The 71,538-nt window shown below is 38.1% G+C and overlaps 3 protein-coding genes and 1 pseudogene across 5 annotated transcripts; 3 read left to right on the top strand and 1 right to left on the bottom strand.

Moving 5' to 3' along the window:
* The first annotated feature begins 12,097 nt into the window (after positions 1-12,097).
* On the top strand, positions 12,098-26,165 carry slc16a1a (solute carrier family 16 member 1a). The gene is made up of 5 exons (XM_088337272.1): positions 12,098-12,204; positions 15,922-16,185; positions 21,100-21,243; positions 22,406-23,179; positions 25,338-26,165. Exons 2-5 carry the CDS (start codon positions 15,969-15,971, stop codon positions 25,559-25,561), a joined length of 1,359 nt encoding a protein of 452 aa, XP_088193398.1. The 5' UTR covers positions 12,098-12,204; positions 15,922-15,968; the 3' UTR covers positions 25,562-26,165.
* A 5,629-nt stretch (positions 26,166-31,794) lies between these two features.
* sycp1 (synaptonemal complex protein 1) lies at positions 31,795-40,784 on the top strand. Of its 2 annotated transcripts, XM_088339001.1 has the most exons (32): positions 31,796-31,891; positions 31,962-32,002; positions 33,077-33,241; positions 33,300-33,367; positions 33,432-33,505; positions 33,584-33,642; positions 33,728-33,794; positions 33,864-33,937; positions 34,000-34,108; positions 35,552-35,646; positions 35,770-35,954; positions 36,034-36,101; positions 36,163-36,224; positions 36,309-36,425; positions 36,507-36,602; positions 36,677-36,780; positions 36,861-36,978; positions 37,052-37,122; positions 37,875-37,956; positions 38,040-38,102; positions 38,179-38,238; positions 38,310-38,372; positions 38,435-38,551; positions 38,624-38,734; positions 38,814-38,906; positions 38,992-39,057; positions 39,127-39,192; positions 39,277-39,360; positions 39,504-39,557; positions 39,643-39,714; positions 39,792-39,899; positions 40,079-40,784. In XM_088339001.1, exons 2-32 carry the CDS (start codon positions 31,973-31,975, stop codon positions 40,214-40,216), a joined length of 2,739 nt encoding a protein of 912 aa, XP_088195127.1. In that variant the 5' UTR covers positions 31,796-31,891; positions 31,962-31,972; the 3' UTR covers positions 40,217-40,784. The 2 variants fall into 2 exon arrangements, with proteins under 2 accessions (XP_088195128.1, XP_088195127.1); XM_088339002.1 differs by lacking the exon at positions 39,643-39,714 and having other exon boundaries at positions 31,795-31,891.
* On the top strand, positions 32,370-32,524 carry LOC148364801 (U2 spliceosomal RNA; annotated as a pseudogene).
* Positions 40,785-41,035: 251 nt separating the features above from the next.
* slc5a8l (solute carrier family 5 member 8, like) lies at positions 41,036-67,619 on the bottom strand. Of its 2 annotated transcripts, none has more exons than XM_088339004.1 (15): positions 67,554-67,619; positions 58,901-58,966; positions 58,689-58,740; positions 54,854-54,921; positions 54,565-54,719; positions 52,738-52,878; positions 52,530-52,659; positions 52,362-52,450; positions 49,977-50,089; positions 45,568-45,635; positions 45,412-45,498; positions 45,143-45,336; positions 42,109-42,218; positions 41,929-42,014; positions 41,036-41,835 (listed from the first exon to the last, which is right to left on the bottom strand). In XM_088339004.1, the coding sequence occupies exons 1-15, from the start codon at positions 67,611-67,613 to the stop codon at positions 41,719-41,721; spliced, it is 1,536 nt and encodes a 511-aa protein (XP_088195130.1). In that variant the 5' UTR covers positions 67,614-67,619; the 3' UTR covers positions 41,036-41,718. The 2 variants fall into 2 exon arrangements, with proteins under 2 accessions (XP_088195130.1, XP_088195129.1); XM_088339003.1 differs by lacking the exon at positions 67,554-67,619 and adding an exon at positions 65,538-65,891.
* Positions 67,620-71,538: the final 3,919 nt, after the last annotated feature.

The raw sequence follows: 71,538 nt of genomic DNA, 5'->3' as shown, positions 1-71,538 counted from the left end.
AGCGCTATATGAATGCAGATCATTTCTTAGGGGGCGGCAGTAGCTCAGGAGATAGAGTGCTCGTCTACATACTTATCGATGTAAGAGCAACACCGCCACCTTTTTTAGGGGAAGAAGACTTATTTAACGATACAAACTCATTTTGTTTTCAATTAAATACTTTGCTGAAAGCGAAAACAATTTAAGCACGATAACAGTTTGGTGATTTGACGTTATGACAGGGTCAATTGTATATCCGGATATCTGTCAGTACAAAGGAGATGAGTAAAATGCTAGCAATTTGATGTAGAACGTAATGTACCGTAAATAGCGGACTATAGAGTGCACCTGATTATAAGCCGCGCCCACCACATTTTAAGAGGAAAACCGATTTTGTACATACACAAGCCGCACCTGTATATAAGCCGCATGCACCCACACTTAAACATGTAACACAGAACAAAAAACTAACCCAAACCCGACTTCAAGTCCCGCGATTGAATCTAAATGTCCTTCATTAAAGTCCACAGTCCAAAAATCAGAGCCGGCAAAATGTATGGAAAATGATACTGGTACTTAAGGTTTGATGCAGACCTGCAGAGTCCAGGTCCCGTTGAAAGTAATCCAAGGAAAAAAGTGTATATTTCCAAAGGTAAGGGTGGGAAAAATATATCAGATGAACACATTTACTCACGCAACTCCTTTTTCTTTAACCCACTTTTTACCCCCTCTTCTTTCCTTGTCTGTCTCTCACCTTTAGCGGTCCCCACTTAAACTCGGCACCCCGCGTTTGTTCCGCCCCTCATTTTTCGTTCATCCGTGCAACACATATCAGAATAATTGTCTAAAATAATTACAAATAAATACATTACAAAAAAATACAGTTGCAAATACATATTATACATGGGTTACACATATTTCCAAAGAAAGACTGTACACCGAGAGATTTTTCAAAGCTTTAATAATAATAATATAGCTTTGACAGGGCAGTTAATGGTAGCAACACTCGAGCGCCGCTAGCAGCCGTTAGAAAAATGACATAAATTGGCCGCATCACTGAATAAGCCGCAGGGTTGAAAGTTAGGGAAAAAAGTAGCGGCTTATAGTCCGGAATTTACGGTAAGTAGAAATATGCATATGTATGTGTGTGGTTGTGTATTTGTGCCTAATAAATACAACAAAGCATCAAAACAGAAATTCTCACTGGACTGACATACTTATCTCAATGTTTCCAATGCTGTCACCAGTCGCCTTTGTACCGCTAACCAGTGTGTGTCGCAATGCTCCTTTTGCGCTCCGATCCCATTGAAATGCGGCTGGCTGGTTTTACAAAGAAGGAACCAAATAGCTTTGCAACTCTCATGAACAAATTGATGTATATCATGCTGGCAAAGACTATCAATACATTGTTGTTGTTTGTTCATCCCTGATAGATGTGGAATAGCATGTGAATATGGGATGCTATGTAGAACACAAAAAGAGTCAAATTCACAAGGTTGATGCTTTTACAACAGCACCGTGAATTCCGGATTATAGAGCGCACCTGATTATAAGCCGCACCCACTACATTTTGGGAGGAAAACCGATTTTATACACACACAAGCCGCACCTGTATATTAGCCGCATGCGCCCACATTGGAATAACGCAATACAAACACGAAATTAACCCATACCCGATGCAGTCTAACAAACATAGCCGACAAGGTGAACGGAAAACGATACCGGTACTTAAGGTTTGATGCAGACCTGCAGAGTCCGGGTGCCCGTTGAAAGTAATCCAAGTAAAAAAGTGTATATTTCCAAAGGTAAGGGTGGGAAGAATATATATCCACTATTGTCCGCCGCGTCCACAAACACGTCTCACCTTTACTCCACTTCCCGTCAGCCCGCGTTTGGCCCGCCCCTTCTTTCTCATTTGCTCGTACAAAACATATCAGAATAAGTTTCTAAAATAAATACATTACAAAAATATACAGTTGCAAATACATATTATACATGGTTACACATATTTACATAGAAAGATGGTACACCGAGAGAGTTTTCAAAGCTTTAATAATAATATTATAACTTTCATCCCAAACCGTGCCTGTGAAGGGTAGCAAAACGCTACTAGCAACACGCTCGCAACACAGTAAACAGCCCTGTTAAAAAAACACACCGTTCTTGCAGCAAGCACGGTAAACCACCCTCATCTTCTTCCTTATGACTGACGTCATCAGCGTCGTCTTTCTTCAGTATGGGAAAGAGACTTTGTCATATTGACGTCGTCCCACGCTCCATTATTCAAAAGCACGCTAGCAACACGCTTGCAAAGTGAAGTCTGCGTGCGGTAGCTCTGTTTCCTTCTATATCGGACTGCTCGATTGGGTTTAGTTTGAAAGTTCATGTGCCTTTCTTTTTGCAATTTGCATGATGAGGATATGTCTACGCTAATTTAATTTGTGCACAAGCTAAGAAGTTGCAGTCTAAATCTTACCTTTTGTACTCGAGCGCCGCATAAATTGGCCACATCACTGAATAAGCCGCAGGGTTGAAAGTTTGGGAAAAAGTAGCGGCTTATAGTCCAGAATTTACGGTAAATACATCTGGAAACACATTCACACATTCACACACCGACCCACACAAACACAAAGAAGTGCAGCCAAACTTGCTAGACTCATTTGCAATCTTCAAAATATCTGCAGAACATGGCTTCATTTTAAATTGAAAGCTTTATTTTATTTGTTTATGTTCGGAGAGAAAAATTTGTGAACTATAAAATGTGTCTTTTTAATTGGATTCCCCTGACACAACTTGCACTTGAAAGAGAATTGTTTTCCAAAGTAATTAATCCTCTTTGTTTGGAAGTGAGTGAAATGAGAATGCAGCAATATTCAAAGTTAAATAAAGGGATACTTGAGTTTTTTTAGAAGTACCCGGAGGGAATTCCTTTGTTTTTCGCTTATCTGTTTGACACTTCCTTGTGAAAAAATCCAAACATTGTGTTGGGTAAAGATACAATTTATGTTTAACAACCAGATGTGTCTAAATGGGGTGCTAACAAGGAACAAAAAAATGACAATACATACTGAGTTGTAAGGATTTGTTAGAATAGTTAAATTATTATAAAGGCACGACCTAGCCTCTACAGTAATCCCTCGGTTATTGCGGTTAGTGGGGACCAAGACCACCCGCGAAAACTGAAAATCCGCGAAGTAGGGGCGCCCCTTCAAAAATGCTTAAAAAGACGTATACAGGTATACAGTACACCCCCACTGTATACAGTACACCATATAGAATGCGGCTAGAGGGAGAGAGAGTGAAATTCATGTTATAACAAAAAAAAAAACTGTAAAATATGTTGTATGTACACGGAATAGGACTGCGGCAAAACCACTACGAACCATTTAGTAGGATTGCATTACCCGCTCTCAACCACGTGCAGCAATTGCAGTTTATTTCGTTTGTTAACACTATTGGTTACATATTGAAAATAAAAACAGTGAAAATGTGATATTTGATGAGTGTTTGTGAAGCGTTTTGGGAAACAACAGTTAAAAAAATGGTCTGTGTTCATTTTAATGAAAGTGAAAGAGCTACCTTCTGACAATAACAACATACTTTAGCTAGCGGCATCGAACGGCTTTTACAATAAATACACGAAACCACACACAATTAGCCGTGTTTAGGTAATACAAAAAAACGCTCGCTTTTGGTATAATAAAGTCAAACTTGAGATGAAATGTGACAGAAGAGAATATACTTACGTCGCGTTGCCGAATTCCCCCATGATAAACTGAGCGCCACATAAGAAGGGGGTGAGGTGGGAGGAGTTGAAGGAGGGGGATGTGAGCGAAGCGGTAACTCACCATGACTAAGCATTGTGTCAGGGCCTCCCCTCCCCTTCACAATAAGAGTGTCCACACCGTGTCCTCAGTTGACATGAGCTCGCGCTCAATGGCATCAAGTCAATAAATGCTTTTATTGAGAAGGTAAGGTGTATTTTTTAGACCCGCGAAGCTCTGAACTCGCAAAAGTGGAACCGCGAACTAGCTAGGTTCCACTGTATTTACTTGGCATTGGCAGGATCCTAAAATAGTAAATATTGCAGACCACTAATCCTAAACTCTGGAATAGTCTTCCTGATGACGTCAGACAGGCGTCTACTCTGACAATGTTTAAGTCCAGGCTGAAAACAGCTCTGTTCAACTGTGCATACAACTGAAAGGCTTCTATCTGCACTCTTCACTTTTACCTCATTTTAATTCATTGATTTTATTATGTTTTATTTGTGGTTTTAATGCATTTTAAAAACCACATTTAAATTTTCAATGTCTTTAATTGTGTGTTTTTAACCTATCTGCCATTTCTGTAAAGCACTTTGGATTGCCTTGTGTATGAATTGTGCTATACAAATAAACTTGCCTTGCCTTGCTTTGCCTTCTTTTGCTTGAAATTAACAAATTTTAGTCAGTGAGGGTTAACAGGTATGTAGCCCATTTACCGAAGAAGCATGGTATGAATGGTGCAGACTTCTAAATATCACTTATGTCATAGCTAATATGAAATTTCAGACCCTGCCTTTTTTCATGTTCTCCTTTTATACTTCCTTTTTTTCTTAACTTCTTTATACAACATAATCATTCGTAATATAATGCATCAAAGCAAGTGAGCCGTTTGAGAGCCGGCTCTCTTTAATGAGTTGAGCCGAAAAAGCCGGTTCTCTAAAAAGAAACGGACTTTCACTACACAACTCGAACTGGAGATCGGCGTGCAGACGAAAACTCGAACCGCGAGACCAAAACAACAATGGTGGATCTGCTTCACGAAAAGTTTGGAGTGCGGTAAATCTTTGTTAAAAAAATGATAATGACAATTTCGTGTCAAAAAAGTTGCGTCCCGGGGACGCACGTTGATTTGACACGATGCGTCCCCAGCAAAAATAATGGACGTGGGGAAACGAGAACACTGCCATTGTAAGTTTAAAAAAGGCTAGAAGGCGTATTGTATTTTTTTTACTGTAGTGATTATAACCTCAAACTTTACATTCCATTCACATAGTTTCAAAACTTTGTAATAGTTTTTACTCAACGTATTCAAAGTTATTGCACCCTATGTATCATAAGAGTATGCTTTGTGTGGGTAATATCTTCCTAAATGCTTTCCAGCTTGAGTGATTCGGTGAAGCCAGGTACTTGGCAGAAAGTGTTGCTGCAAAAAGCCTTTCCTAAACAGAGAAAAACACTTTATGACTTTTGTGTGTATGTGTTACTGTTTTATTGGTTCAGTTTGTCCGTAAGGTAAAAACTCTCCAGTCACTGAAGCCTCTTTAACAGAATGGATGCTTCCTTACTTTGAGCTAATTAAGTTTGGAAACATTCGGCGCCTGACCCTTATAAAGACCTCGCTGCCTCTCAGTCCATCAAGACGCGATACACTGCACATTTATTTGTGCCGCACGCACCTTAGCACGGGAAAAAAAAGGTAATTGGCACTGACTTTTTTGTGTCTCTCTAACGACTGCCGCACAATCACACTCTGTCACGACGAAGTTACGAAGGCGGTGCGACGTTTATTGCTTTCCCACTCACGCGGCGGGGTGTTGTGTTGGTAACCAACTCCAGTAAAGATTGTGCATTATGGGTATAAAATGAAAAGCTGCATGCGAAACACTTTAGGGGCTCAGGCACAGTAATGAACACGTTGAAAGAGTACGTGTGCCGTGACGCCTTACAGCTGATTATATTGTATAAGAGCCGTCTTTAGCTGAGATAATCAATTTTAATCCCACTGAAAATGCTATATGGCCTTTTTTTCCCCTCAAACACTGAGATGAAAATACACCAAACCTCACGAAGCAAATCAGTGTTAATGAACGCTCACCTAGAGCTCTGAAAACAAAGTGAAAATGTGGAAAGAATATTTTTAGACATTGGCAATCATTTAATAGTGTTTTGGGCGGGAGGTGGGGGTTTATGCAAGCATGATCTAGTTGCAGTAAGACTCAGCTTTGCTGGGGGCCGGATCCATACTTTCTGTTCTCAGTTGGGCTGGCTCAGTAATAGATTACCGTTCTTTTTCAGTATTAGGCTACTAAAGTAGGCTAGATGATAACGCATACCTAACATACAGTATTATAATCATTGATAACGAGGGTTTTTTCCAGGCATAATACATTTAATCACAAACAATAGGGAAAAAAGATTTCCATGTATGGCATTTACCGTAAATTCCGGACTATAGAGCGCACCTGATTATTAGCCGCACCCACCGCATTTCAAGAGGATAACCGCTTTGGTACCTACACAAGCCGCACCTGTATATAAGCCGCATGCGCCCACTTTAAAATATATAACACAATCACGAAATCAACCCAAGCACTACTTAGAGTCCCGCAATTTTAACTGAACATGAAGTACACAGGTCAAAAACCACAGCCGGCAATGTAAACGGAAAATGATACCGGTACTTGAGATTTGATGCAGACCTGCAGAGTCCGGGTCCCGTTAAAAGTAATCCAAGGAAAAAAAGTGTATATTTTCAAAGGTAAGGGTGGGAAAAATATATATCCATTTTTGTCTGCCGTGTCCACAAACACTGACCTTTACCGGTCCCCACTTCCCGTCATCTCCCGCGTCTGTTACGCCCCTTCTTTTTTATTGGTCAGTGCAAGACTTATCAGAATAAGTGTCCAAAATAAATACAAATAAATACATTACAAAAATATACAGTTGCAAATACATATTATACATGGTTACACATATTTACAAAGAAAGACGGTACACCGAGAGAGTTTTCAAAGCTTTAATATTAATATTATAACTTTCATCCCAAACCGTGCCTGTGAAGGGTAGCAAAACGCTACTAACAACACGCTCGCAATGCAGTTAACGGATCTGCTGAACGTTTGGGGAAAAAGTAGCGGCTTATAGTCCGGAATTTACGGTACTTGTTTATTTTAACATTTGAATGCTTTTTTACACCTAAACCAACACACCACCTTAAACAAAGTTAATTGGGGGAAATGGAAAAAATATAACGTTTGCCATAATTGTTGCACTGGATTGAAATGTATAAAAAGAAATACCAACTCGTTTTAGCAGTGCATGGGCAATAAGATTAGACTACATCAGATAAAACTATCAAAGTTGGCCATAAGATGAGAGCATATACTTTTACGATCTCTACTGCATTAAGGAGTATAGGTCCCTGCGAGGAGGGACGATGCATGTAACTAATGCATCAATCACTCTTCTTTATCGAGCTTTTCTTTTTCTAGCTCCCAGATAAATTGCGGCCTATTAATTTAAGCAAAATTGTGTATGATAACCCAATCTTAAAAATGTAATGAGACAGTAACACAGAAAACCTCCTATAATGCAAGAGCTTTTATGTCTAAAATTAAGTTGCAAGTAAGCACCTGAGACGTGCAGGGAAAGAGAAAAAAGTGTTTGCTCCTCCCTTTCAGGGTCTTAGCAGAGCGAGAAGCAATTGCACCGAGTGACATCGGCAGGTCTGGGATTTGTAACAGGTACTCGACCAGTTGGCCTCATGTCTTTCTAGCCTCTGAGAGGCAGAGATGCAGGCTGATCTATTTAAATAATCCCTATCCTTTCTTGTTTAATGATCAAACTGCCCTGTTCCATGAATATGTATAGATTCAGTCTATGGGATATATGCAAAAAAGATAAGATAAGGAGAATTGTAAGTGGCACTGGGAATGACAGTGCGTAAAGGACTTTGAAAATGAACCGAGTTAACTAATTATCTGCCAGCCAAATTAAATGGGTTTTTGAAGTGTGAAGCCATCAATCACATTGAGTCTATTGGCTGTACAAGCACGTCAAATTAGATTTAAGAAGAGCAAACTGTGGGCATTGCTGACTTTGGTCATTGTGCGGCCCTTAGAAGACTACATAGATAAATACAAACAGTCCATAACCCATGCAGAAATGCTTGTTGGTATGTCCAGAACACAATTTTAAATTTTAGTAAAGCAACATATTTTAATCTTTCTCCCAGCTTTAAAATACAATATTGTCAGGGACCCGCCTGGGATGGTGTGGAAGCACAATGCAGGAATACAGATAATACAATGTTTATTTCAAGCAGGGTTGGGCTCACTGGGAATCACGGGCCAGGACAGGAAACAGGAATGAGAACCCAATCGCGTAACGTTACTCACCATTTATTGGGAGGAATGCGCGCACATTCGATCCAGGGATGGATGGACGCAGAAGTAGATCGAAATCAGAACTAAGGAGTGGTCAAAATCAAACAGATCGGGCCGAAAATAAAACAGGATCAAAACACAGGCAAATTCACAGGACTTGGCATATCACACAGAGTCTAGCAGGAGTTTCGCAGACGTTCTGACTCCAGGCAACTTGCAAGACCGCGTTTAAGTAGTCCGGCAGAAATATGTCAACGCGTTTCAGCTGGTGTCAGTGGGCGGGGCCAATTGGGCGCCATGGCAACCATGACAGAATCAGGCGTCAAGGCAGCAATATCTTAAATACCAGAAGCAGTAGTCGTGGTCTAGAAAGGAGACAAGGGTTCGGTATAATGGAATTAAACAAAGCTTTTACAAGAATTCTTTAAGCTGGGTAAAAAAGGCATTGAACTAACACCAAAGTTTAACAGAATTTGTGCTTAAATAGTGAGCAGGAGAAGTGATTACGGAGCAGGTAAATCCTAGTGTGAGTGGAAATTAGAGCCAAGGAAGAACAGTACAGTAGTGACTTTAAATGAAAATATATCAAAGCAGCGATTGAAATATATTGAAAGAGTTCAGGTCATCAGAATTACTTACTACAAGAAGTGTTATCGGATATGTGAATCTGCCTCTTCTCAGCATTTGTGTTTTCTCCCAAAGTCGATGCATATTTCCTGTTAGCAACATGCAAAGTATATCCATTTACTAGTGATTGTTCTAGACTAGCAATGTTTTTAAAAACAAAGCATTCTTTCTGTCAAACTATGCAGAGGATGTAATTCTTCTTTTGGGGGGTTGGGTTTTACTGTTTACTCCAACTGGGATGCTATTAAAAAGTTGAAAGGAGGCCTAAGGACAGCAAAATTGCATTGATTTGAAAGTTAGTTCGGGGCAGTAGGACATTTGTAAAGCCGCAGGAGCATTCTGCACATCATTTTTCTTTGAAAATTTTTAGTTTATTTATTTATTATCTTAACAAATCGAGAAAGTTAAATTCTAAAGTATAAGAAAATGCAAACTAGTTAAAATAAGTACTGTAATTTAACTTAAATAACTGTTCATTTTTATACATCTATCCATCCATTTTTTTAGTCATTATCCTCACCAGGGTTGCCGGGTTGTTGTAGCCCATTCCACCTGACCTCAGGCTGTGGGCAGGGGGCTCCCACAACTGGTTGCCAGAGACAGACAACCATTCACACTCTTATCCCTACCCTGGGACAATTTGGTCACCAATTAACCTGTCATGCATGCACAGGAAGAACATGCAAACTCCGCACAGGGAAGCCAGTAGCTGGACGTGAACCCTGAATCTCTGCACTATGAGGCTAATGCTCTTACCACTAAGCTGCCGTGCCGCCTTAAACTCCACTGTACAGTATACGTAATGAAAAATATATTTTTTTTAAAAGTAATTGTTTTTTATGTGGTGCTTGATGCATTTACCTAGTTAGCTTTTACCTGACTGTGAGTATGAAGTTGGTGCACTGTAAGGGTATACAGATCGATCCAAATATTGATATCATCAATAATGAGCTAGTACTTGGATCGGATGGATACTATAGTCTATGAATTGATAAGGTGTTCCAATTCCCGTATTTTCCGCACTATAAGGCGCACCTAAAAGGCTTTATTTTTTTCAAAAGCTGACCATGCGCCTTATAATACAGTGCGCCTTATATATGGATCAATATTAAGTTGCAAAGTCTTGCAACTAATGCAAGCAGCCGCCAACTAGATTTTCCCCCGAACGTGAAGTACCGGTAGTCCGCGGTGTATGCTGGGATTTATATACCGGTGTTTCATAGGCTAACCAATGTGTCAATCATCATTTGAATCGATCATTATTGGCTAAAGTTATTCGGAGGTAAAGGGGGCGGATCCTTTTTATCATTTACAGGCTCGCATAGGCTAATGGGGCAAAACAAAGCCTGCAATTGGCCGAAAAAGATGTGTCAATCATCAGTTGAATCGATCACTATTGGCTAAAGTTATTCGGAGGTAAAGAGGGCGGATCCTTTTTATCATTTACAGGCTTGCATAGGCTAAAGGGGCAAAACAAAGCCTGCAATTGGCCGAAAAAGATTAATGTGAATAGCATGTTGGGTTGACGGCATAGAGAAAACAGTATTTTACTATTCTGTACTGTATTTGTAAATATTTTACTCTCCTGGATTTACTACACTCACAGATATAAGAGGACCATGGTTGCACATTATTATTGAACACGACTTCAGTGAGCTACTCCGGCTATATATTTTCCCAGTATCTTGTTTCAGACTGATGTCGATGTTTCTGTGATATCTATTTTTAAATTCAACTCAATTCCAAGTGTTTATTGTCATATGCACAGTAAAGTTGCGAGCGAAAAAGAAAATAGAAACTAAGGAATGGTTGGCATTTCTTGAATCCCAAGACTTTAACCTTCCGAATGATATTTGGAACGATGCATTTGAGTGACATCGTACAGACACTGTTTCCGTACATTTCTGAGACACGTGTTTGCTTCTTTGCAAGCTTTCGGAATGTTAAGGGGGTAATAAGTTTGACTGAACTACCTGACTGTTTTGTCGACGTTCCCATTGTAGCGCTTTATAATCCGGTGCGCCTTATGTATGGAAAATATAGGACCAAAAACTATTTTTTGGGGGTGCGCCCTATAACCCGGTGCGCCTTATAGTGCGGAAAATACGGTACAACTATCACTATGATACTGATGTTAGTGGGCTGTAAGGTTATGCAAATTGTTTTAACATTTTATTTGTACTACAGATTTTTTTATATATATTGTGCAATGGATGGTATTATAATTGTCTTGTTAACATTGTTATACCGTTTTGTTACATTACAGATTTTTAAGGTTGACTCTCTTAAATTATTCTAGAACAGTTGTTGTACTAGACATATTTTATTGTTGTACTGTTAAAGGTTTTTATTTAGTAGTGTTTGATGTATTTGTACTTTAGCATTCATTTTAAGACAATTATGTAATGGCAGGTATTATAGTTGTCAAGCCAATATTGTTGTACAGTATTTGTATTTTCATTGCATTGCTGCATTATTTTGATTCAACTGTCTTAACTTTTGTTATGAAACATTTGTAATATATTTTTTTTTCTGTTAATGTTGTCATTGTAGCTATTTGATAAAAACAGAATATTTTCAGTGCCCAATATACCTGTGCTGTTTTTATATTAATCGTAAACTAATTTAAGGGTGTGAGGGTTCAGTTATGTAATGATCCTGACATTTCCAAGCAAAAGGTATTAGATTGGTATCAATTGATATTACCCTGTATGTACTTGGTACCGCCAACACCTAGTGCACTGAACTTTCTCAGAAGTGTTAAAGTGATTTTAGTTGATCCAAAATGGGTTGGCGGCACCAACCCTCCAAACAAAGACAAGGTTTGCTTCATGTACTGTAGATAAGATTTCCTATTCCAAAGCATTCATACACAAGAAGGAAATGCCTGGTCAGATGCAACCTATGAAGTGTTAAAAATGACGACCTTTAACAATTGTATGTTGTTGTACGGTCACAACTTCTAATATTCAGGGTCGGATAAATCAGTATATAAAGGAAGCCTGTGACATAAAGAATCTTATCTCTTAGAGAGCAGACATGATTTGATATCCTCGTAGGTCAAATGTGGTACAGGCCCCGGATGTCAATGAGTATGGCCCCCAGCACATGACAGAGGGGTGGGGAAAGCATTGTCAGGTTGTGGCACTAAGCCTCCCATGTCTATTAAGAGCTGACCCACCTAACTCCCTTGTGCCAGACTGTGCAAGTTGCACCTTGGCATTAATGAACTCCAAACTTTTCTAGAAAAGAAAAATACACATGACGTTTGAAACAGAATTGCCGTCCACGAGGTCTATTCCTGTAGGATTGCATGGAAACTGACAGATTTATTTTGGAGTTAGTTATATTCAGTGTTTTTATTTTGACCTAAAGTCAAAGAATCTTCTTCATGATCTGCATTGAAGTGTCCTGCTGAACTTATCTGATTGTGCCTGCTCGCTAAGGTAAGATACTTCGCAATTACATCACTCGCCAGCTTTTGCTTTCAAAACGCTTTCAAATCTAATTGTGAACAACCCCACCAGAATTAGCATTTGTAAAACATGTCTCGCTTTGCCAGGCTTGAAACAACACACGCAAGTATTAGATAAGGATATAATTGCCTTGTGCAAATATTTAATACTCATTTATTTTCAATGAGACAAAACCATTTGATTTGCAGTCATGGCGCGCAAGAGGCCCAAAGCTCAGCCACAGGGAAAATGAATAAAACTGCTCCAAGCGTCACAAAGCTGCATGTTCATCTAATGATTTTTCAACAGCTCCGATGAGGGAATTGTGCATTAAGCTAATGTTATCATACACAAGAAATAAAACACAGCATCCTCTATGGAGGATCTGTTGTATTTGTGACATTGGCTACTTTTAATATTGGCACAATCCAGCAGCTTTTATCTCAACATTAAACTTCAATTAAGTCAGCAGTGTCTGGCAAGGAAGTAGCAAGTAGTAAATACATTTTGGCAGTAATGCGAATTCCCACTGAGTCTCCGCAGAGCCCCCCACCAGCTGCCTTGTACTGTTATTTGTTTTTTAAAGTTACAAAAGCCTTCTACTTTTCTTTTCAGACCTTTTAAGTTTCTGGGGTTAATAACACCCCCGCCCATTGCATTCCATATATTTAGGTGAAATGATATCCATTACAGTGAGACTTGCATTGCTGTTTTTTTTCTTAAGATGATGCTTTGAACCTATACTTTTTATTTTTCCGATTTTTTAACATAAAGTGGGTTGCGCACCGCTACAAAAAACAGTTTATTCGGACTTAATCCTTCTTGTAAATCAAGTCAAATAAAAGCAAAATAAAAATGGCCAAAAAACACTCATTTTCAGAAGAAAAATTAGCTTTTGGATGTTACTAGAGCCCTGAGTAACTGTGTGCTAATTTGCACTTGACATGCCTCATGCAAAGAGGGATGAAAACAGATGCATTTTGGAGCTTTATTTAGATTCCCGAAATGTCGTTCCAATCTGAACCCTTGGTTTAAACTAGTACTGGCACATAGAGCACCATTTTGTGGGACATTTCAGGGGATGACATTCTAATTAACTAAAAATTGAGCACGTTGCCTTTCACACTAGGAAAAGTAAATGCAATGCAAATGTTGCACCCTCAATTACAATTTAAACCAATGAATTCATACCGTACTAAGTTTTTACATGTTTAGCTGATTGCATATATTTTGTGTTACCGTGTAGTTTCAACATTTCTTTGTGTATCATGTGGTAGTCTGAGAACAATGCAATGTGAACCATAGATTTATGTCTCTTTTTGCGACAAAATTGAGTGGGCATTACTTTCTGAAACCAATGTTGAGACGTGTCCTTGTTTCCAGTGCCATCTAAGCCTTTACATAAAAAGTGGATTTTTGTTGTTGTTGTCAATATCGCAATGCTTTTGCAGCTTTTGCAGCTTGTCCGTGTTTACTGTGTTTTTCATTCATCATTTCCCCATAGTGAATTATATTCTTCAAATGACAGCACAAAACATCCCTCCTGCACATTGCCGTTTTTGGGACCCCGAACAGTGGGCGTGTAGAGACTATTTCCAGACAATGAATATTATTTGAGCTCGCCCTTGTTTACAGCTACACAGCAAAGACATGGCTCACTGCTCCGTAAGAGATCTACTTCTCCCAAAATATATCTGTGTCAAGCTGACAATGCCCGTATCATACAGAAGAGGATACACATATTCTGTGTATCAACTTGTTGCCAGCATCCACCCAAAAATGAATAGCTAGAGTGATAACTAGTACCAGGTGACATCTAGGGAGAGTATGAATGTTGTAAAAGAGAACATATGATAGTACCTCGACTATTGCTTCTCTAGGTCAATGCAGAAGGCACATTTACAGTCGCACAGCTGCAGCAAAAATCCCAGCTCAATAACAAAAGTTCTTTACACATTAAATATTTACTCCTCACTGTGCAGTACCAACCCACTTAGTATGTTTATAAGACCGATATTTTATAAGAGTATTTGTCAACCAAATAATGTCCAAAGTATCTAAATGAAAAGGTGCAATACGCAGAGTTGGGGGCTACAAAGAAGCGGAACATCATTGTCTTCCCAACTCCATGTGCGCCATGCTTTGATCGATACACACTCCGAGCAGCCTCCCCGAAGTAAACATCACAGTAAGATGTTTGACTTGGTGCATAGACTCATATTCATCACAACCTAAACAACAATCCTGGAGACCAGCATGTGGTAGCTCACGCAGGGCCAAGGTAGCTCCTAAATAGCATCTTCAATCTCACAGTTCTCCAGTTAGCAACATGTTTGGATCGGCTTTGACTCAGAGCACCCAGTGGTGGAAATTTGTTATATTAGTTCGAAGCGACGCGTTAGGCAAAAGACTCATTGGCACCAGAGTTTTGTCATTTTGGCTATAACTTCTAAGGTTGAATAACCAAATGTGCTGTGGTCACCTTTGGGTAGATTGATCATATCTACGGTTAATAACTGGGGTTTTTGTTCCTTTTTTTTAAGTTCATCACAGGCAAAACAAAAGTACGTCTTATAATTGTTTCTATGTATACTTAAGTATGTAAGAGTGAGAATATTGGAAACAGCCCATTGATTGTTACTTTGACAATATTGTTCCTATGAGTAAAAAGATTTTAAGGATTAACTTTTCCAAAGTAGAATATTTTATTTTGTTTTAATAGCCACCTCCTTTTTTTGTGCAGAGAGTAGGGTGGAATGTTTTTTTTAGCATTATTGCTGTCCAAGCCTTGTATAAAAATTGAAGTAATTTTTATTATAAATGTTATATGGATGATTTTCTTTGTGTGTGTGGATTTTTTTTTTATTAACTCAAAACACTTGAAAAAATGTCAGCAGAATACCTCTTATTTGCTTCAGACTTGCTAAAAGTGTAATAGTGATATTAGGGCACTTTCAACAATTAAGGAAACTTTTTATTGCACTGCGTAATCTTCTTATTCATATTTTTTCTGCAAATATTGGTCTACTGAGGGATACAATACCGTGGAATAAAAAAAAAAGAATACAAATATTTTTCTAACATTTACTCCAACCTTAAAATTGCTGTTTTGGTCAATTATTGTCAAGACCGACAGGACGGCAGCTGGGTGGTTAATACACAACCCCATGGTGCGAAGGTCCAGGGTTCAATTCCTGCTACCGGCCTTTCCGTGAAGAGACAGCATGTTCTCCTTGTGTCTGGATGGGTTTCCTTCGGGCTCTTCTGTTTACCACCACATTTCAAAGACATGTATGGTCAAATGGTCGCTCCAAATTGTCCCTCGGTGTGAATGAGCGAGTGAATTGTTGTACGTTTCTTTGTGTCCTGTGACTGGCTTTTAACCTGTTCAGGGTGTCCCCTGTCCCCTGCATACTGCTCGAAAACAGCTGGGACAGGCTCTAGCAACACCAGTGACCTTAGTGAGGATAACCGGTGCAAAGAAAGGAAAGATGGATGGAATTTCAAGACAGAACATAATGAGAGAGTCCTCGTGAAAATTACTCCTATCGTTTGTTTTTGTAATGCTTTCCAGTATCGCTCAAGTGGCATTCAGTTTGCAAAGGCCAACATGTCTGCAGAAAAACAACCAGCATCGAGGAATTGCTTTCGAATAAGACGAAAACAATTATTTTGATGATAATTATTAAATTTGCTCTTTTTTTGCAGACGTACTCCTGTTTCGAAGCACAGAGAGAAAAAGAAATCGGGTCAAAATGGCACCAGCCGTTGGAGGTCCCGTTGGTTACACGCCGCCAGAGGGTGGCTGGGGATGGATGGTGGTGATTGGGGCCTTCATCTCCATAGGCTTTTCATATGCATTTCCAAAGTCCATCACTGTCTTCTTTAAAGAGATTGAAAGCATTTTTAACGTGACCAGCAGCCAAGTCTCTTGGATCTCCTCCATCATGTTAGCAGTTACATACGGCGGAGGTAAGAGCATACTTAAACATAGGATTTTATCTAACGATTATAGCATTAGACACTTTTGGGTCAATCTAAAATGTGAATCAATCAGATTTGACAGTCTTTAAATGAAATGACCATACACAAAGCAAACATGTCCTCTTTGTCAATAGGTTTGCTAAGCATTTAAGATTGTCCCTTTCTATCTCACCTTTATGTTTGATTTTAAAGCCCACCGAAAAAAGCAAAATCAGAAACAAAAAGGAGCGACTATACCTATCATAAACTGGAAGATTTAAAGCTGTTATTTTCTCGTGAATCATTTATGTGAAATTCATATCATATTAAATTAATGTACCTATTGTAACAGTCAATTCTACAATCAAGCGGACTGTGTATATTACCGTATTTTCCGCACTATAAGGCGCACCGCGTTATAGGGCGCACCCCGAAAAAATTGTTTTTGGTCCTATTTTTGACATACATAAGACGCACCGGATTATAAGGTGCTACAATGGGAACATCGACAAAACAGTCAGATAGTTCAGTCAAACTTATTCCCCCCTTAACATTCCCAAAGCTTGCAAAGACGCAAATACGTGTCGAGAACACGTGCGGATGCGGTGTCCGTACGATGTCACTCAAATGCATCGTTCCATCATTAGGAAGGTTAAAGTCTTGGGATTCAAGAAATGCCACACATTCCTTAGTTTATTTTCTTTTTCGCTCGCAACTTTACTGTGCATATGACAATAAACACTTGGAATTGAGTTGAATTTAAAAATAGACACTCCATTCCATCCATTATCTGCACTGCTTATCACAGAAACATCGAGTTCAGTCTGAAACAAGATACAGGGACAATATAAAACCCGGAGTAGCTCACCGAAGTCGTTGTGTTCATAATAATGTGCAGCCAATGTCCTCTTATATCCGTGAGTGCAGTAAATCCAGGAGAATATTTACAAATACAGAATAGAAAAAAATGCTTTCTGTGTGCCGTCAGCCACGTGCTATACGCATTCATCTTTTTCGGCCAATTGCAGGCTTTGTTTTGCCGTTTAAGCCAATGCCAGCCTGTAAATGATAAAAAGGATCCGCCCCTTGACCTCCGAATAACTTTAGCCAATAGTGATCAATTCAACTGATGATTGACACATCTTTTTCGGCCAATTGCAGGCTTTGTTTTGCTGTTTAAGCCAATGCCAGCCTGTAAATGATAAAAAGGATCCGCCCCTTGACATCTGAACTTTAGCCAATAGTGATCGATTCAAATGATGATTGACACATTGGTTAGCCAATGAAACGCCGGTAAATAAATCCCAGCATACAACGCGTACTACTTGGCGTTCGGGCAAAAATCTAGTCGGCGGCTGCAAGTTAGTTGGAAAACTTAATGTTGATCCATAAATAAGGCGCACTGTATTTTAAGGCGCATGGTCAGCTTTTGAAAAAAATAAAGGCTTTTAGGTGCGCCTTATAGTGCGGAAAATACGGTCATTTTTGCCTCCTACTGGTAAAAAAATATTCATTAAAAAAATGTTTTGATTTATATAAGCAAAATATATCAATGTATATGTAAACATGCATTTTTAAAACATGCATTGGTCAAGACAATTGTTTTTATTTTACACAACATAAGCCTGACCAAAAAGGGCTGCCATGATCTTCCTGGGCCTTGCCGCTACGGGTACCCAAAATCTCTTTGTGTGTTTTTTTTCCCATTAATTTTTGGTTTAACTACACAATACCGTGGTCAAATAATACAAACTGTTACTTTAAATAAAATTAGCCACAGGAGCCCCTCTGTGCTATGGTTCAGGCAACCCAGCCCTAAAGGCAAGGGGTACTTTTACATGATCAGGAAGCACCCATTAAGTTCTTCCAACAACTAACTTTAATTCCCTTATTCATTTAGTTCTGCAATAAGATTCTAACCCTCATTAGTTTTGATAGACTGGACCACTGCTGCCTCAAATCGAGTTTGCTAAAACTTCTTTATAGACTTAAAGTAAACACAGCTTTGAAGACTTCAAATTGTCTTTGAGGTTTATCAAGCATGACCAGTTGGCGAAGTCTTTGACCCATTGGATGGAGTCACACTCATCCTGGGTATGTTTCTTTAGAAGTAGGTCCATTTTGATGATACAAATGAAATCATGTGAGCAAGTGATCATTGGGCTTTAGTTTGCGCCGCATGATCTTCCTGACAGGGAGGATAAACATCATGCTGAACCTAACAATATTATGTTTTCTGGGCCCCTAGTCAAGTAGTCACATTTATCTGTATATACAAAAAGTCTCAAAGGACAACACACAATTCCATCATCCCCTGATCTGAAACACACATGAGCGCAATGGAAAACTCAATTAAAAAAATTCAGAATAAGGAGAATTAATAAACATTGAGAAAGGGCCGCACATGAGGTAATCCCCCTTCCAGGATGACCAGGCTGCAATAGATGTTGCCAGTGCATCAACTGACAATGCACAGTCAACATGAATATAAATGATAACTAAAATCATGCAAAAAGTCCAGTTGACAGCAATGACGGACAATCTTCCCATCTTAAAATCTTGATCAATGCAGCAGGTTCTAGATCAGGGGTCTCCAAAGTGGTGCCCGCAGGCACAGGGAAAAGCGGAAGTGCTGGGTCACTGTGAGTTTCTAGTGAAGTCATTTGAGTTAGTTGATGACTGAGTCTATTTAAACGTTCTTACAATAATGACTCAGGTTACAACATAGTAACAACATAGTTATACCATAATAGGCTGTTATAGTAGAAATGCACATCAAACTCTGTGCCCTTTGAGCTAGTTAAGAATAAAAAGTTGGTCTCAGCTTGAAAAAGGTTGGAGGCCCCTGTTCTAAAGAGGGCATGCATCAGGTCCAGGCTCAGACCGCCTGCACCGTGCAACATTCAGGCTCATCCTTCTCCCACAAAAATAAGAAGTATAAGTTCAATATCACTCAAAAGCAATAGAATTGGGGAATACAAATTAAGCAATATTCACTGTCTGGGTTCAGCCATTTTGAGAGTTGGTGTTAAAGGATGATGATATAGATGTAGCTCAATGTCATTATCCCTCAACTTTCCAAAGGGCCTTACCCAGAAAAGGGAAAACATAAATGCTTTTGCTTTTTAACACAATAATAATTTTAAAGAATGACATTTTTAAACTAGGCTTTGCCCATATAACATATCGTAGTTTTCCCTTTAAAATACCTGACGAGCTAATTGCTCCCCTTAATAATGATAGCAATTCCTGGTATAAAGCAATAATAAATCTTCGAAACACAATCCGGCACCTCTTTACTCACAGCAAGGTAGATTTTGTGAAATAAAAAAAGGATAATTATTCGTCCATAAGTTTATTTTTTTACCAAATAAACAACACAAAGAATACTTTCAGCATCATTATCAGCTATTTCCTTGCAGTAAATTTAGTGTTGCTTAGCAGTGCAGGATATCGGAGACATCATCTTCATTAGCAATTCATATTGACATTGCCAAAACCATCTGGTTTAGAGCCGAAATTGGCAAGATGAGATCAGTCTTTTATTTTTCCAGTACAAAAAAAATTATGTGGCGTACACAATTTTAAATGATCATTAAAAAAATATAAAATATGGGGGAAACATATCATTTGACAGGCATGCTCCAAGAAGAGTGAATATATACAATTTGGCCCGAAAATGTATGCATGGCTTTGCATCATAATTACGTACGAGTGAGTTCCACTATTTAAGTCAACAATAGTTCATTTCATGTCAAACACAAGTGAAACTGCACGTTCATTTTAATCCCTCATTCCTCATTATGTCAGCAAGCAGGATGTTAAACATAAATGAATCCAATCTGCTTATCGTACAGCACACATTCCGCTGAGAGGCTGAGTGACGCCGTCAAATGATGCCAATGCTTCGATGTAAATACACTAAAACGACAGCGAGCGGCGCATCGGAAATTGACAACGAGGAAGTGCGTTTGCTGGCACTGCCATGCCAACACTTTGCACGCTGAGCATTCACTACACGTCAGCCGAACCAGTTCATTAAGCAAATATTGTGCACCCCTATCCTCCCTCTATTTTTGATCCATTACTTTGATAATACACCACACCGGTTAGTCTCCAACCTCCTTATCCTGTGCAGCGCTCCCTGCAGACTCACCAGGAAAGAACTCATTGATAGCTCAGAGGCGGCTGCCTTACAATGTAAGAGCCTTTGTCCTCCACAGTGCTAGCAAATGAGTTTGGACAACCGCTAAACAAAAACTGTCAGTTTCTGTTTATATGGAGCGAGGATTGCGGGGATTTGGCAAGTAGGCGATATTCTTTTTGAGGCCTCTAGACACAGGCCTATTAGAAATCATTTGTGGACACCCGAATTGTGTGGATTGCCTAATGGCATGTCAGGGATTGTATTATGAGCCCAGTCAGGGGTTTTCCAACCAACAGTTTACACAATCCTCAAACGACTCAAAACCAAACGCTTGTGGAGAAATGTCTTCTTTTAAACACCACCTGGTTACAAGATCCTTGTGTCAGATTTGATCATATTGAACTGCTACAAATTGTGTTCACAGTTACCATGCACAATCTCACACAATAAAATACCTAGCCTTGGACTTCCAGTCATCTTTCAAATTCATATAAAGTCAAGGGAGATTCCACAAACAAATTACAACTGTCACTGTGTATGAACCTCCAAGACAAATAAATTATTACTATGTTACGCTCCTCAGTTTTTCTGACAGATTTTATTATTAATGGATGAAAAACACAGCCTCTGCAGTGCACCACAGACAAAAAAGATGCTCAAGTTCTTAGGTTTGCTGGGCCTTACATGGGTTGCTGCCGCTCTCTTTTGGACAAAAAATGAATTGCATTCACATCCATTCACACCATTTCAGTCCTGTACTGTTTGTTTATTTTCAGGCCCCATCAGCAGTATTCTTGTCAACAAATATGGGAGTCGACCTGTTATGATGCTGGGAGGATGTCTGTCAGGATTGGGCCTTGTAGCTGCCTCTTTTTGCAACTCTGTGCAAGCACTCTATTTTTGCATCGGTGTTGTAGGAGGTACCGTTCTGTTTGGTCTCTTATCATGCACGCTTCTGCCATCTGGTGTTCTGTGACGATAACAAAATACCCAAACAGTTTTATTACATATGCCCTTAAACTACCTCTCATAAAAGCATGTTTGTGATAGAGAATGATTCCATACCAAAATCAAATCAAACCTTTAAAAAGAAACTGTCCTTCCAGAGGAAGTGGTCGTAGAAACAGTACTTCCCTCATAAAACCTCATGCACATATTCTAAAAATGTCAAATATTTTCCCAACCTTGCTTTCAGGAAAACATGCGAGGAGAAGTTAGAAAAAGTCATGATGTGCAAAAACCAATTTTGGATTGAATTATAAGCATTTCAGAATGGTACACTCACACTGTTAACGTGTGTAATTTAAAGACATTTCAAATACTTTTTATATTTGTTTACCACTGTGCAAAATATATTCGTTAAACGTTTTTGTTGTATGCATGGGAGGTAGGAAAACCGTCTCAGTTATTCTTATTGTTATTCACTTTTTGATTTTGAAATTATGAATCTTCTAAATTTCATAAATTAACTGTTGGCATTCGATAATGGCCTACTGACGTACTGTAAGGACACTGTCACAACTGATATTATTTTGAAATCCAGTATTTTTTTTATTGTTTCTTACAAGTTTAAGATTTTGGTAAGGGCATTATTGCATAGTTCACCCTTCATGGATCCTTTAGCCAAATGGGTCGTTGAGGCCATTAGTGCATGAGAAATCTGTAAACAGTAAGACTACTATCGCATAAAAAATGTTTTGATTCATTAGTCGCTAACGAGAGATTGGTTCAAAAAACTCATTATGTGGTATCAATACCAATTAATTGGTGATTTTTAAAAAAGGAACAATTAAGTGCAACTATTTTTTCCAGAATTAACAGTTTTATCCTTTTCCTAGTAAATAAACATTCTTTTTCAGTAGGTTAATGCCATTTTCGCATGAAATAAACGTTATGTAGCACGCTGTGGAATGTTGGAAGACTGCAGCAAGACAATTTACCCGTAGAGAATATATAAATAGAAAAAAACATTTTCAATTATAACTCAAATAAGGACACATATAAACGCATGTTTTGCTCACCATAAAAAGTGTTGTTATTTGTACTATGCCTGTTTGATTTTTAAAATTGATTGTGTTTTAGGAATGGGATTGTCCTTAAACTTGAACCCTGCGCTCACTATGATTGGCAAATACTTCTACAAGAAGCGACCAATTGCCAACGGCCTTGCTATGGCTGGTAGTCCAGTCTTTCTTTCCACACTGGCGCCTCTCAACACATGGTTCTACGACCGCTTTGGTTGGAGGGGAAGCTTCCTCATCCTGGGCGGGCTGCTGCTCAACTGTTGCGTCGCCGGTTCACTCATGCGACCTATAGGACCGAAACCCAAACCAGTGGAGAGAACTTCGGAGCGCAGGACCTGTTCACAACTCATTAACAGCTTCCTCGACCTTTCTTTGTTCAAGCACCGGGGCTTTTTGCTTTACATTTCAGGCAATATTGTCATGTTCCTTGGACTTTTCGCGCCGTTGGTCTTCTTGAGTAATTTTGCAAAAAGCAAAGACATCCCTAAAGAAAAAGCAGCGTTCCTGTTGTCTGTCCTGGCATTCGTCGACATGGTCGCCCGACCCTCGATGGGCATTGTGGCCAACACCAAATGGATTCGGCCAAGGATACAGTACTTCTTTGCTGCTGCTGTATTGTACAACGGAGTGTGTCATGTCTTTGCCCCTATGTCAGTTGACTACAAAGGCTTTGTTATTTACGCCATGTTTTTTGGCTTTGCGTTCGGCTGGCTGAGCTCAGTCTTGTTCGAGACCCTGATGGACTTGGTGGGAGCACAACGCTTCTCCAGTGCCGTTGGCCTGGTCACCATCATCGAGTGTGGCCCTGTGTTGCTGGGACCCCCGTTGCTAGGTAACAGACTCAATCTTAAGCATTACACTGGAACCTCCAAAGTTGAAGACTATGTTATTTTCCCTTTAAAAAAGGAAAAAATAGTCACTGAACAATGTTGATATTGAAGGATTGGTTTAACAAATGTATTTGATTCTAAAAGGTTGATAATTAAGAAAAGCAAATCCTTATTTTGTAAGACTAAATGACGCAACTACAGTGAACCTTTGTTTATCGCAAAGGATATGTACGAAATTGACCTTCAATGGGTGAACATCCTAGAAAATGAAATGCTAACCTTGTATTGCTGCGATTCACCACTAAGATTTGCAGATTGTTTTTATATTATTTTAATGTTTCGCTAACGGATGGAGTTTTACTCGTTTTTTCCATTCCCGATGAAGCCCATAGATTTAAGATTTTATCAGCGTTTTCTGAGGCTTGTTTGGGTTCCAAAACAATTTGTTTTTGTTCTGCAATACATTTCAAAAGCCTTCAATTAACAATTATAGTCATATGGTTCATGTATGTAACGGCTATTAAATGTTGTAAAGATAGGCAGATCTTCATCTATTGCTGCATTTTAGACCAAATAAAAGTTGGACTTTTTCACATACAATACCCAGAAGACAGCACAAGACCCTCCTTTAAACATGGCAACCCCAGTTGCTATATCCAAAAAAGGAAACGCAACTATAATCCAACAACAGTGACTCCCATGAAGAGTCAGACCCAATTGTGCACTGCCCAAAGCTTTTCCGCGCACAAGAAAATCTAGCCAGCTCACAAAAATCAGGGCTCGAAATTGCTAATTAAGAAGCAAATTAAGTCAAAGTTACAGTGCATGAAGGTAAAAATACAAGGGTTGCTCTGACGTTCTGTTCTAAATGCGGTATTTGGAAGTCAAGGTCGAAGAAGTATGAAGTTGAGCAAAGTCAGAAGAGTTTTTCGAGAACCGGCTTCTTGAGCTCGGCTCACTGAAAAGAACCGGCTCTTTCGGGTCCTGAACGGCTCTTCAGGTTGTTTTTGCTTCTTTAATCCCTACATGACCAAATATTATGCTTACATTATAAAATTATGCACAAAATGACTTAAAGGAAGGGGGGGGGCAATAGAACAAAAAATATAAAAATACCAAAAAGAAAAAGTAGTGAAGAGCTGGGTAAAAAGGAAACAAAAGGAGAGAAAAGGAGAAAAAAAGAGCAGAAAATTTTCTGAAAAAAGACGGAAAAAAGAAAAAGAAACAAATAAAAAGAAAACGGAAATAGAGAACAAAAAATCAAGAAAAAAGTAACAGTTGGGAAAAAATAAACACGATAAGATTTTTTTTAAAAGGAATTTTTAAAAAAGTAGAAAAAAACAGGGAAAAGAAGAAAATGTTTGCGTTGCATTGAAATAATTTCCAAATATTTTAAGTCAATCTTGTTGCCAACATTGAACTTCCACTAAAAAAATGTAATTAAATACAGTTCTGTATCGTTTAACCGACTAAATAAGCCCCCAAAAATGTTAGTATTATGCGACAAAAGATACCAGGAAAAAAAAGAAATGGAGATCTTGTGAAAGAATTGTAAAAAAAAAAAATGACGTTTGTAGGCCCTGCAACCTTTGCAATTGTACATGAGTCAATTCATTCAAAAGAGAAAAAAAAATTTGCATTGCCGGAAACTCAGCAAAATGTAACGTGATGTCAAGTTTTGGACATGCTTGATAATGACTTAGTTGCCACACTTGGGATTGTTGTTGCTCACTGTTGTTTCAAGCGTTGCTCACCGACTTTGTGTGAACGCTCAGACCCGTGGAAAATTACAAGTAACATTGGTCGGACCATGAATGACAGAACTAAATTCACACAATCACAAACAGATATTTATCATTATATACTGGGTTTGCGTATTTTTTTTAAATGCCGCCTTTTAACAGCATAACAACAAACAATTTATCGTTATTTGCGATTGCCTTGAAAGCTTGGAGGTCAAAACTGTGGCAACCCATATCAGAAAAAAAATAACACTTCCCGGCTTCATCAAATGCCGCACGACTCCCGATATATTCTGAAACGGTTGTTGTACTCTAAAATGTCACAACTTTGGTTATGTTCAATTTTAGAGGTTCCACCCTGCACTATGCTGCGCCGACTATTGTAATTTAATCAGTAACCGTGTTTTCCAATTTACAGGGAAGTTCAAAGACGTCTATCACGACTACAAGTACACATACCAAGGCTGTGGGATCATCCTCATAGTCTCTAGTTTCTTCCTCTTCATGGGCATGGGCCTCAACTATAGGCTGTTGAGGAAAGAGAAGAAAGAACAGGAGCGTATGGCAAGAGTGGGAGAGCGTACTTCATACAGGGACAATGTAGTTAAAGTAGCAGAGGCCAGGAACACAGATACGGCTTAAGTATTCTGGTCTCATTTGAAGTCAGTTAGTTTGTATGACTTTACGGAGATAAACCGGAAAACATCGCAGCTCATTAATCTCTGATGAGCAAAAAACATAATGGGAAGAAGAAAAAAATGCCTATACTGGACCATCACATGCACTTCATTGGCAAATATGTGTAATGCTTTACTGTATACTTATTATTTCAAAATATTAACTGTTATTGTATCTTGTTGGGAAAAAAGGCTTTGCTCACTTGTTCTGGATATATTTTACATCCAACAACTTATCTCCCTACACACAGGGTTGGGTAGGGTTACTTTAACTTGATTACTTTCAATTACTTTTGGATTACTCCGATACCAAATATGCTAATAAAAAACAAAAGAAACTAAATACGTAATAACTTGTGAAGCCCTTTGAGACTATTTGTGATTAAGGGCTATACAAATAAAAAGGACTTGACTTGACTAAATATGAATAAAATGATGACTCACAAAACGTGGTAAGCTTTCTCTCCTGGCTTTGATCTCTTTCATCTCCGGCAAAACTAACATAAAATGCGACAGAAACAAAATGAAAATAAATCCAAACAGCTTGCCAACATCATTTTTGCCGTTCAATGTATTCCGTTACTCCCCAAGCCTGCACATAATTTAGTAATTGTATTCATATTTAGTTCCTTTTGTCTTTTATTAGCATATTTGGTATTGGAGTAATCCTAAAGTAATTGAAAGTAATCAAGTTAAAGTAACCCTACCCAACCCTGCCTACACACAGTACATTTCTTCTTTGGTAATTAAATGTACTCATGCAGACTTGCAGAGCATGCAGCACATTGGTTTTATGTACTTTACATTATCTGCTTTTTTTTCATGTTGGAAAATGTTTTAATATTAAAAAAAAACGCCTCATTACATTGCTTATGCCTCATACAGGGAAACATACTACTGGCTAACCTTCTCTATACAAGTCACACGCTGTTTTCACCTTTTAAAAGAAACTTGCAATTTCCTGCTTTATTGTGTTGTTGTAGTTGATGATTCACAGAAATAAACGCCCACAAAATCACCACAATTTGTGTCCAGAACATGCATACATTTTAGCATAATAATATATTTTTTTTGCCTTGTTTAATCTTGAGAGCTTGCATTTATTCAAAATACTTCATATCAATTTTGTCTCTAGGATTCAAAACAATCGAAGATCTCATTCTCCATATCTGGGTACTATCCAAGCCAGGGTTTTTTTTCCAAGCATGGTATAATTAGGAACTTCATATTGCTCTGATTTTGCTTCTGAATCTGGAATATGACTCATCTATTGCAAAATGGCATTCCAAATAGAACAAGGTGTTATCGAGAAACAGAAAACACAAAACACCAAAACAAGGGTGTAGGCTTGATCTTGGCATTTGATTGGTGGGGACTGCTATGTTCTTGAACAGACTAAAAAAGCTTGATCTCCGCTGCTGAATTCTGTCCTCACGGTATTTGGAACCGCTCCCTTGGACCACAGCTCTTAACAAGACGTTCCTTCCATGAGTTCCATTCTTACCTGTTGTTTCTCGTCTCCCCAGATTCAGTTCCCGTCCCATTGATTTTCTATTTCCAGCCGGCCCTCTCCATGCCTTCGGCACCTGTATTCTACAGTACTTAGAATAGACTCTGTAAAACTTCTCCTGGCTCACATCTCTGCATTTTGGGGTCAAGCCATTTAGAAAACATAACAGAGACAAGCAATGATTACCTGATATTGGTGGCGACCAGGCTTGGGCCATAACAGAAAACATGTATTAGCATTCAGGGTTGGGTAGGGTTACTTTAACTTGATTACTTTAAATTAGTTTTGGATTACTCCAATACCAAATATGCTGATAAAAGACAAAAGAAACTAAATATAAATAAAATAATGACTCACAACACGTGGTAAGCTTTCTCTCTTGGCTTTGATCTCCGGCAAAACTAACATCAAATGCGACAGAAACAAAATGAAAATAAATCCAAACAGCTTGCCAACATCATTTTTGCCGTTCCATGTATTCCGTTACTCCCCGAGCCTACACAACATTTTGTAATTTTATTCATATTTAGTTTATTTTGTATTTTATTAGCATATTTGGTATTGGAGTAATCCAAAAGTAATTGAAAGTAATCCAGTTAAAGTAACCTTACCCAACCCTGTTGGCATTATTCAATTAGGATACAAAATAATTTAAAGGTATTCCGTTATAGAAAAAAAGATGTAATCAAATTACAGGTATATTTAGTAAAAATAATGATTACTTTGCAAGACAACAACTATGAACATATAAATGAAATAACACAAAATAAAACGATTACAGCAATTTAATATCTTGGGGTGTGTGCCCTCTCCCACAGCATCTTATCAAGCATCCATTACTTCACTCCATGAAAGACAACAACTATGAACACATAAATTAAATAACACAAAATAAAACGATTACAGCAATTTAATATCTTGGGGTGTGTGCCCTCTTCCACAGCATCTTGTCAAGCATCCATTACTTCACTTCATGCACGCATTCACGTCTCTTACGTTTACATGCACATAATGCGCTGACAAGTCATCCAAGTGTTTGTTGGAAATGTAGAAAGTGAACACTTAGTGTGTTTAAAACCATATTTGGTGCTTAATGTGCACTTAATAGGATTTAAAATGGAGCATATCTTGTCTGCTATGTGAAAGAAAGAGTTTTTATACTGTGTGGTTAAAATGGGAGCAGTGTTTTGTTGGACTATGAGCAACTACCTGATCGTTGTTTTCTCTATTTCTTTAAGGTTACATAATATATAATAATATATAATATAATTTCCTTGTATTGTCATTCTGTGTAACAATGTACACAGAACGAAATGTCGATTACACCTGACCCGTTGTAGCGAGCCGATGCAGCCGCAGCCAACAGAGGGCGCCATTGTTCATTTATCATAAATGACATTAAGTAATTTTATTTACTCGTATATTTAGTTCATTTTTTATCTATTTTAATATTTGGTATGGGAGTAATCCAAAAGTAGTTAAAAGTAATTACATTACTGTAATATTTTGGGACTTATGTTACCGTTTACATTTTTTAACAGGTAAGTAGTTCATGTATCGCATTTTTAAAGTTACCCTCTCAACACTGGTGGGGACATAAAACATTTATTTAAGTAATCACAAAATATTGGTGGGGGCAAAACAAAGATTTCTGTATATTGGTGGGGAGACTTTCCCTCTGTCCATGCTAAAACTACGCCATTGGTCCAAAATAATTAATAACCATACATAAATTCATAATAATAATAATAATAATAACATACCTGTCAACCTGTACGTTTTTGCCGTACAAAGTACGTTTATTATGCATTTTAAGAATTGTACGACGTACAAGAAAATCTGTACGGAAAAACGCAAATTTGTCAATTATGGGTACCATCCGGTAAACACCGACTATCACGAAACGGCAAATCAATCAAGTCAAACGAGTTCGCCGCGGTAGCCTCCATCTTGGTATTGTATTTTTTGTTGCAAACAAAGCGAGCGGTTTGATGCTACTGTGCGCATGCGTCTGCCGCCTAGGGATTTCCCATCATGCATCATTCTGATCACACGTGAACAAAGCGAAAGCAGAGCAGTAGGCCTACATTACAACATAGTTTTGAATTTCCTTTGGATTACAATCAAGTCGGAATGGCCAAACCTGAATTAAAACGCCGTAAGTCATTCTGATCTCTAAACAACAGGCGGGTTGATTGAGTAAATTTGAAATACATGTGGTCTTTAAAAACATCGGATTTCATGTGGTAGTTGTGTAGTGAAAGGAAGTCCATCTCTTTTTAGCGAACCGGCTTTTTAGGCTCCACTCATTAAAGAGAACCGTCTCTCATACGGCTCACTTGCTTTGATGCATTATGTTACGAATTATTATGTTGTATGAAGAAGTTAAGAAAAAAAGAAAGTATAGAAGGAGAAAATGAAAAAAGACAGGTTTGTAAATATCCCTTTAATCAGTATATTACCAACAATAATTTAATGCAGAAAATGAATTTATAATTTTAGTAAGAAAATGTATTATTCTACTTAATTACAGTTGCATGTATTTTTTTCCTTCTACAGTGTCCAAGCTACTTCATTTTTGAACTTTTTTTATAATAAACCTCATTCATGTCGAGCAACTCAGTATCTCCCAACAAAATGTTAATTAACAATATATATGATATAACGAAACCTATGTACAATATAACATGTTAAACTACATAAATAAACACGTTTGAAAAAAATATGGTGTAAGATTATTTTGAATTTTGTAAGGGAAAATACGACAGTTTGTAAGGGCACGGAGCCCTGGAGGTTGACAGGTATGGAATAATTATAATAAATAATGCACTTGTCATGAAAAAAAACTAAACAAATAATTCCATTAATTTCCTGATGTCCTAAAATTAAATATTTTAAACGGTTTGTTTATTTTTATTTATGTATTTTTTAATATTTGCTTCTATTGGTTAAAACAACCTTGCCAACATGTGCAGTCACCTACGTCAATTACGACTTTTTATTTTTATTTTAATTGAACTTTATTTTCACGGACATCGCCATTTTGTAGAATTAGCCGACAGCGTCAACTGTCCGTTTTTGTTACAGCGTTTAAGGTAAAATACGGGTTTAATAACGCCTTTTGGTGACAGTCGCTCGAATTCCCCCCCGCGGCAGTTGTTGAAGTGGTAAATAGGAGCTAAAAGGTAGGAGCCACAGCTATCGAATATTTTGCCCCTATTTTTCGTTTTATATGTTGTTTTTCGACCCTCCATTTTCTGTCTCTTCGCCTACAGTCTGCCAAGACTTTGGACGGTGAGTTTGTCATTTTTTTTGTGTGTTATATCCATATGCGAGTTCTTATGCCGCTTACCATACAAACGTTCTTCATTTGAATTATTTTAATAAGGTTTAAGTGTATTCTTTGAGTGTTCCGTGCCGAATTGTTATTCAGTTGAAGGCTTGCATTAGTTTCCAAGATGGAGAAAGACCGAAGGTTCAACTTCAAGCTCTTGGTGCCTCCGTGGGTGAATGACAACAGCCAAGTATCTGCAGTTAAACCCCAGGAGTTTAGCGAATGCAGAGCAGAGATAGTAAGTACACAGTAGTCAATGTTCCCTCTAATTTTCCACGGGTCTGAGCGTTCACACAAAGTCGGTGAGCAACGCTTAAAAGAACAGTGAGCAACCATAATCCCAAGTGTGGCAAGATAATTAATTATCAAACATGTCCAAAACTTGACATCAAGTTACATTTTGCTGAGTTTCCGGCAATGCAAAATTATTTTTCTCTTTTGAATGAATTGATTCGTGTACTATTGCAAAGGTAGTACAGCCTATAAACGTCGTTTGTTCTCTTACAAGATATCCATTTCTTTTTATTTCCTGACATATTTCGTCGCATAATATTAACATTTGGGGGGCTTATTTAGTCGGTTGTAAAATACAGAACTGTACTTAATCGCATTTTTAGTGGAAGTACAATGTTGGCAACAAGACTCACTTGATATAGTTGGAAATTATTTGAATGCAACACAAACTTTTTCTTCTTTTTTTCCGTGTTTTTTTTCCTACTTTTTTTGTTACTTTTTTCTTTTTGTTCTCTATTTACTTTTTTCCTACATTTATTTATTTTCTTTTTTATGGCTTTTTTTTCAAAATGTTTCCTTTTTTTCTCTTCCTTTTGTTTCTTTTTTTCCTCAGCTTTTCACTACTTTTTCATTTTGGTATTTTTTTCTTTTTTGTTCTATTCCCCTCTTCCTTTAAGTCATGTTGTGCATCATTTTGCATAATATTTGGTCACGTTGGGATTAAAGAAGCAAAAACAACCTGAAGAGCCGTTTAAAACCCGAAAGAGCTGGTTCCTTTTAGTGAGCCGAGCCGAAGAAGCCGGTTCTCTACTAACTTTACTCAACTTCGTTCTACTTCGACTCGACTTCAAAATACTGCATTTAGGACACAACGTCAGGGTAACCCGTGTATTTTTACCTTCATGCACTGTAACTTTGACTTAAGTCGCTTCTTAATTAGTAATTTTGAGCCCTCATTTTTGTGCGCTGGCTAAATTTTCTTGTGCGCTGAGAATGTGCGAGCAGTGCGCAATTGCGCATGCGCGCAGCTTAGAGGGAACACTGATAGTAGTTCTTTATAATTTTATTTATTTTATTTTATATGACAATGTTTTACTATCTGTATGTTTCTTGTGTCCACCATGCCTTTTTCCTATAGGGTCCCAGTAAGTATTTTAAAAAACAAAACGTGGCAGCTGTCAACAGTGCGTTTACCTCTGCTAAACCAATCACACAAGGTAATGTTCACTGAGAGAGACAAATGTAACCTTACTGTATATCAATGCAATGATTTGAACTTCTCAAAAGGTTGCCCAAAGATGGCAGTGGCACCAACAGAAAAAGAGGAGGTAACACACTTTTGATAGCCTTTTAATAAAGGGTATCTTTCGGTTCCTAGAGCAGTGTTTTTCAACATAATTGCAGACAGTGCGCGTCGATATTTTTAAGGGAAAACAAGTGTTCCTTGGCTCAATAATGTAGAAAAACCCTGTCTTAGAGGACACCAATTCAGCATGTAATCATTGTATATTTTGTCTAAAGACCTTTTCGATCAATAGAATTAGAAAATATCACATGACAAAGGAAAAAACAAAGACAAAAGAAGTTAAATGAGTGTTTGTAAGGAATGGTATCCGTTACCCCCTTCTCTAAAATGTATAATCGACTCTAAACCATGTGAATGCCAGTGGCATAAACATGCAGATGTGCGGGTCCATAACTGCTCATTTGAAACACATACATTTTCAAGTTTGACTGACCTATCGCAGCATGGATTGATTTTTGTCACGGGGAGATGGAATAGGAGCTTGCTCTGTCCACTCCACGCATCAGCCCAGTATTGCAGTACCTCCGGGAACGGTGCATTCACACTGATCGCTTCTTGGCCTTTTCGCTAGGATCTTGGCTTAGCCTCTTGGCTAGGGTCAAGTGTCTCGTCCTGTTGGCTGTGATGTGTATCATGATTTGACTGATAACGGATAATGGACAATGATTAAAAAAAAAAAAATCAATTTTCTCTTTAGAATGCATGCCAGACTGCACAACTTTTTTCTTTTTAATTTTATTGTATTTATTTATTTATTTATTTATTTTTGCCGCAGCATTGAAAAGCTGTTCTGTTGTATTTTCATACACCATGTTAGCCAATCAGTGGGAGCAATGTATGTAATGTAATGGGGTGTATTACACCCATGTAGATATATGCACTGCTTTTAAAAATAAATCTGGAATGTGAGTGTGTAATCCATAATAGTATGGAATAAAAATAAAACAACATTATACATTTTTTAAAGTGTAATTTCTTAGTTTAAAAATAAAATGAATTGGATACATGTAGTGCGCAACATCTAAAATCTAATTCCATGCCACCCAAGTTCTCTGCATATTTTGGATCACTTCCTGACATTATCACTGTTCCACAGAGTGACTTTTCACCCAGACAGCTTTGTACTAAAATGTTTGATGAAGTGGAGAAAATCAAATGTTGGAAAACAAAGGTGGCCTGTGACACTGCTGAAAACCAAAGAAAACTTCAGCAGAACAATACAACAATCGAGGCTCAGCGCAAGGCCATTAATGAGTTGCAGGTGACTTTGTTGGTAAATATTGTGCCTCTATTACTTTGATTTTAATTGTGCTTTACAGTTTCAAAATGAAAGTCTCAGCATAAAGCTCGAGGAGCAGAAGAGTGAAAATAAGGATTGGCAGAATAAGTATGCAAACACACATAATATAATTTCACTTTTCTCCTCATGAATAATTTATGTTTTGATTCAGACACAATGCGACACGCAACTTGTGTAATTTGCTTAAAGAAACATTTGAGCGGTCAGCAGACAAAATGCAATTATGTAAGTGTCTCAGGTTTATTGTATCTTGTAGCCTCATTGATTTGAGCGAAAAATAAACACACATTTCTGTGTTTTAAGTTGAATCAGAACGACAGGAGACACATCACCTTCTAATGGAAAACAGTGAACATGTCCAGGTAAAACCTGTTTGTCACAGAAACCAAAAATCTTTAAAAACATTTTAAAAAACAATCAAGGAATAATTTACTTTATTGCTTTCAGAAACTGACTTTAGCATTTGAAAACCTTCGTGTTCAGGCGGAAGCTGAACAGAAAGAGATGCAGTCTGGTTTGTTCTTTGATTCTTTCTTTTTTTTAACTTTATTTTGAATTTTAACTATTGTCTTTCTGTTCACAGTTAAAGAGACTTTGCAGGAATATGAGCAGGTGAAAGAAAAATATCAGCAGGAATACACCCTTAAAGAGAAAGAGGTTAGTGCAAGAATAGTTTATTTCCCTGTGAAAAATCTGTTAAATAATTCATGGTTCCAAAGGTGGCAAACTTAAAAACTCAACTTGAAGAAAAAGAATATGAACTAGCGAAAGTCCAGCGTGACTTTCATGATTCTCAGAATCAGTGCAGACTGCTTCAAGAGACCACAAGTAAGAACAATGCTACACAATAAATATTGTGTATGTACCGTCATCCATTAATTGCACTGTTAACTAAGTCCTTTAATCAATTAAAATTTGACTTTAATAGCTGGTTTCAGGTAGTTGAGTCTCTGGAGTACCCGCCTGCCCTTCTAGTGTTAAATGACACAACAGGGTGTGATTTATCGTGTTCTAGTAGGCGTGTTTACAAATTATTCTATCATGTCCAAAGTCATTTAATGAATATATAAACCTTGCCTTTGTTCAAATGCAAGTTTTTTTTTATAAAACTATAAGAACCACTTGGTTCACGCTTCCTACACTGAACTGCAAATATTTCCTTTTAACAACCATACTCAAAACACTAATGCCTCAACCTTTATAACTCCAGTTATACAGTATTTTTATTTATATTTTGTCCCAATTCTAGGTAAATTGTTACAAAAACAAAACATTATGTAGTTAGTGAAACATAAACAAATAAATGCTCCCCTTCACATTAAGCTGAATGGTAAAAGTCTAGGTTTATGATAATCCTGTCTGAATGCCTTTTGGACACTTAGTGCATATAGCAGTTCAAATAATTATCAGATTTCTCTTAGAGCTTATATTATTGAAGTGTTTCTGTACAGTTTTTACTCAGTTAGATAATTTTCACAATTGGTTCAGTCACAATGATTCAGTATTTAACTTACACTAGAAATTTGATCAGAATAAACTTAGTGATCCAACATGTGTTGGGTAATGGAAAAAGTTTCACATTTTGACTAAATTTATGTTGACCATTAGCATTTTACACAATTACATCACTGCTCTAAACCAAACACGCACTCACGCACACACAGAAAACAAAAATAAAAACGGAGAAAAAAAACCCTATGATGAGCTTGGTAATTTGAATATTTTTTTCTTGTTGTCAATCAAAACCTGGGCTTTAGAAAAGGTAGAAGGAAGGTTTTTGTCAAGATAATTCTTAAGGGTATGTTCCAACGGGCAGCAGCAGTGCCAACTTTGCCCCAAAACAGGCTAGGAACCATCAACAGAGGAGAAAGCTTTCTAGAGTTGCGTCCTCTTTGTTGTCTTTGTGAAGAAAGCTCTACACATTTGCTCATCCTTTAAAAGATGAGGTTGTGTTGACCAGTTACGTGTTTGCTTGAGAGAGGTCAGTCCGATTAAATTACCAATGACCACATTCTAAAAGCAGTGAAAATGGTGAGCTCTAAGTCTTGATGCTAAAATAGTTTTTGATAAGGTATGTTATTTCAAGTTCTATCATGTGTTTTAATTTAAAAAGAAAAATAGACCTTTCATAATGATCTCCTAATACACAATTCACTTGCAGCGCAGCAGTGTGAGGATCTTAGAATCTCAAAAATTCAGCTGGAGTCTCTTCTTGAAAAACTTCAAAGGTCATAATGATCTTCTAATACACAATTCACTTGTACTTTGCAGCTCAGCAGTGTGAGGATCTTAGAATCTCAAAAATGCATCTGGAGTCTCTTCTTGAAAAACTTCAATCTGCTGAGGAGCGCTACAAAGAAAGCGAGGTGATTTTTTTTCACAGCTCTATACATGTCTACTTTATCTGCGTAGCACATCTGCCCAACATCATGAAACATGATGCTCAGCTGTGGGTCATCTCCTATCACTAAACTTTTCCTTTTTCAAAGACAAGCCGGGAAGCCATGAGTGTCGTGTTGAAACAAAGCAAAGAAGAGAGTACACAGATCATCAAGAGCAAAGATTTAAGCTTACAAGAGGTTTGCAGGGTTAAAAATGAACAAGCAGAGAAGCTTGAGCAAGTTCAAAGAACTGTTGTGGAACTGCAGAAATCATTGGCTTTTGAGGAACAAAGGTACACTCTTAAAATGCAAAGCTAAGAAACGTTTTTTGATGTTTCTTCTGGTCATTACACTCCTAAAATACTGTTTAAGGTCCAAGGATTGTGAGGAAAAACTAAAGGAGAAAAACAAAGAACTTGAAAGAAGTAACACCATTATAGGTGAGTTTGATGTTCAGGGAGTTTAAACAAAAAAGTGGATTGATTATTTCCCTTCTTGCAGAAGAAATAGAAGAACAAAATGCAAGAAAGACTGAGCAGATAACAATCCTTCAGAGTGAAATGGTGATTTTCCCAGTATTTTTGCTGACAAAGTATTTCGGCTCGTACCTCAATGAAAAACAATCATGGTGTGTTATTTGCTCTCAGAAAACCAGCTTGAATGCATTTGAGCTTGTGAAAAGAAAAGCTAATTCCCTTGAGGTCAGATTGACTGATCTACAAGCTGAGCTCTCAGCAAAAACCATCGAAGCCGAGCTAATCATGGTGACACAAACCAGGCATTTTGAAATTAATACCTATTTTAAGAATTCTTCAAACATGATAACTCCTTTATTCCTGAACCAGGTTGAGGCTGACACTCGACATGCAGACAATGAAAGACTTAAAAAAGACAGTGAAAAGGCAGAAGCAGATTTTGTGGAGAAGCACAGAATGACTGAGGTTTTACAAATTAGAAGGAAGAAGGCAAACTAAGGTTGGTACTACTCACTTGTTGTCACTCTGTTGTTCAACAGGAGAAAGTAAATGAGCTGGAGCAAAAGTTAACCAGTGAAACGAAGAAAACAGCAGCGTACAGTTTAGACATAGTGCAACTAAAAGCAGACCTAACACAACATCAGTGAGTCGTTTCATAATAATTAAGTTCCTATGTTACCAAACTGTTGTGTTGTACTTGTCCAGCAATGTGCTGTTTTCCAGGGCCAAATACGATGAGCTCTTGTCTCACTTTAATGAGGTTAATTTTGAAAAGACGGCTATTGAGCAAGCATTTGAAAGCAAGTCCTCGATTATGAAAGCTTTTGAGGCAAACCTAAAGGTCGAACCATTACCTCACAATGAAATCTACATTTCCAAATAAGTAAACAAAAATAATTTGATTTTAATGGCAGGAGAGCGAGGAGAAATCCCTAAAACTTTCAAAGGAAATTCAGAAGCTGGAAGAGGAAAACCAAAATTTAAGGTCAGTTTGTATTTTGAAGATTAAGTTGAATATTTTTGCTAACGGTAGGTCTCCTTGATTGTATGTGACATTCTTATTCACACTGGATTATGACTCCTTTGAGGGGGGCCTTGAACCTTTTTGCACAAAATATTTTATCCTAAAGTTGGGACCAATAAGTCAAATAATGTCTTAACCTTCGGTCATCAAAGTAACAAAGTGGTTATTGGCTCATTCTTGTTATTTTTATAGAAGTATTTCATACCATGGGTGAGAAAACCCTCAGTGGAAATGTTCAAATCCAAGATTAAAACACACTTCTACTGTATAGAATATGAATAACCTATACTTTATATTGATAATATCTGTATAATTTGCCCTCATGTAGGTTAATAGTCTGTAATAATAGTTTGCAATAGTCTTTGATCAGTGCAGCCCTTTGAGACTCTTTGTGATTAAGGGCTATACAAATAAACATGACTTGACTTGACTATAAGATTGAATAAACATGACTTGACGTGACTATAAGAATACTTATAGTCAAGTCATGTTTATTTGTATCGGGCAAAATTGATAACTATAAACATGTTTTATTGTATTCAAATGAACAAATCAAAATGTGTCATCTGCACCTATTAATTGTGAGAATGCCTCCTTGAATCACTTGAACGCCTGCTTTTATGTCATGTCATGTGACACAATTTATAGGGCCTTTAAAAGGTTTTCATTAAAAATGTGAAAGTATGCTTAACAGACATTTTTGTATTTTAAAGAGCGGAAGTGTACACCCTTCAATGCATATCCCAAAGACAGTGTGAAGAGGTTGAAATGCTGCAGAAGAAAATGGAAGATCATGTAAATACATAAACAGCATTCAGTGGCTTTTTTTATTTAACTTTTTGCTGTTTTAATGTGTTTTGCCTCCATTTGTTGTGTAGTTTGAATGTTTGCTGGAAAAGATTACACAAACTGAAGGACAGATCAAAGTGGCCGAAGTAAAGGTGAGAATAAACAAATGTGAGTGATTGTTATATTACTCAAATGGTGAATGAAACAAATGTGGCTTTGTTCATTTAGTGCTCTAACCTCGTGAAAAAAATTGAATCTCATCGTAAAGCATCCGATTACCAGAAAGAGGTCTGTAAAAAGTTCCTGCTACATTATTTAAAGTGTTGGGCAAAAATTCATTTTATCTCTTGTGTTTTCAGATCAAAAAGCTTAAAACAAAAATGGAAAAGGAGCTAGTCAAATACAGTCAGCTTGAAAATAAGGTTTGGTGATCACTCTTTTGTTTTGCAAAACCCCTAAAAATGTTGAATGTATTTTTTCCAAGACGGGCAATCAAAATGAGGAACATCTCAACCAGAAAAAACAGCTTGAGGAAAAGAATCAGAAGCTTCTTGAAGAGCTTATTGATAAGTCTTCAAATGTAGCACGGCTTAAAATTGAGGTCTTATTTGTTGTAAAATATATAAATTTTTCCCTTCTGGGTTTTTAAGTGAGATTGACTTTTTTCCCTTAGATATTAGAACTGAGATCAACCGCAGCTGAGGCTATTAAGAGCAAAGAGGACACAGAACTCAAATGTCAACACAAGACAGCAGACGTGGTCGCATTGATGGAAAAACACAAGGTAAATTTTTTCCCCAAGAGGTAAATCCTCCTCACCTTAACAGCCTGTTCAAATTTATCACACATTTTCACTTTTCTAGAATCAATATGACCGCATGGTCAAGGAAAAAGATGCAGAGCTGGATGAAATGAAGAAGAGTGAAAAGGAGGCAGTTGGCTGCAAGATGGCTAATGTACGGGAAACTCAAACTACTTAAATCACAAGACAAACTTCAATTATTCAAGCTTAAAAACTGTTTTTGAAATTGTTTTAATCAGGAGCTCGAAATATCTAAGCTTAAGACGGAAAATTCTGAAATGAAGAAGGAACTAATGACCGAGAAGGTGTTGTAGAAATAATATCTTTGTTTTTTGATTATCAAAATATCAACCCTCTTATTTGGTCGCTTTCAGAAAGAGATAAGTGATCTGAAAAAAGAGTTGTCAATGCTTAAATCATCCCAAGAAAAGAAAAACATGGTATGGGTTGATAGCACGTAAAGAAAGATCCCTCTTCACCCCAGCTACAGTGTTCGTATATGTGTACTACAATTTATTTTCCAGGTGAATACCCCCAATTTTACAGTGAGACATGTCAAGACACCGAGAAGCAAGTCCTCAAGGGAGAATGTGTTTGACTTTTCTCAGGTCTGTTGACCAGTCCATAAAACAATAGACATTAAATGCATTGGCCACAATTTATATATATTATATCACTGATTACTATATTACTTTTTTTTTTCCCCCGAAACTTATGTTAACATATGTTTGTCCGATCATTTATGTTTTAGGAATCTGATATCGGATCAATGAAGATGTCGGTAGAAAAAACACCGAAGGTCAAGGTAAGGAGCATTTTCAAATCCGGATCAGTTACTACTAAATCAAGACTAATTTGACCATTGCATTATCTTTCATTTTATGCTCAAGGAACTTTCCCGTAAAGCCTTTGCCTCTCCATTAGATCGGACAAAGCGTCCTGTCAGAACAGAAAAAATAAAAGTATTTGGGTTATAAATTTGGACAATCTGAAAGTTTGGTTTATTGGCACGCTGTTTTGGAACTTTCTTTTTTTACAGACCTACAGAATACTGACGCCCCCTAGTGCCGAAAAGCCAGGAAAATGGGGCAAGAGCGCTATTGAGTTGGAGCCAAAGAATGACAGCTCTGAACCAAACACCGTTTTGGTGAGTTTACATGTGTTGCAGTATGTCATGGGAAGTCATTTTCCTGCCTGGTTTTGAAGCACGTGTGAAAAAAATGCCCACACACAACTTTATCTGTTACAATAACTGATTCAAAAAATGGTCATTTGCATTTTAATTATGAAAACCATTTGGCTGCATTTGTTTTTACCTATCTCCAGGCACCCACTGACGTTAAATCACCCGGTACCGCTTTGAAGTTAGCCGCCATTAAAAGAATGCGTGATGCTGGATGGAATGCCGTCGTCGACAGTGAGAAAAAGAAAAAGAGTTACCGGGACGTTTTTAGTTTTTCATAATCAGTGCCTTTCATGCTGTTAAGTTTTTCTATGACAAATTTGAATGACGCATATTTTTGGTGGTGGTTATAATGTTCTAAAAAATTGTTAAAAGTAGGAAAAGTAGGTAGATTTTTGTTGTTAGAGTTACTATAGTATATGTTTAGTATAGTAGTGATGTAGTCATTTAGTGGTATTGGTGGGATGGTTATAGTTTGGAAGGTTAGTAGTAATTGTAGTTATTTAGTCATTTATTTGGTACTTACTGTAACAGTTTGACAACAATTTACCCAGTTAGTGGTTGTTGCTATTTGTAGTAAATCCTTAACAATTGTTACCTTTACAGTCATTGCCGGGTTAATATTTGCGTGTTTTTACCAGTTTGACAGTCAAATGTTGAAGAAATGTGAATTTAATGCCTCACCAAGAGTTACTGAATTTGTCATGATTCTCTGATTTAATTTTTGGATGTGTTTTCACAATTTGACTAAGAAAAGTTACCATTTTTTAGAGTAATCACATGTGAACCATACGTTTTACGCCACAAGATAATTGAGAAAATTCAAATAAATATACAAAAATAATTGAAGTCATGAGTTTTCTACTTATTAATAAATGCAGAGGTCATGTTGATGTATCCAATCCATGGATTCTTTATTACAAAAAAATCTTAACCTTATCAAATATTTTATTTTTATTTCTAATAACTTATTGATAAAGATTCAACAAGAACTTCAATAAAATAGCTGTCAATATGTTGTTTTAAAACCACAAGAAAAAAGCCCTTGGTTTGCTGACCAAAAATAGACATACCATACTAATAAAAAATTTGTCAAATAATTGAACAGGGTTTCACTTTTTAATTTAGTGTTTTTTTCTAAACCCCCAAGTTGCTGAGAGTGAAAAGTCAACCAGTTTTTTTTTTCAAAGGGTTACAAGGATGTACACTCCCAAACAATTTTTTTTGATTGTGACAAACATCTAATTTGATGCCATAAAACCATTTTCTTTAAGGATGTAATTGCGTCCCATATTTATGTAATTTCCCTGATGACTGTTAGCATTAAATATATTATTACAAATTAATTGTCAACATTAGAAATTAACATAATTTTGTATCTGCAAATGGTTTAACAGTGGACACCACCGAAGACTAATACATAAGATAATACAGCTGCACTTCACAGTGACGTCACACACATTTAAATGTTTCTTATTTTTTTAATTTTAATAATAATATTTCACTATGGTTTTCATGGAAAACATACTGAATTTTCCAGTGTTATTTTCGTATGATCTTCATTTAAAAAAAAAAAATCCACCTGCACATTACCATTGGCAACACACATTTCCGCCATTTTCAAGTTATTTTGCTTTTTTTTTTTTAACGCATAAAAACATTGTTCAGTGCCATTGTAGTATGAAACTATAGCATATGGTTTAAATGTACAGTACATAAAACAAATTTAAGATGCAGTGTTTTTGTTAAATACATATCAGAAATATAATACACCAGGGCATTATTAAAGCTTGGTCTCTTGAACCAAATAGTCATCTGTGGTGTCAGAGTGAACAAATTGTGATTTGTTGGCTGATATGTAGACATCCGACACATCCTTGCTTGTTTTCTCATTATCCTGCTATTAAAAGAGAGGGAGAGTTAAAATTTAGACTCGAAATGTTACAAACTCACCCCGCACCCAAAGTTTTATGATCACAAAGCAGAGTTCTACCTGGGTTGTACTTCGACTGCTGTAACACATGAAGTCGCCTTTCCTTACAAACAGTTGTGGGTTGAGTTTGGCTTGTTTGCAGCCACCTAAAAAAGACACGAGAAAAACGGACCGTGTTATTTTCTTGCCTTGTTTCATTTAATGTGTTCGCCATGATGGAAGTTGACTGGTTGTCCTCACCTGTGAACATGCTCACTAAGAGGCCAATCACGATGGTTGTCAATGTTCCAAGGAAGGAGATGTAGAGGTAGGACAGAGAGTACCAAAACTCAGCAATTGGGGGCCTCACTCTATTAAATGCACATACAAACACACAAGAAGTCATGTATCCAATATATAATATTTACAGGACATTAACCAGATTGATAGATTATACTGTATGTTCACCAACACTTTGCTATAACAAACAAAATTATTTTTTGTTTTTTACTTGTTTTTCAACTTTAGTGCTGTAAATTCCACTCTCCAAGTCACTTCTTTTTTTGCTAAATTTTAAACACTGGCTTAAAATACGATTCGGCTTTATTTATCTATTTTTTTTTTCACCGGGGAAAACAAAACAGCCAACTGTTTTTTTCCTAACGCATGCACACTAAATACAAACATCTCTGTGACGTCCAGAAACATTTATAACGCCCTTTGAGAAAAGTGTTTCCATGTTTTTGCCAACAATATTCATATAATACATAAAATAAGCAAACCGGGAAGTTTGGCAGTACTTAATTGAATATCGACAACCTACTCACAATATTACAACTTTTTCACCCACATCCTTAATTTATACATCCAAATTGAAAAGCGATTGAAGTTATAACATCAAAAACACAGCACTTCTTTCCATAACATCGGCGTCAATGTCAGGTCATTAAAAGTTTTCTTTAATCCTTTGAGAAACGATAACAAGCAGAGGCAATTTGGTCCACTACCACAGCAACCACCAATGACAACAACAACAAAAGACACATCTGTGTTGCAGTCTGGAACTGTTTTCCACAGTACGGTTTTCCTAGCACTGTTGTCTAGAAATTCGTAATAAATGTTTTGTTTCGGCCCAGTAGTAAATATGTGATTGTGTTTGTAATTGCCATCTTAACACTCGTGGCATGCATTTTTTGGTTCCACGACGTGTGCCAGTGGACATTATTGGGTTGTGAACTTGAAGTGTAATAACTCAGCCATTTATTATTATTTTTTTATTTCCAACCCATCAAAATATTCAGTGACCTCAGACCTATCCATACATATTGTAGTTTTTCATTTATTTATTCCTCCCCCAGCCCCATAGGACAGTACATATCCTAAAAGTGACTATAATATAAACTAACTGAACCTTATATAGATATACCACAAATTTCTAGGTGAATATTTTATATGGCACAATTAGAGCCAGCTATTAGTCAAAAAGTGGTGATTTCTTTTCCAATACATGTCATTTTTATTTTTTTAAATAACAGTTTCCCCAGGAACCTCACATATGTATGCTATTGTACATAATTGGGACGTGAACTTGAAGTGTGAATACTCAGCTTTTTATGAATATTTCTTTACTTCCAACCCTCAAATGTTCAGTGCCATCAGACCTATCTACACACATATATATTTTAAGTTCTTTGTTTTTATTACCCCACCTTAGAACATTAAAGAGTCATAAAAATGGTTGTGATACGAGAATTTACTGTATTATTATATACACATACAAATATATTTAGCCAAAAACTCACAACTATGAACAATAAACAGAATGTATGCAAATAAATCAATTAATTGCAATAATAGAATGAAATAACAGCAATAACCCGCAACAACAGCAACACCTAATATTTTTTTTAACAGTAGTTTTTGATGATGCTGCACTCAAAATGCCATGAATAAAGCAGCGTTATGTTTTTCAAAAAAATGTTTTACGCTGGACCAAAAGGTCATATTTCATGCTTCATGATAAACATGCTTTATGAATGTAGCAGGAAAGTTGTTTGGAATTAGTAGTTATCTTTCAATTTCGACTGAAATCCATTAAGTACAGGTAAACATCTTTTTGTTTTTTTGTTTTCCCGGTCTAAAAGTTTCGAGCGTGCTATGTTTTTTAATGTAATAGGTTTTATACTGGTCCAAAATGTGATTTAAAAATATAAATAAACATTTGTTTGAAATTGCCTTTAATTCACGTGTTTTTTTTGTGTGTGTTGTTTTTGTCGATTTGGTCTTAAATTTTATTTCAAAAGGCATTAAAAAAAAGTATTTAAAAGTCTTGAATTTAACTTGCCTGTAGGAACCCTGTTTTATTGCTTGCACAAATAACTCCGACAGATACAAAATGTTTTACTACAATTACACAAGGGCGCGTTCTAAATGAATGTGCTGTATACTGCATATACAGTAGTTTTGGCTCTTTTTACAGGTGAGAGTCTGAACATAATTTGTGTTTAGCTTGACACTGAACTAGTTGCCGATTACCAAAACTGGATTTGGGGGTGTTCAGCCTCAAACGAGTTTTCAGCATTTTGCCAAGAACAAATGATTTGCAATTCATGTGTAGTTAGTTATGAGCATGGTCACAAAATTTAAAAAAAAAACTCATATCTCAAAGCACCATTATGTGTGATGTTTTGTCATGCATTGTGCCATGGGATTTTTTTCAAAATATTTATAGACCAATCACAAAAGGTTGGAAGTTGGAAAACACTGTCAGGTGCTGTCCGAAAGACACGATATTTCTTTAGGAAGTTAAGGGTGGGTGTGTAGTTTGAGGTTTCCTTAAAAGTTGAAAGTAGATTTTTTTTTTCCTATTAAGTATGTGTTAACAAGGCCCAATTGGGTTAAAGAGCCTTTATTTTTATTTTTTCCACCACGCCTTTTTGCTTTTATCTTACTTTTCCTGCATTACGCTTGAAGAAAAGAGACGGGGGAGATGAGTTATTTCACGCGCATGCTCGTGGTTGTTTTATCCAGGAATCAAAATGGTGAAAGAAAAGGGCTGTTTTAAATACAGTTCAAATGCCAACCCAAATCCCAAAATTTGTGGAAAAAAAGTTATTTGAGGCGTTTAAGAAAGTCATATACTTGTGCGTGCAAAAAATGGAGCTTGACAGAGGCTGCAATGATGATTTCAGTCAGAAGATGGCGTCAGCAAGTAGCACAATTTGAAGTTATAGACACCACTTTTAACTTATTTGTACTTTTATGCTATGGATGTCATTCATTTCATTTGACTCACTCTGGGTCTTGAGAGTTTGTCACTGGAGTTGTCCAGGGTGTGGCTGTGGTGGTGTTGTATTGGATTGTGTTGTTGCAACCCGCAGTGGTGACAGGCAGAGGGTTGGTGTTGTCTGTCGTCGGTGGATAGATTTGCCCTCCGATCCCCACCCACAGTGTCAACACTAGGCTCAGAAGCATTCCTGTGAAGCCTCCCTGTAAAATCAACAAGCAGACACTGAAAACTGTTTTTGGTTGGTCATCCCAGGTGGGTGTTTTTGTGCTACTCACAATTGAGTTGGCTGTGCGAAATAGCATGCCTAATATATACAGCCCTAAAAGTGGGCCACTCAGCATGCCAAATATGGAGAGAGCGGCCTGTAGAGAAAGAATATCATTCTCTAGAATAAAATTAAAATGATAAAGTAGCGGTCCTGTCAGATTTACCTGCAGAACACTTCCCAACTGCGAAGCAACTCCAGCCATTCCAATGCACAACGCACCATAGAACACACCTAAAAAGGTAACAGTGCAAGAGATACAATTTTCCCAAAAGTTTCAGGTGTAATAAAATATGATCTGCTCTTACTTTCTGTACAGGTTAAATGCCACGTTTAGCTCTTTCTTTATATGGCATTGTGTCAACTCACATGTCAAGTGACATTTATTTGTATTGCTCTTAATCTCTAAAGACTCACAAAGTGTTGCACAAGCCCACAGCTAAAACAGTGACAGCATTCCCTAATCGCAAACCTATATGTCTTGCGCAAAGGTCTGTGGATATCGCTTTTATTTGTCTTAATCTAAGACAAGTAGAAAAGTGAAACTTGTCTACTTGTTAGATTGACCACTCAAAGGCAATTTTGTCAAAACATCTATTTGTGGTATTACTAGAGGTTTAAGGCAACTGTGAAGCTCCCTCCAGAGAATATTTATTCTGTAAATCAGTCCCACAGTTTTATAACAGCAGAATAGAATTTCAGAATAACATGCTACTAAATTTTAAATCTTACTCCAGTATGTTCTCCTTAAAATGTTTATTTTGATTGCTTATCTTTATCTCTGAAGACAATATTTAAAGTAACCACTCAATGGCCTGGATTAAGTAGTTGGTGTGCTTCAAGAGTTTCTATCCTACAACACATTTTCATTTCCTTTGTCTTAAAAAAAAAAAAGTTGGGTAATGAATCAAATGTATTCGATTTATTCCTCATTTTAAATATTTAAAATCTGAAAATCTGCTGAATTGTGAAATCGAGGGAAGGAATTCAAAAGTTTAATTTGAATTACCTGAAGGAGGTGCTATTTTTTAACAGTTGTTCCCAGTCATGACTTGTTAAATGTGGCTACCAAAACCTGCATTCTCCACTTTTTCGAATCGAATCTCATCTCATTAGCTGCACCGCTTATCCTCAGTAGGGTCACGGGGGTGCTGGAGCCCATCCCAGCAATCATCGGGCAGGGGACACCCTGAACTGGTTGCCAGCCAATCGCAGGGCACACGGGGACAGACAACTCACTCGCTCATTCACACCTAGGGACAATTTGGGCCGGCCAATTCACCTGAAATGCATGTTTTTGGAATGTGGGAGGAAACCGGAGTCATTTAAGTTAAAACAATTACGTCAACGTGACTTTCTCAATTAATTGTTAACTCAAGGAAGTATTAGGTCTGCATTTTTTAAGGGTCAACACTTTCAACTTAACTTTCCCTCTAATATGTAACACAGAAGCTTACATATTTTGGTTACGCAAAACGGTTTTGTAAGATGCATCTCTTTGTCTTCCTGTGCATGCTCGCTCAAGAACGATACTACGTTGAATTCCAAAAAGAGAGTGGTGATGTGCGCTGTCATTATACCACCGAGAGTTGCTTACTCTGGGCGAAATATTTCTTCCACCCTTAAATGGTGGCTCATAAATTAGGCAGCAGAGAACCATTTATACTCGAATGCAGGGGTCAGCAACCTTTTCGGTGCGGCGTGCTTCTTTCAAATTTCCTTGTAAATCAAGATGAATGACTTGCACAACATTTTTTTAATATCCAATAGAATTGTCATTTTACACCAGTCCCAATATACAACATAGATAGACATTTTAATCGTATAACTCAGTGTTTTTCAACCCTTTTTGAACCAAGGTAAACTTTTATTTATAAAAAAGTTCTGTGGCACACCGTCCTTCGAAAATGTTTGAAAATGAAGTTATGTCAAATATTTTACTGTACTACCTCATAAGCAGATAATTAGTATATAAAAAGAAGAAAATACAGTGGAACCTCGGTTTTCTAACGCCTCTCAGTTCGAACAAATCGGTTCTCGACCAAAAATTTTGAGAAATTCTTGCTTCGCTTTTCGTTCAAAAAATCGGAGTTCGAACGCCGGTACGCTAGGGGCGATGCTGAGCGGCATACGGGTGTAGATTGCCCCCACCCCTCGTGAAGAACTGTTGTCACGTCAGCGCGCACTTCTTTTTGCTTTCGTTTTGAATATCGGCGAATGGAGTGTTTTAACCCCTAATTATGCATCGGAAGAAGTTCGGTGCAAGCAGCAAAGTTGCTACAGGTGAAAAAAGAAGAGTAGTGCGTACAACTATTGCATTTAAGAAAGAAATAATAGCAAAATATGAAGAAGGTGTGCGACTTTCCGATCTTGCTATACATACAGCATGGCTTCTGCTGAGCACCACAAAGGTAAGAAATCCTATTCATAATTATTTTCTTTATCCTTTAACCGCTTACCACTTGTTGTGGAGACCCGGGTGCTAAATGACGTGTAAACGACCTGATTTTTTTTATTTTTACACGTTCATGTTAGCGTAATCTTTCGTACGGAAGATTACGCTAACGCGAACGTACGATTAGCCTGGGTTAGCTTCATGTTTACGGTGATGGTAAACATTTAGGGTGTTGGAACGGATTAAAAGGATTTTACATTACTTTTAATGGGAAAAACGATTTTCCGTGATCGACCAAATCGGTTTTCGAACAGGGTTCTGGAACGGATTATGGTCGAGAACCAAGGTTCCACTGTAATACTTAATATAAAAATGAATGATGTGCTTTATGTTTTTATTTTTTACAGTACAATCCTAAACCGCTTTGTTGAACAAATTAAGTTATTAAATGTACTGTTCTACCTCGAGCAGATTATTAGTACGTAAAAAGTATCTAAAAATCTACAGTCGCCTACTGATATGGATGACTATTACAGTTCCTCGTCTGAAGAGTGCAAAAATACTGAATAGATATTTGGGAAGATAAAATTCCAGCGGCACACTGGTATAACTGACCTATTTATTTTCCACTATTCGTGTTCATTAATTAACTAAAATATGAATGTGAACAACATGTGAAAAGCCCTGTAGCCATTCTGACCACAAGAATTAACCAGAATCAACCATTCTTCATCAACTATAAACTACAATCTAAAAACAAGTAATATGGTCAGCTACTATACCATTCATCAATGATATCTTATTGCAGGAAATATCAAAACTTGAAATAACAGCTGCAATGCCATCATTAAATGGTTTTCCGTGCTTTGTTATTCAGTGAGCAATTTGTTAGATAGCTTCAGTGGTGGTGTTTTTAGCTGCGACAAAGGTTTTTAGGGTCTATGTTTGTTTGCTACCTGGACACAGCGCGTTTTAATGTCCCCGCCTTGAATTCATGTTCATGTTTCGTCTCGTAATGCGCGAGGTACAACGCTCTCGGGGCATAATGCACAAACCAGCACGGTCATTTTTTGCACAAAGCCCCACTCATCTGTTCACGCTGGCTGGAGAGAGCGCGATCTTTTCGCTCGAGGAGCCGTCATGATTCGTTCATTTATCTTGCGCGTGTGTTTCGTCGGCTGGGTCTCTCTCTTTCTCTCTGCGAGACGCTGGGCAAACTCATACTGAAAAACCCATGTAAAGCCTAACGTAAATCCTTTATATAACATGGCACGCAACTGAAGATGTCTAAATTTCAGGTTAATGCGCTTTAAAAAAAAAAAAAAATTATTATTTGGCCACGCGCTCGCGTGTGATAGGTTGGTCGTTTTGGTTGTAACATTTCTCAGAATTCACTGTGTGAATATAACTTGTTTTTATATTCCTAAATATAAAAACAATCTTTCACACACACACACACATGAAGTAACGTTTCAATAATCAGTCTAATTGCATCTTTTGTACGTTTATCAGTCTTGTACTCTTTTATTTTGAAGTCGCATTTCCGGTGTATTTTTCTGTTTCCTGTGTGAATAAAGTTAACTGGACACACGGGGGCGGGCAGTGCTGCTGGGGCACTTGGCCGGAGTGGGCCACCGGACAGTGCTCTTCCGCTTGGGAAATGTATTTACCTTAATGCTTGTTTTTATTTGAGTAATTCTGCCAACATAGAGTTTATATAAGTTTTAACTTTATCACGTGCCACTGGTAAACCCCTCAGTGGCACGCGTGCCATAGGTTGCCGACCCCTTCTCTATGCATAGAATCTCTGACCGTAAACTGATCCCACTCTGCGTGTACCAATGTCTGTTGTGCAGCACAATCAGTGTATCAGATTTGAATGTATTTCAAAAAAATGTCTGGTATGGGAACTTATCTGTCTGTCTTCGGAGATTTGAAAGTTAAAAACAACTGTTATGTAATTTGGATTAGGTAAACAATACATTGCATTTTTTTTAACCTGCTACATGTTTTAAGTTCATAAGGTCACAAAACAATGGAATATTTGAATCAGTCATCAGGGCTTTTCTCAAAAGACGTTTGACATTCACAAGAGCTTTCAATAGGAAAGCTTAAACCCTTTAAATCTCAAGTATTCATTGTGATACAAATATGCAAAGGAGGGTTTTAGGCGCACTCACTCAGGCCCATGCTAATCCAGGTAGTCTGCTTTGCTGAGAGGTTTTTGCATGCTGGACGAAGGAAGTCTTCCACTGTGACGGCTACAAGCGCATTGATGCTAGAAGACACTGTGCTGGAAAACAGAAACCATGTAGCAAGTTTGAGTTAAATACGACATTGTTTTAATCAGGCCAATGAACCTTTTACATTTCCTATCAGGAAGTGCAAGGAAGTATTAACACATTGGCTACTTTACCTGAACATCAGACACACCTGCAAAACAGATTTCCTTTTGCTTACAGTAAATACCGTATTTTCACGACTATAAGGTGCACCGAGTTATAAGGCGGACCCCCCAAAAATATTTTGTTGTCCTATATTTTCCATACATAAGGCACATCAGACTATAAGGCGCTACAGTGGGAACGTCAACAAAAAAGTCAGTTGTTCAGTCAACCTTATTAACCCCTTAACATTCCGACGGCTCGCAAAGAAGCAATTTCGTCACTCAAATGCGTCATTCCACACATCATTAGGAAAGTTAAACTCCTGGGATTCAAGAAATGCCAATCATTTTTTAATTTCTATTTTTTTTTTCTGACAACTGTGTCGGCAGCAAAGTAAGAATTTTATTGTTCAGGGAAACGTTGTTCTTTACTGTGCGTATGACAATAAACACTTTGAAGTGAATTGAATTTAAAAATAGACTCATCACAGAAATCAAGATCAGTCTGAAACAGGATACTGGGAAAATAGAAAGCCAGGGTAGCTCACCAAAGTTGTCTTGCAGCCATCACATTCAATATTAATACACAACCATGGTCCTCTTACATCTGTGAGTGTAATAAATCCAACCGTGTAAAATATTTACACACTCTAAAACAAGCAATAATTCCTACAAATACAAGAAAAAATCCGCCGAGGAGCATCTGCATTCGATAGACGTTGCTAGCTGTCTGTTGTATCCCGTTACTCCCCAAGCTTGCACAAAATTTAGTCATTTTATTCATATTTAGTTTTTTTTGTGGGAGTAATCCAAAAGTAATTGAAAGTAATCCAGTTAAAGTAACCCTACCCAACCCTGATTAATACCCGATTACATTTTTTTTAAACAAAGATTTACCGCACTCCAAACTTTTCGTCCGGCAGATGTTGTTTTGGTCTCGCGGTTCGAGTTTTCGTCTGCACGCCGATCTCCAGTTCGATCTCGAGTTGTGTGGTGAAAAGTCCGTCTCTTTTTAGAGAACCGGATTTTTCGGCTCAACTCATTCAAGAGCGCCGGCTCTCAAACGGCCCACTTGCTTTGATGCATTATATTACGAATTATGATGTTGTATAAAGAATTTAAGAAAAAAAGGAAGTATAAAAGGAAAAAAGGAAAAAAAAGACAGGTTTGTGGTTATCCCTTTAATCGGTATATTACCAACAATAATTTGATGCAGAAAATGAATTAATAATTTGATGATTAAAACTGAATGAATGTATAGTTTTTATTATATATTTGTCACCGATTTACAATTTCAACCTCGATAACACTAAATTTTGGGGACCCATAGATCTCTGTTGGGACCCATAGATTTTTGAGCATGCGAGTCCCCGGGACCCATCACTTTTCACAGGTAAAATGAACACTGCATTTACTTCACAGCCTTTACCAACCAAGTTGTCTTCTAATTCAAAAGCCATGCAATCGCGTTCAAAAAAGGCTTGGTTTCATAGCAGTTCTTATGCGAACTACGCCTAGTCAGATTGAGAATATGACTAAGAGGAATGTAAACTATGTTAATGTGACTTTCTCAATTACAGTTCTTATGTGCCAGCCAAGTTTTAACCTAACAACAATATTTTATGTGGACTTTTATAGAGTACTTAAGAACAAAACACCGAATTATCGCTTAACATCTCTCATCTCATTAACCACACCGCTTATCCTCAGTAGGGTCGCGGGGATGCTGGAGCCCATCCCAGCAATCATCAGGCAGTGGGCAGGGGACACCCTGAACTGGTTGCCAGCCAATCGCAGGGCACACGGGGACAGACAACTCACTCGCTCATTCACACCTAGGGACAATTTGGACCGGCCAATTCACCTGAAATGCATGTTTTTGGAATGTGGGAGGAAACCGGAGTGCCCGGAGGAAACCCACGCAAGCACGGGGAGAACATACAAACTCCGCACAGGAAGTCTGGAGCTGGATTTGAACCCACGCAGGAGGTTCCCAAGACATGAACTGTGCCGCACATGCTCTAACCACTGCGCCGACGTGCTACATCGCTTAACATGTTTAGCTATAATAATAGATGGATGCTATTGCTTCCTTTGTTTTTTTCTGGAATTGACTTTTGCAGTAAAAACTTCAAACACCCATAAACTAAATCAATGCTTTTCATTTTGACAGTCTCACCTGAGTGTACCGCTGTACGCAGCAGCCACAAACAAACCAGGGATTCCAGGATAGGCGGCCAAAATGTCCATAACCAGGTAGGGAAGCAACTGTTTTTTTTTTTGCAAAGACATTGTCACTGAATTCGTAGCCGACTTCGTGATCGTCAAAATGCAAATATATAGCTACCTGGTCAGTGGAACCGACATCATTGTTGGTGAACGGGTCACAGTTCTTGTAAATTGAGAACATGGTGAGGCCAGACATCATAGCGAGACTGAGGGTCAACCACAAGCCCAGCATGTTGAAATATAAAGACCTGGGACAAGAGAGAAATCTTTGAAAAATGCTAACTGCTCAAGCATATTTAAAAAGAAAAACATAGCGGCAAGCTTACATTTTGGCATGGCGCAGTGTTTTGCACGAGATGTAACGCTGCACCTGGGATTGGTTTATCGAGTAGACCGACATCCATGTCACAGTTCCACCTATAGTGATGCTCCAGAATGTATGGCGCTTGAGGGGGTTGGGGTCAAAGCTAGGCGAGGTTCAAAATTAAAGACAGTTAAGTGGGAAATGATTGTAGTTTACAGGGTTTCCTCGGTTTACTCGATCCTTTTCAAACAGAAATACAAAATTAAATCGAAATAAGGTAAGACTTGTTCCCAAAGGCCCAATGAACTTTAGTTTAGTTTCTATTTTTTCATATAAGGATGAAAGAAGCAAAAACAACCTGAAGAGCCGTTTAGGACCCGAAAGAGCCGGTTCCTTATAGTGAGCCGAGCCGAAAAAGCCGGTTCTCGAAAAACTCTACTGACTTTACTCAACTTCATTCTACTTTGACCTTGACTTCAAAATAAGTAAGACTTGTTCCCATAAAAAAAAAATATATATATTATTATTATTATTTTATTTGTATTTTTTTGAAGGGGCTTCGCTACTCCGTGGATTTTCACTTTTCACGGGTTGTTTTGGTCCCCATTAACCGGGTCTAAAAAATAATAATAATTAAATAAAATAAAATAAAAAATTAGCATTTTGAAGGGGCGTCGCTACTTCGCGGATTTTCACTTTTTGCGGGTGGTTTTGGTCCCCATTAACCTCGATAACCGAGGGATTACTGTATATTGATCTAAAAATTGTCTCCAAGTCTAATTTTTCATTTTAAATCACAGTGAACACCGCCGCGCCCCTTCTAACCTTTTTCACCAATATCTGACCTTTACCTCAAGAGTTCTAATTTTCAAATTACAATAATGATTTTTTTTTTTTTCAAACATTAAACTAATTAACGTAAAGATTTTGGGGTTACTGTCATCCATTGCTTTATATCACGCAGTTTACGATTCACGGTTTTCTTTACTTCACAATGTGCATCTGTCATGTCCTGCATGGTTGTCATGGCGCCCAGCTGGTCCCGCCCCTTGACACTGGCTGACCTGCGCCTTTTGGAACTGCCCTTGGCCAGATCATTGTTTACCCTTGTTGAAAACCTGTTCATGCCTATTTGATACCTGTTTATTCTTGTTGTGCTTGTTGGGCTTCATATATATATATATATATATATATATATATATATATATATATATATATATATATATATACATATGTTTTTTTTTTATAAGCATTTTTGAAGGGGGCGTCGCTACTTCGCGGATTTTCACTTTTCGCAGGTGCTTTAGGTCCCCATTAACCGCGATAACCGAGGGATTTGATAATAAAATAAAATAATTAAAAAAAAAAAAAAAAAAAAAAAAAAAATATATATATATATATATATATATATATATATATATATATATATATATATATATATATATATATATATACATATATATATATATATACCGTTTTTTTTTTTTTAAGCATTTTTGAAAGGGCGTCGCTACTATCGCAGATTTTCACTTTTTGCTGGTGGTTTTGGTCCCCATTTACCGGGTCTAAAAAATAATAATAATAAAATAAAATAATTAAAAAATAATAACAATATATATATATATATTTTTTTTAAGCATTTTTGAAGGGGCGTCGCTACTTCACGGACTTTGACTTTTCGCGGGTGCTTTAGGTCCCCATTAACCGCGATAACCGAGGGATTACTGTACATAATTTAAAAGTCTAAGAAGTCTAAGAAGAGATCGAGTAGAAAAAGGACCCCTTGTATTTTTCTACTCTCAAAGAGATGGCACATGGTTTTGATAATGACCTACTCGCCCGTCCTTACTCAAAGGTTTCAAGTCTTCCCCCTTGCCTGGCATCTTCCCAAATCTTGTCCAGCCCTCCCTGAAGCACGGCCCCTCTGGCTATTACAGCCACAAAACCGGCCAGCATGATGACCATCTGAAGCACGTCGGTCCAAATCACAGCTTTTAGGCCGCCCTGCAGACGACATCAACGCGTGTGAGGGAGTCCATCAAGTTGAAACAAGCAAATAAAACCAGGTTTGAATTTATTGAAGTTGGAAGTCAAAACGTCTCAGTTAACATAGAAACACGTCAAGGTGCTTTACCAACCAAAGTGCAGTAGAAGATGCAAACAGCCCCCGTCGCTATCAGCACTCCCCACAGATCCATTCCGGTGACTAAATCATAAAAAAGGCACAAGTGATAAATTTCGCCATCAAAGAATAATTACTATGATTGCAATTCCTTTAATGATGATGGGTATGATTGTTCTTTTAAGTAATGTATTCGTAAAAGCAGTTCCTTTAAGAGGCAAGGTGAACACACTTTGTAATCCCTTTTTTCTGCGTCCCTTTTTCTTTATTCCTAAAGTTTTTTTTAATGTTATTTACAAAGTTGCACACCTTGAGGGAATACTAGTGTGCAGTTGTAACTTTCGCCACCAATATCAGAAGATCAAAAGATCAAAGCGGCGCCGCCATTGAGCGGCTGCCTTTCCTGTTATCTCTCACTTTTTGTGATTTTTTTGTTTTATTGTCTGCTTCTATCTTCGGTTTTTTTCTTCCCGTTTTGACAACTACACTATGGATTACATCTTTCCGATGGACATGGGTTTTAGCACACAAAAATGCGTTTATTCAAGGAATGAACTCCTTGCCCTGAAGAATTCTCGTGCCGGCGTGATGAAGGGGCCTATCATGGAAGAAGAGCCGGAGCTAGCTAAGCGGCTAGCGGCGTTATAAGTCTTCGGTACCATCCGTAATCATGGTAAATGCGAACTCACTACCAAATAAGACCAACCAGTGCTGGTGGAAAACATCGAAGCGCACAGGGAGCGCAGTTGCTGTGTTTTACGGGAACGTGGCTCACGTTTAGCATTCCGGGCGCTAACGTGTAGCCACCCGGAGCTACCCGGAGCAATCCGGCTTCAGCGCCGCTATACAGAGACACGAAAGCCTGGGGTAATCGGAGAGGAGGTGGACTCGCTAACATGAGCTGGTGTATCCCCGGACACAAGAAAAGATTTCCATCTGCCGCAGGGATGTCGAACTTTTGGACTAGCGTGTGACATCATCCACTCCGCAACAAGCACCCCTAGGGCATCATGTTAATCTGTTAGTAAACAACGGGGTAGACTGCTGGAAGTGTGAATTGCCCTACGGGGATGAATAAAGTATCTATCTATCTATCTATCTATCAAATATTTCCACCTCTGTGGGCTCTGAGCTTTTGATGCAAATTAGAGTACTGAATGTTATTTCAAATTGATGTAACTTAACAACAAAAATAAAAAAAAAATAATCACACCAAACAAATCCATTGGAATCCCGTGAGCAAAATTCAATCGCTACACTTAATCCATCTTTGAATTGTTTGAGTTTTGGACCCTACCCGACAAGGAAAGGTCAAAGCCGACTTTACTTCCTCGGAAGGCTGGCCTCCTTCAACATCTGCAAAAAGCTCCTGAAAATATTCTATGAGACAGTTGTGGCAAGCACCCTCTTCTATGCGGCAGCGTGTTGGGGAGGCAGCGTCATGAAGAAGCATGCCTCTCGTCTCAATAAACTGGCGAGGAAAGCGAGCTCTGTTGTGGGCACAGAGCTGGACAGCCTGACAACAGTAAGCTGAGAGACGGGCACTGGAAAAGCTGCGGTCAATCATGGACAATTCATCACATCCACTACACAGCATTATCTCCAGACAGAAGAGCAGCTTCAACGACAGACTGCTGTCACTGTCTTGTACCACGGGCAGACTGAAGAGATCTTTTCTTCCTCATGCCATGAGGCTCTTTAACTCCACCCGGCGGAGTAAAGGCCCACAATAAACCACACCCCCTACATTGCATATTACCGTATTTTATTGCAATGTGTATTCTGTGTAGCTACGGTCTAGATACTCTATATAACACACTACAGTTGGTATTAGCACGTCACATTAGCACGTCACATTGGGTAGTTGTATACTGTATTCTTTTTGCTTTATTATTGTATTGTTCTCAGCTCAGGGATGCTGCTGGAAATGTGAATTTCCCTGCGGGGATGAATAAAGTATCTATCTATCTATCTATCTATCTATCTATCTATCTATCTATCTATCTATCTATCTATCTATCTATCTATCTATCTATCTATCTATCTATCTATCTATCTATCTATCTATCTATCTATCTATCTATCTATCTATCTATCTATCTATCTATCTATCTATCTATCTATCTATCTATCTATCTATCTATCTATCTATCTATCTACCTTCTGAAACAGAATCATCCTTTATGATGAGATACACAACCCTATTTGCAATAGACCCTCCTCTGCTTTTGAGCTAAAAAAATATTAACAAACTAATATTTACAGAAATGCAGGACAGGTTGTCTTATGTCATTAGGTCAATAAGACAATATTTATTCAGCACACCTTTGTTTGTTTTGTTACAGTTATTATTCAAGTTGCTTTACCAATCATTACCGTCCTTCGCCAACAAGGTTCTTGATATTTTTCTACTTTCATACAAGATAAAAGCAGCTTCAACATAAATAACTTAGTTTAGGTGAAAAGGGGACAAATCCGCTATTTAGGTTAAGTTTGAGTGCTTTTTGGGGGGAAACACAACCAAAAAAAATGGGAACCCTTTAGGATCAAAACCAAATTACCTCTCCTATCACGGAAAAACATGTCCCATAATTTTAAAGCCCCTCATATCAAATTCACACTATCTGGGTTATTTCTATCCCAAGTGGAGATTGTAAACTATGTTCATAGGCAATGTTCCCTGTAATTTTCCTTACGGGTCTGAGCGTTCACACAAAGTCGGTGAGCAGCGCTTGAAACAACAGTGAGCAACCATAATCCCAAGTGTGGCAAGATAATTCATTATCAAACATGTCCAAAACTTGTCATCAAGTTACATTTTGCTGAGTTTCCGGCAATGCAAAATTATTTTTCTCTTTTGAATGAATTGACTTATGTACTATTGCAAAGGTTGTACGGCCTACAAACGTCGTTTGTTCTTACAATTCTTCCACAAGTTATCCATTTATTTTTATTTCCTGACATATTTTGTCGCATAATATTAACATTTTTGGGGGCTTATTGAGTCGGTTGTAAGATACAGAACTATACTTAGTCACATTTTTTAGTGGAAGTACAATGTTGGCAACAAGATTCACTTGATATAATTGGAAATTATTTGAATGCAACACAAACTTTTTCTTCTTTTTTCCGTGTTTTTTTCTACTTTTTTTTAAATTCCTTTAAAAACAATCGCATTGTGTTTATTTTTTCCGAGCTGTTACTTTTTTTTGTTCTCTATTTACTTATTTCCTACATTTCTTTCTTTTCTTTTCTCTGGCTTTTGTCTTAATGTTTCCTTCTTTTTTTTCTCTTCCTTTTGTTTATTTTTTTTCTCAGCTTTTCACTACTTTTTCATGTTGGTATTTTTTTCTTTTTTGTTCTATTCCCCCATTCCTTTAGGTCATTTTGTGCATAATTTTACATAATATTTGGTCATGTTGGGATGAAAGAAGCAAAAACAACCTGAAGAGCCGTTTAGGACCCGAAAGAGGTCCTAAACGGTTCCTTTTAGTGAGCCGAGCCGAAGAAGCCGGTTCTCGACAAACTCTACTGACTTTACTTTTCAACTTCGTTCGACATTGACTTCAAAATACCGCATTTAGGACACAACGTCAGGGGAACCCGTGTATTTTTACCTTCATGCACTGTAACTTTGACTTAAGTCGCTTCTTAATTAGTAATTTCGAGCCCTGATTTTTGTGCGCTGGCTAGATTTTCTTGTGCGCTGAGAATTTGCGAGCAGTGCGCAATTGCGCACGCGCGCAGCTTAGAGGCAACACTGTTCATAGGTTCCCTTTTTTTAAAGAAAACGATTTACATTAAATGTTACTCATTAGAGATATATGGAAATGTATTCTTTGGTGACTTACTTTGATTCAGAGCGAGAGCTGGAGCATAAATGACTAAACCGGTGTACAGGATCTGTAACCAGAGGACACCATTAGTTGATTGTATTGGGGGGGGAATCGCAAGCTTGCCATTCCTATTCATGGAGGCATGTTTCAAAATGTTTCATTTTCCATACAACACACGTGGAAAACAAAGACAGGTGGTGTTTGTCATGATGTGTGGAGTGACTAACCGTCTGCATGGTGTACATCAAAGTCCCAAGTATGCGAATGAGCCTGTTAAAACGCATCTCCAGGTACTGGAATTGAAAGGAAATCAAGTTAAAATCCCAAATGTTGTTCTTAATTGCCGTACTCTCCGGACTATAAGCCGCAATTGACAATAAGCCGCCCCCAAAACATTTTAAAGGAAAAGTAATTTGTACATGTGTAACCTGCACCTGACTATAAGCCGCACATGTGCCAATGTTGAAACTTGAGATATTTACAAAGAAAGACGGTACACAGAAAAGGTTTCAAAGTTTTTAAGAACAAACACACACTTTGACAGGGCACAAAGAAGCAGCAACACAGGTAACCAGATGAAAGAAGCAAAAACAACCTAAAGAGCTGTTTGGGACCCGAAAGAGCCAGTACTCTTTAGTGAGCCGAGCCAAAGAAGCCGGTTCTCGAAAAACTCTACTGACTTTATAATAATAATAATAATAATTTCCTTTGTATTGTCATTCTTTGTAACAATGTACACAGAACGAAATGTCGATACACCTGACCTGTTGTAGCGAGCCGATGCAGCCGCAGCCAACAGAGGGCGCCGCCATTTTACCAATGTTATAAGTCTTAGGTATGACTCGGCCGAGGCGCGAACCAGCGACCTCCCAGTCTCAAAGCGGGCGCCTTTCCATCTAGGCTACTGAGCTGGTAATAATAATTTCCTTTGTATTGTCATTCTTTGTAACAATGTACACAGAACGAAATGTCGATACACCTGACCCGTTGTATCGAGCCGATGCAGCCGCAGCCAACAGAGGGCGCCGCCATTTTACCAACGTTATAAGTCTTAGGTATGACTCGGCCAAGGCGCGAACCAGCGACCTCCCAGTCTCAAAGCGGGCGCCCTACCATCTATACTCAACTTCGTTGTACTTCGACCTTGACTTCAAAATATCGCATTTAGAAAACAGCGTCAAGGGAACCCGTGTATTTTTACCTCCATGCACTGTAACTTTGACTTCATTGGCTTCTTAATTAGCAATTTTGAGCCCTGATTTTTGTGCGCTGGCTAGATTTTCTTGTGCGCTGAGAATGTGCGGGCAGTGCGTGATTGCACACGTGCGCAGCTTAGAGGGAACATTGGCTTGGAGAGGGATGGACACCACCAGGCTGTACTTGCCCATGCCACACTACAGGAAATGGTGCCCCTACTATCTGTGTGGTTCAGAGATCCAACCAACCAACCAGACACTCAAAATAAGGAGAGAAGTCATCAATGGATATTAACAACCTGTTCTACAAGCCCTCCCCATAGCTCTTTCTTTTGATTCAATTAATAGAACATTTATGTGACTATTATTGTTACGATTAATAGTATTACTAGTATCCAAATAATGTAGGTGAGCAGAAGCCTTATCTATGGATGGGACAAGCTAATAGTTAAGCTTGTTATTTTTGTAACGGCTATTATGACTATTATGGTATTGCTGTTGTTATCATTATCAACCAGGGTTGGGTAGGGTTACTTAAACTTGATTACTTTCAATTACTTTTGGATTACTCCAATACCAAATATACTAATAAAAGACAAAAGAAACTAAATATGAATAAAATGATGACTCACAACACGTGGTAAGCTTTCTCTCCTGGCTTTGATCTCCGGCAAAACGAACATAAAATGCGACAGAAACAAAATGAAAATAAATCGAAACAGCTTGCCAACATCATTTTTGCCATTCCATGTATTCCGTTACTCCCCAAGCCTGCACAAAATTTAGTCATGTCATTCATATTTAGCTTATTTGAAAGTAATCAAGTTAAAGTAAGCCTACCCAACCCTGCAAATGTCACATGACAAGGCAGTAGACCTCATCTCATTATCACAGGATTTTTACGCCTCTAGGGACAAGGATTTGCATAGTGCATTTAGATTCAGGTTAAACAGTATCTCCACTTCTTCACCAACAAATGTTAGAGAATGGGGAAAACAGAAATTCTGTCAATAGAATACTACACAAGCTCTTTTACGTAGGCACACAAATAGCTCAAATTTAAATCAAAAGAAAACCCGAAGAGCTCCAACCATACAAGGTTTTATGGTACCGTATTCGAGCAATAATTGTGCAATGATTGATCATACCAGTAAACATTGATGACGTAATTTTCAAAACATTTATGCAACGGAAATCGAACCAAGTAGTGAAGGTGAGAGTGCTGACAATTTATGAGTAGTGGGACAAATGTCCCATGACAAGGCAATAGACCTCATCTCATTATCACACAATTTTTACGCTGCTAGGGACAATAATTTGCATAGTGCATTCAGATTCAGGTGACACAGTCTCTCCACTACCTCACCAACGAATGTTAGAGAATGGGGAAAACAAAAAGTCTGTCAATAAAATACCACACAAGCTCTTTTACGTAGGCACCATATTAAACCAAGAGTTTATCAATGCACAGATGAAGAAGTGGAGAGACTGTTTAATCAGAATACACTATGCAAATCTGTGTTCCTGGTTCCATAGATACCGGGTGGTAATGGGAAAGGCTCTAATGCCATTTCGTATTAAACTGGTGGTGTGGTGATTATGTCTCTCACTGCCACTCCTCTGGTCTGATTCCCAATGCATACAATATATTGCGATTTTGGTCAGCGGCACATATGAATGTATTGCTTTAATATGTGTCGTACACATTTTCCTCAGCTAAAAACTAATTTGGAGAAATGTTTGAGATGGATAAAGGCATGCTGGCGGCTTCACGATCAACTCAACGTGCAGAGCATTGATGGGAACCGATACAAAGTTCTTTGTTCTACAGTAAGTGTATTTTTATTTACGCTACTATTGGGTCGGTTCGTTGTCAGTGAGAGAATATGGTACAGTGAGCTTCTGGCCCTCCACTGTCTGATGTGACGTCAGTCACTTCATAGTCAGAGGTCGGCGTACGCAGTGGATCCCAGTATTTTTATGTGTATAAATAATAATGTCTAACTTGTTTAAAATGATTGGATAACTGTATTTTATGTGTTTTCATAGTAATTAGATAAATATCCATGCTAACCAATGCGGTCTACATTACTCGGCGTGAAGTTTGTAAGTGACTGCGGCCGCTTTACTTGCACTTTCTTTGAATATATCAATGTGCCTTAATTAGCATATGACAAAAACAAGTACAAGTGAAGGTGGCGTTTCTTAATTCAAGTAAAAAAAAGGAAAGTAAAAGTAAAAAAGATGTATATTGAAATAATGGGAAAAATGGGATATACAATGAGTGATCCTGTCATTTCTGGCGCGGTTGCCATGGCGCCCAGTTGGCCATGGACACCGGCTGAGTCGCATTGACCGATTGCTTGTGGACAGTATTTAAACGTGTTCCTTTGAAGGGTGCGTTGCTGGAGCGTTTGTTATACTTGTTATGCTTTGTTAAACTTTGGGTAAACCCTCTGTGAGATTCCTGCAAGTTCTGTTTAATTCAGAGAAGTGCCTAGTTTGTTTTTTGGTCCGGTCCGTTTGTTTATTTTGGACAACTATGCTTTCTCCAATAAATTGTGTGAGTAAGTCTACTCAAATGAGTTCTTACTTCCTGCTTCCCGTACCGTTTCCTGTCAGATCCAGTATATCAAAATTGGGAAACTCGTAATTTCATTTCCTTATGTTCCTCGCCGGAGATGGAAATTACACCACTCCTTTCATAAATTTCATATACTTATCGTACATTTAAACCAGCTCGGTGGCCCTGGGGGTAGGGCGCCTGCCCTGAGACTGGGAGGTCGCTAGTTCAAGCCTCGGCCGAGTCATACCTAAGACTTACAACATTGGTACTCGGCATTAGGGGTTGAAATTGGGGGGTTTGGTCACCTAATGACTCCCAACACATCAGTTGGGTTGAGCGAGGGGGCTGGGAATCCCCTCCTCTGTGTCAATCTCCCAGAAAGAGTCAGAAATATGAACGTGTTCCTGACTCTAGCCACCTCCCACTAGGGGGAAGTGGCTCCGGTATATATATATATATATATATATATATATATATATATATATATATATATATATATATATATATATATATATATATATATATATATATATATATATATATATATATATATATATATATATATATATATATATAGTGGAACCTCGGTTTTCAAACGACTCACAGTTCCAACAAATCGGAGTACGAACAAAGAATTCGAGAAATTCTTGCTTCGTAGTTCGAACAAAAATCGGAGTTCGAACGCCGGTACGACGCGTGAGTGCATACGCGAGGGTGGGATGCTGAGCGGCATACGGGTGATGAAAATACGTGAAGTCGCAAAACCACGTTAAGTATTCCGCGATACAGCTATGGCTAACTGTAGTGCAGTGGTACCGTCTAGGGGTAGATGTTTCACATCACATTTTTTTTTTACTCCTTTTAATTTTCTCAGGTGCAATTGCACCACCACTACACTAGGGGACGTCCGAGATTAAACAAATATGTAGCAAATGGGCCGAATTACAGAATTTCGTCGAACTCAACCACCCCGACGAAGCTGCAGCCACCAGAGTCATCAATGACTTTAACGACACTGTCATGAACCACTTCCGAAAAGTGCTAAAGTGCTATTTGTGTCTTAAATGTAAACAAAGGTAAACATTCAGGGTGTTGGAACGGATTAAAACGATTTACATTATTTGTAATGGAAAAAATGATTTCGGTGTTCGAACAAATCGCTTTTCAAACAGGGTTCTGGAATGGATTTTGGTCAAGAACCGAGGTTCCACTGTATATATATATATATATATATATATATATATATATATATATATATATTCTACATCCTCAATATACTGTTCTCTCACAAGTCTGAATCATTTCTTATATGCAGTCTTCTGACTTCCTTATAGATCGCCAACATTTTGCATCCACCCTTACAAAGTGAGCGTCTTTGGACACCTTGATGCCATGATTAAAACTAATAATTGAGATACTTTTGTACTGACGTTTGTGACAAGTTTGCATAACCTGGAAGAAATGATACGGCCATGCCCCAGTAATACTGTCTAAAGAGTGGCTTGCTGTTGTTGTTTGGCCCGCAGTCTTTGCTCCACTTGTAATCAGGGTTGGGTAGGGTTACTTTAACTTTATTACTTTAACTTTATTACTTTAACTTTATTACTTTTAATTACTTTTGGATTACTCCAATACCAAATATGCTAATAAAAGACACTAAATATGAATATAATTATGACTCACAACATGTGGTAAGCTTTCTCTGCTGGCTTTGATCTCTTTGATCTCCGGCAAAACTAACATAAAATGCGACAGAAACAAAATGAAAATAAATCCAAACAGCTTGCCAACATCATTTTTGCCGTTCCATGTATTCCGTTACTCCCCAAGCCTGCACAAAATTTAAAATTTAGTCATTTTATTCATATTTCGTTTCTTTTGTCTTTTATTAGCATATTTGGTATTGGAGTAATCCAAAAGTAAATGAAAGTAATCCAGTTAAAGTAACCCTACCCAACCCTGCTTGTAATACGTGGATACCGTTATTATGGTGGGCGTGGTTTAGCGCTTGCTGTTGGATCTACAAACTTAGTCCGATGCGCTTAATGTATAAAAAATATGTGACAAAAGATTAGTTTTTGGGGGTGCGCCTAGTAATTCGGTGCGCCTTATATTGCAGAAGATTTTTTCGATTCATAATACAGTGGAACCTCGGTTTTCGAACGCCTCTCAGTTCGAACAAATCGGAGTCCGACCAAAAATTTCGAGAAATTCTTGCTTCGCTGTTTGCTCAAAAAATCGGAGTTCGAACGCCGGTAATGCGTGAGTGCGTACGCAAGGGTGCGATGCTGAGCAGCGTACGGGTGTAGATCGCTCTTTTCCTGACCAACTGTTATCGTTTTGCTTTCGCTTTTTAATGTAGGTGTACCAAGTGTTTTAGCCCCTAATTATGCCTCCGAAGAAAGTCAGTTGCTACAGGTGAAAAAAGAAAAGTAGTCTGTACAACTATTTAAGAAAGGAAAAATAGCAAAATATGAAGGAGGTGTGCGAGTGTCCGATCTTGCTAGGGAATACAGCATGGCTTCTGCTGACCACCACAAAGGTAAGAAATCCTATGCATAATTCTTTTCTTTATCCTTTTTTTTATTTTTCCACGTTTATGTTAGCGTAGTCTTTCGTACGGAAGATTACGGTAACGCAAACGTACGATTAGCCTGGGTTAGCTTCATGTTTACGTTAAACATTCAAGGTAAACGTTCAGGGTGTTGGAACGGAGCCCAACATTCAGGGTTTTGGAACGCAGCCACCTTTCCAATGAACCGCTTACCACTTGTTGTGTAGACCCGGGTGCTAAATGACTTGTAAACGACCTCATTTTTTTATTTTTACACGTTCATGTTAGCGTAATCTTTCGTACGAAAGATTACAATAGCGCGAACGTACGATTAGCCTGGGTTAGCTTCATGTTTACGTTAAACATTCAAGGTAAACATTCAGGGTGTTGGAACGGATTAAAACGATTTACATTATTTTTAATGGGAAAAATGATTTCGGTGATCGAACAAACCTGTTTTCGAACAGGGTTCTGGAACGGATTATGATCGAGAACCGAGGTTCCACTGTATATTAAATTACAATTACATTCATTTGTTTGCCCCTTACTTCATAGGCACTGGTGATCCCCAGCCGGTAAAAGAGTGGAACAAAGATCTCCGCAGTAACGAATGACATGATGGCATAACAGATGCAGAAGAGCCAGAAGGACGTTCCGTAAGAGTAAGCCTCGGCCGGGCTACCGATGACGGTAACGCCGGACATGAAGCTCGCCGTGAGGGACATGGCCACTGGAATGGCCGTCATCTGCCGCCCGCCCAGAAAGAACTCCTCGCTGCTGCTCTCCTTGCGTCCTCTGAAGGCCTGGAAAAGGCCGATGGCAGCCGCGACCAAAATCATTCCTACGAAAACCACGTAGTCCCACACGGAGAAGGTGGCCACCGGACCTCCTGTGCCAGCCATACTGCCTTTAAGGTATGCAGATAGCCTTGTACTTGATTTTTGAAGATGTTATACGGAAAAATAATCCTTAAACAGCGGCTCACAAAAAGTGGCAGTGAGAGGAGAATGTCGAAAACAAATAAATGCTCATGTCAAAGGCACTGATTCACACTACACTGGCTTACAATCTGCGAGAGCCTTCCTGAAGACCATAAAGATTATTTCACTTTGTTAATAATCTATCAAGGACAGCCTGAGGCTTGGTCAGCCGTCATAGTGCGCGGTGATAAAAAAAAATAATAATAAAAGAAATGTCTGCATGGTGTATCATCTCTATTGATATGAAACAAAATATACAACCTCGGTGAAACATTACCAAGCCTTTTTCTTATCTAAGAAGGGAGGATCACCGAAATGAATTCATCTGCCAGTCATGGTGATCACATTGTTGTGACTGTGCTTTGGTCAGTATCCAACGTTCCCTCTAATTTTGCAGGGGTCTGAGCGTTCACACAAAGTCGGTGAGCAACGCTTGAAGCAACAGTAAGCAACGGCAATCCCAAGTGTGGCAAGTAAGTCATTATCAAACATGTCCAAAACTTGACATCAAGTTACATTTTGCTGAGTTTCCGGCAATGCAATATTATTTTTCACTTTTGAACGAATTTTTACAACAATTCTTTCATAAGATTTCCATTTCTTTTTTTTCCTGGTATCTTTTGTCGCATAATACTAACATTTTTAGGGGCTTATTTAGTCGGTTGCACGATACACAACTGTATTTAATCACATTTTTGAGTGGAAGTACAATGTTGGCAACAAGATTGACTTGGTATAATTGGAAATTATTTGAATGCAACACAAACTTTTTCTTCTTTTCCCTGTTTTTTTTCCCCCCAAAAAAATAATTCCATTAAAAAAAATGTCATCGTGTTTATTTTTTTTCTAGCTGTTACTTTTTTCTTTTTGTTCTCTATTTACTTTTTTTCATTTGTTTCTTTCTTTTCTTTTTTTCTGGCTTTTAATTTAATTTTTCCTTCTTTTTTCTCTTCCTTTTGTTTCTTTCTTTCTCAGCTTTTCACTACTTTTTCATATTGGTGTTTTTTTTATTTTGTGTTCTATTCCCCCTTCCTTTAAGTCATTCTGTGTATAATTTTACATAATATTTGGTCATGTTGGGATTAAAGAAGGAAAAACAACCTGAAGAGCCGTTTAGGACCCGAAAGAGTCGGTTCCTTTTAGTGAGCCGAGCCGAAGAAGCCAGTTCTCGACATACTCAACTAACTTTACTCAACTTCGTTCTACTTCGACTCGACTTCAAAATACCGCATTTAGGACACAACATCAGGGGAACCCGTGTATTTTTACCTTCATGCACGGTAACTTTGACTTAAGTCGCTTCTTAATTAGTAATTTTCTGCCCTCAATTTTGCGCGCTGGCTAAATTTTTTGGTGCACTGAGAATGTGCGAGCAGTGCGAAATTGCACACGCGCGCAGCTTAGAGGGAACACTGGTAACAACATAGTAATAACATAAGTCGTTGTTTATGAAATGCATATCAAACTGGCTTCCCTTTGTGCTAATAACAAAAAGTAGCTCTCGGCTTGAAAAAGGTTGAAGACACCTGCTCTAATCTTTCTCTCATTCGTGTAAATATTAACCAGAAAAAAGTGTCTTCTCACCAACTTTTCCCCCGGGCTATACTGTCCGTAAAAAGTACTGTGAGCGGTCCACGTTGTCATGCTCTTAAACGCGTTATCTTGTCTCAAGGGCATAAAAAACCGACAGAAAGCATCATAAACTTGAAACAACTGTACTAAAAAAGACCTGAAGGCAGTGTGGGGTCCTTATCTAACCATTTGTTGAATCATTGCCGAGGATAATTTTGATACCCAAAAATGATACTTCATTAAACAGTGCTCTATGAACCTGCTGGCATAATGTGAAAACACATAGTCATTTTAAAGTATAATCCCTTTGATAGTTACACTTTTAACTACTCAAAAATAGGACCTAATCCATTGGACTTTTTCTTCTCTCTCTCTCTCTCTCTCTCTCTCTCTCTCTCTCTCTCTCTCTCTCTCTCTCTTGTTTTTATCTGTCTCTCTCACACTTTTGGTTCTTTCTCTCTCGCTTTTCGCTCTCTTTCTCTCTCTCTTTCACTCTCTTTCTCTCTCTCTTTCGCTCTCTCTCTCTCTCTCTCTCTGGCTTTTCTCTCTCTCTTTCTCTTGCTTCTCTCTCTCTCTCGCTTGCTTTTTGCTTTCTCTCTCTCTCTCTTGCTCTCTCTCTCTCTCTCTCGCTTTTCTCTCTCTTTCTCTTGCGTCTCTCTCTCGCTCTCTCTCGCTTGCTTTTTACTTTCTCTCTCTCTCTCTTGCTCTCGATTTCTCTCTCTCTCTCTTGCTTTTCTCTCTCTCTCTGTCTCTTGCTTTTCTCTCTCTCTGTCTCTGTCTTTCGCTCTTGCTTTTCTATCTCTCTCGCTCTGGCTTTTCGCTTTCTCTTTCTCGCTTTTTGCTCTCTCGCTTTTTGCTCTCTGGCTTTTTGCTCTCTCTCGCTCACTTTTTGCTCTCTCTTGCTCTTCTCTCTTTCATATGCTTTTTGCTTTCTCTCTTTTACTCTCACTTATCTCTCTTTCTCGCTATCTCTCTCTTGCTTTTTGTACTCTCCCTCTCGCTCTCACTTTCACTCTTTTGCTCTCTTTTCTCTCTCTCTCACACTTTTTGTTCTCTCTCTTGCTTTTCTCTCTCTATCTCACTTTTTGTTTTCTCTCTCTTGATTTTTGCTTTCTCCCTCCTTCTCTCTCTCACACTTTTTGTTATCTCTCTCTCTCTCTCTCTCTTTTTGCTCTCTCTCTCCTCTCTCTCGCACTATTTGTTTTTCCTCTCTCACACTTTTCTCTATCTCTCTCGCACTTTTGGTTCTCTCTCTTGCTTTTTGCTCTCTCTCTCTTTCTCACTTCTCTCTCTCTCTCTCTCTCTCTGTGTCACTTTTTGTTTTCTCTCTTGCTTTCTCTCTCTTGCTGTTTGCTTTCTCTCTCTTGCTTTTTGCTTTCTCTCTCTCTCCCTTGCTCTCGCTTTAGTTACACTTTTAACTAGTCAAAAATAGGACCTAATCCATCGGACTTTAATACACTTTATTGTCTTTGATATATATTATGCTGTCAGGAATGCTTGTTTTCTTTTTATTGAAATCAATTATTTACAAGACACACACACAGACCAAAAACAGCAACATATATTAGCACATATATTAGCCTTAGCCAACAACCTTGTTGACACTTTCATCGCGTATAAACTGTGGAATTGTGTGAGACTGTCAAGTCATACACCTTGATAAGTTTATTCGGTTTTGATATTGGACAAATGGAAAGGAGATTCCATATGATGCCAGTTCCTTATTTTAACAATTATTGTCCAATGTTTTTTTTTACCTTGAAGATGTAAAAAAAAGAGGGGTCTAATAAGGAAGCCTTAGGACGGGATGGAGTTATCTTATCTGGAGGCAACTCTTTCGGTCCTCCTTGCAAGTTCAAAATCCATTGTGGTCTTCTGTTCTTATTTTGAGTGTTTACTAAAGTTTTACCTACCGCCACACTTGGGATTGCCGTTGCTCACTGTTGTTTCAAGCGTTGCTCACCGACTTTGTGTGAACGCTCAGACCCGTAAGGAAAATTACAGGGAACATTGGTTCTTACTGTCATTTTACCAGGTTTGTTATAGAAAGAAGAGTTAAATAGACTCAGTCAACCACTCCAGAAAAATCGTTTTTCTATAAAATCACTATGACCCAGCATTGGTGAGCTATTTTCAGAACAGATCTGCGGGTACTTCAGCTGTCCTTTGGGGGCACCACGCTGGAGACCCCTGGATTAGAGTATCTTCAAGAACACTGAAACTCAAGTATATCAATTTCAACTTTGTAGAATATTCAAACATACTGATCAAAATCCTCCCAAAAACGTGTTTTGCCCATACATCAAACTCATTTTAACTCGGGGGCCACACAATAACATAAACATTCTTTCGGGGGCCGGACTAGTAGATTAGAGAAAAAGCGAGGGAGAGAGAGAGAGAGAGGGAGAGAGAGAGATAACAAAAAGTGTGAGAGAGAGAGAGGGAGAGAGAAAGCAAAAAGCAAGAGAGAGAAAACAAAAAGTGAGAGAGAGAGAGAGAGAAAAGCAAGAGAGAGAGAGACAGAGAGAGAGAAAAGCGAGAGAGAGGGAACCAAAAGTGCGAGAGAAATAGAGAAAAGCGAGAGAGAGAGAGAGAGAACAAAAAGTGCGAGAGAGAGAGAAAAGAGAGCAAATGAGTGAAAGTGAGAGCGAGAGAGAGCGAGAACAAAAAGCAAGAGAGAGAGCAAAAAGTGAGAGTGAGAGAGCGAGAGAGAGCAAAAAGCAAGAAAGAGGAAGTGAAAAGCGAGAGCGATAGAAAAGCAAGAGCGAAATAGAGAAAGAGAGAGAGAAAAAAGCAAGAGAGAGAGAGAAAAGCAAGAGAGAGAGAGAGAGAGAAAGCAAGAGCAAGAGAGAGAGAGAGAAAGAAAGTGAGAGAGAGAAGCAACAGAAAGAGAGAGAAAAAAGCAAGAGAGAGGGAAAGAGAAAGAGTGAGAGAAAAAGAAAGAAAGAGAGAGAAAGAGAGCGAAAAGTGAGAGAGAAATAACCAAAGTGCGAGAGAGATGGAGAAAAGCGAGAGGGAACAAAAAGCGCACGAGAGAGAGAGAAAAGAGAGCAAAAGAGTGAAAGTGTGAGCGAGACAACAAAAAGCAAGAGAGAGAGTTAGCGAGAGAGAAATAGCGAGAGAGAGAGAGAAAAGTGAGAGCTAAAGAGAGAGAGAAAGCCAAAATCATGCGAAAGAGAGAAGAGCAAGAGAGAGAGCAAAAAGTGAGAGTGAGAGAGAGAGCGAAAAGCGAGAGAGCAAAAAGCGAGAAAGAGAAAGCAAAAAGCAAGAGCAAGAGAGATAGAAAAGCAAGAGCGAAAGAGAGAGACAGAGAGAGAGAAAAACAAGAGAGAGAGAGGGAGAGAGAAAGCGAGAGCAAGAGAGAAAGAGCGAAAAGCGAGAAAGAGAAAGCAAAAAGCGAGAGCAAAAGTGATCGAAAAGCAAGAGCGAAAGAGAGAGACAGAGAGAGGGAAGAGTGAGAGAGAGAGAGAGAGAAATACAAGTACAGCGTTTGTTTGAGGCACCTTTCTTTGGCAACATCAAATTGACATATTTCAACCTGCAGCTCGTTCTTCCCTTGCGTTTCCTTCAGCATTGTCTCGCGGGCCGGATTCAATCCCTTAGCGGTCCTAATTCGGCCCGCATTCAGCCCGTTTGGCACCACTGATCAAAAGTACATCAATTGAAGAAAATGTAACTCGAATATTATCATAAATGAGAACAAAATTGAAGATATGTTCCCATGGCACCTTCTTGTCGGCAATGTTCCCTCTAAGCTGCGCGAACAAGAAAATCTAGCCAGCTCACAAAAATCAGGGCTCAAAATTGCTAATTAAGAAGCGAATGAAGTCAACTTTACAGTGCATGAAGGTAAAAATACACGGGTTCCCCTGACACTGTGTTCTAAATGCGGTATTTTGAAGTCAAGGTCGAAGTACAACGAAGTTGAGTAAAGTCAGTAGAGTTTTTCGAGAACCGGCTTCTTCGGCTCGACTCACTAACAGAAACCGGCTCTTTC

This window comes from Urocampus carinirostris, chromosome 6, assembly GCF_059441175.1.
Source record: "Urocampus carinirostris isolate Australia breed hairy pipefish chromosome 6, RoL_Ucar_1.0, whole genome shotgun sequence".
Taxonomy (NCBI): domain Eukaryota; kingdom Metazoa; phylum Chordata; class Actinopteri; order Syngnathiformes; family Syngnathidae; genus Urocampus; species Urocampus carinirostris.
Note: the sequence above shows the minus strand (reverse complement) of the source record. Positions and strands in the feature narration are given on the sequence as shown.

What these genes read in the sequence shown, in the direction of transcription:
- sycp1 (XM_088339001.1), top strand. Translation starts at nt 31,973, where the DNA reads ATGGCAGTGGCACCAACAGAAAAAGAGGAG. An exon ending in AGAAGAAAATGGAAGATCAT is followed by an intron (nt 37,957 to 38,039) that starts GTAAATACATAA and finishes TTTGTTGTGTAG; the next exon opens with TTTGAATGTTTGCTGGAAAA. An exon ending in AAAAAACACCGAAGGTCAAG is followed by an intron (nt 39,558 to 39,642) that starts GTAAGGAGCATT and finishes TTTATGCTCAAG; the next exon opens with GAACTTTCCCGTAAAGCCTT.
- slc16a1a (XM_088337272.1), top strand. Translation starts at nt 15,969, where the DNA reads ATGGCACCAGCCGTTGGAGGTCCCGTTGGTTACACGCCGCCAGAGGGT. An exon ending in AGCAGTTACATACGGCGGAG is followed by an intron (nt 16,186 to 21,099) that starts GTAAGAGCATAC and finishes GTTTATTTTCAG; the next exon opens with GCCCCATCAGCAGTATTCTT. An exon ending in GCTGGGACCCCCGTTGCTAG is followed by an intron (nt 23,180 to 25,337) that starts GTAACAGACTCA and finishes TCCAATTTACAG; the next exon opens with GGAAGTTCAAAGACGTCTAT.
- slc5a8l (XM_088339003.1), bottom strand. Translation starts at nt 65,891, where the DNA reads ATGGCTGGCACAGGAGGTCCGGTGGCCACCTTCTCCGTGTGGGACTAC. An exon ending in GCATCTTCTACTGCACTTTG is followed by an intron (nt 54,720 to 54,853) that starts GTTGGTAAAGCA and finishes TGTCGTCTGCAG; the next exon opens with GGCGGCCTAAAAGCTGTGAT. An exon ending in GCAGTCGAAGTACAACCCAG is followed by an intron (nt 41,836 to 41,928) that starts GTAGAACTCTGC and finishes CTCTTTTAATAG; the next exon opens with CAGGATAATGAGAAAACAAG.